The 72,089-nt window shown below is 40.1% G+C and overlaps 2 protein-coding genes across 3 annotated transcripts; both read left to right on the top strand.

Moving 5' to 3' along the window:
* Nucleotides 1-19,864: 19,864 nt before the first annotated feature.
* On the top strand, nt 19,865-47,277 carry EFCAB3 (EF-hand calcium binding domain 3; the record flags this gene model as incomplete). Its single annotated transcript, XM_082678474.1, has 9 exons — nt 19,865-19,951; nt 22,511-22,587; nt 28,423-28,566; nt 30,275-30,346; nt 31,422-31,542; nt 35,695-35,888; nt 36,236-36,420; nt 43,537-43,659; nt 46,957-47,277. The coding sequence occupies exons 1-9, from the start codon at nt 19,878-19,880 to the stop codon at nt 47,275-47,277; spliced, it is 1,311 nt and encodes a 436-aa protein (XP_082534600.1). The 5' UTR covers nt 19,865-19,877.
* Nucleotides 47,278-52,437: 5,160 nt separating this feature from the next.
* METTL2A (methyltransferase 2A, tRNA N3-cytidine) lies at nt 52,438-62,810 on the top strand (the record flags this gene model as incomplete). 2 transcript variants are annotated; one of them, XM_082678884.1, is made up of 9 exons in its annotated part: nt 52,438-52,550; nt 52,757-52,858; nt 54,566-54,924; nt 56,022-56,071; nt 56,406-56,466; nt 57,926-58,065; nt 59,540-59,646; nt 61,075-61,140; nt 61,998-62,810. In XM_082678884.1, 9 exons carry the CDS (start codon nt 52,544-52,546, stop codon nt 62,150-62,152), a joined length of 1,047 nt encoding a protein of 348 aa, XP_082535010.1. In that variant the 3' UTR covers nt 62,153-62,810. The 2 variants fall into 2 exon arrangements, with proteins under 2 accessions (XP_082535010.1, XP_082535009.1); XM_082678883.1 differs by having other exon boundaries at nt 52,441-52,550; nt 52,757-52,848.
* Nucleotides 62,811-72,089: the final 9,279 nt, after the last annotated feature.

The following is a 72,089-nucleotide window of genomic DNA, read 5'->3' as shown; positions in this document are numbered from 1 at the left end:
TCAACTCTGCAGACACTCCTACCACAGAATGGCGGACTCTGGGGACAGATAGCACCTGTGGGGTTGGGTTAGGCTGGTAGGTGTCCCTTGTTCTCTGTCTCTGTTGAATTTCACCTCCGTTTATGAAAAGATTTTGTTTAGAAAACAATTTTTTTCTCATTTCAGTATTATTTTGTGTTACTGTTTGGGTTGATATCTATCTTTAATATCACCACTTTATAGGATCTACCATTAGATATAAACATATACTTATGGGAATGCCTCATGGGTCTAGAGCATAGGCAAGGAAAAAAGAAAAAGGCAAAGGAGTCAAAGTGCAGTTAAAGGAGAGAAGAATGAGAAGAAAGATGTGTGAGTGTGAGTGTGTAGCCGGCATCAGCTACTGCCAGGTGTTCCAAATAGAGGCTAGATTGACCACATTGAGAACAGTCCTTACCTCTTGTTATAATTTGAAGGTGAAATACAATAAATTTCTAGGTGAATTGTATAAAATGTCTCATAAAATGATAGAGTTTCTTATCCTTTTTCTTTTGACTTGAATTTTACCATATCTTCCAGGAGATGGAAAGGTATATAAGAAAAGATTGCTGGATAGCGTGAAGCCTCTCAAAGGTAAGAATCATGAGAACAGCACCTAAAATTTATTGTAGGTGCTTTGCATTTGCTTTTTAAAATTTCTGATTAGAATCTTGCTACTTCAATATTCTACTGGTTTACTGATACTGAATTTATGCCTTGTAACCTACTGTTCTTCTTTGGGTATAACTACATTTGAAGAAGTCATTGTTAGTAATATGTAGCAAGTTTAAAATTTTGATTTCATTTAGGTTGATTATCTTTATCACAATTCATCATACTTGTCTAATTCTTTTTCATCCATGATTACTTCAGTTAAAAGCTACAGTACAGTGTTGAGAGAGCATTTTCTCTTCTTGACTGCAACACTAACTCTCTGGGTTCGCTTAAATGGCCACTGTTTCCCTCTTCGTTTAGGGTGAATGCATACTCAAAGATAGCATCTTCCACTTCTTGGACCTGCTTGTATTTCTTATGTATATCCTCTTCTTTCCTAAGGGAAAAAAGTCAGTGTCAATAACCTAGACACGCTAATGGAGAACATGGAAATTCAGCTTGAGAAAGAGGACTATGAAGACTTACTGACCCATCTGCCAGCTGATGGTAGGTATTTCAGATAACACTGTACCTAGGGGGGATCTTAGGTTTCTATGTGAGGGCTTCTGAAAGTACACTTCTTTTTTAATCTCTTTGAAAAACTTATGAAATATTTCAAATATATATAAAATAGAGGACAATATAACAAACACTGGCTAGAGTTAAAAAGTATTATCATTTTGCCATATTTGCTTCATACATCTTCCTTCCCTTCTTCTCTCCCTCCCATGTATACCTTTATTTAATAAGATAAGGTTTCATTAATGACCCAATAAGACCAATTAAGCTTGATAAAAATGTCAAAGAGGCAAAGTTAGGATAATTCATTAGGAAGAAATTACTAAGGGATGAGCCCCAGCCTAAGATTTCCTTATTGGATTCAAATGCAGATCCAGTGGCTTTGAATAAAAACCTGATGAAAAATAAGCTTCCATCAGAAAGCCAGACAGCATATCTTTCAGCAGAGCCAGTATATGCCAATCAAAGTGAACCATCTTTTATGCTACTCTTACCTGTATCTGGCCTTAATGTAGAAAACAGTTTTGGCCTAGCTTGTAGTTTAAAACTTCACTCTCCCTGGGTTTAATAATGCTGGGAATCATGGTCCCCACATATTAGCTAGGGGTCCTCAAAATGCTTCCTACAGGAAAAGATATTGTTACCAATAAAGTATTTTTAGAATCCTTGATTCAAGAACAAAGACAGAATAATTTTTTCTAATCCAACAGTGTGACTATTTCTGTACCACTGAAATTCATTCATTTAGCTAGCACAAACTATATGCAAAACACTGAACTATAGAGTGGAAAAGTTATACCTGGTAGTATAAAGAAAAATAAGGCATGATCCCTGCTCTCAAATAGTTTACAGTCCTGGGGAGTGGCAGTGGGGAACATAAACAAAATTTAGAGAGTGGGAAGATAGCATACTGTTAAGGTTTGAGGGTCAGATGCTTATGTAAATAAATGACTTTCAAATTCTATCTTGTCTATTGAAATATGTTCCCATTATTGGGTGTGAAGAAAGGGAGAGGCCTATTAGAAGGCACTGCTTTTAAACTTGCTTCATCTTTACTTTAAGGGTCATTTGATACTATACAAAAAGTGATATTAATTAAGTGGATGCTCACTTTAAATAACATTTTTTTAATTAATTTATTTATTTACTTGTTTATTTGGGGCTGTGTTGGGTCTTCATTTCTGTGTGAGGGCTTTCTCTAGTTGTGGCAAGTGGGGGCCACTCTTCATCACAGTGTGCGGGCCTCTCACTATCGCGGCCTCTCTTGTTCCTAAGCACAGGCTCCAGACGCGCAGGCTCAGTAGTTGTGGCTCACGGGCTTAGTTGCTCCGCGGCATGTGGGATCCTGCCAGACCAGGGCTCGAACCCATGTCCCCTGCATTAGCAGGCAGATTCTCAATCACTGCGCCACCAGGGAAGCCCCCTTTAAATAACATTTTGATCTTCTTTCCTGTTTCTTGCTTATTTTGAGTTAAAAGAGTTACTAAAGAAAATCATGAAAAATAGCTGAATTCCAACACTTTATATTACAACTTAAATGTTTCATATCATTTTTCTCTTTACAACTTAAATGTTTCATATCATTTTTCTCTAAGTCTAATAATTTTTTCTGTGCCTGAATTGTCTTTTCTTACAGAGAATAAAATGGTTGATTTGGATGTGGCGATGGATGATGCAAAAGCTTTCACAGGTGAGTAAGAAGCTGTGGTGAAAGAGAATTCATTATTAACTAAGGCCTTAATGCTTTTTTTTAAAGATGTTTTTAAATGGTAGTTTTCTGTTTGGGCTATTACTAACATGCTAAGTTGACTCCCTCCAAATATAATGGTTAAATGTTTGTTTTATAATCTTACTGTTTGATTTGGGATTTTTCCTGAATGGACCTATATTCTGTGGAGTTTTTACCAATGATGTTTTCCACTTCACCATTGTTTAAACAACCAAAATATAGGTCAACACTGTCCAATCGCAAGGTGAAGTTTTTATGGGGTAGCTAGGAAATACTATTACTGTGTCAGAAGACCCAATAGTTCAGGAAAGTTAATGGCATTTGACTTGTATCTGGAATTATATAAGCTCTTCTTTTGCTTGAATTAAAAGTATGAATTCTATTTCTGACTCAATCTACCCACCCACATGTCCTTTTAGTCTACATAGTTTAACAAGTTTCATTGTCAGTTTGCTCTTCTAATTAAAGATGATGCCACATAGGTAATCTTTTTCATAATTTGAAATAATTATTCCATTCCTAAAATTATTACATGTTAACAATTCCCATTTTTCCAAAGGAGAGAAAGTTAATGTCAGTAATCTGGACAATGCGCTGAGGACAGTGGGGCTCGTGCTCACTGCTGAGGGGCATGAGGAGCTGCTGAAAACGGCCAGTTCACGGTGAGGATTTAGCACATTCTTTGAAGCTTGGAGTCATGGGCTTGTGTGTGAAAACTGATGAAATTATATATGTGTATATCCAATAAATCCTATTTGGAAAACACAGTTCTCACACAAGAAGAAACTCTGTTCTTGTTGCTTACATTTTTGTACTGAAAACTGACATCTTTCACTGATCTCCCACCATAAAGGCTAAATTATCCTGTGGGAGCACTGCCTAACCTAAATCATGGCCAAGGCAAAAAGGGAAACCAAGGGAGTAACAGAAGTAAGGAAAAAGGAAGAAACAAGAAAATAAAACTATTTTAAATTCAACCAATAGGTGGATCTATATCAGTGAAAGCTTTCTTCAGCTTTGGTTTCATTCTTACTTGAGGGTAAAATAGAATAACTTCTAACAAATCTGAAGGGTTTTTTTCCCACTGAAATTATGGATGTTATGTTGTCTTTGTGCTGTCTTTGTTAACCTTGCCATCATTTAACCTTTATTCTTTATTGTATCTTACATTACAGCTGATGGAAAAATATATAAGAATAGATTGCTAAAAGGTGTGAAAGCCCTCAAAGGTGAGTGAAAAGCATGGTGAAAGAGCAAGTAAAAGATAAAATCCTTAGCATTTTCTTTTAAATATTCCAAGTTTGCTTCCTGCCAATTTATTGATCCATTGTTATGACTCCTAACCTATCATCCTTCTTTGGGTACATTGGCCTTTAGAATATAAGTTAGGGACTTCCCTGGTGGCGCAGTGATTAAGAATCACCTGCTGATGCAGAGGACACAAGTTCAATCCCTGGTCCGGGAAGATCCCAACTAAGCCGTGCGCCACAACTACTGAGCCTGTGCTCTAGAGCCCAGGAGGCACAACTACTGAAGCCCACGTGCCACAGCTGCTGAACCCCGTGGGCCTGGAGCCCATGCTCCGCAACAGCAGAAGCCACTGCATGAGAAGCCTGCACACTGCAACAAAGAGTAGCCTGCATGCAGCAACGAAGACCCAACGCAGCCAAAAATAAATTAATTTTAAAAAATCAATTAGAATATAAGTTAAAGTATATGACCATAGGAAGTTTCTAACACTGTTTTCTGGCTAGAACTGTATAAATTGGTGGTTATTTTAATCATGAATCATTAGAGTTACCTATTCCTCTCTAATGACCTCTCATGGAAAACTGAAACAGAGTCTCCTGGATAGACATTAAGGAAGATATCCTATTTTCACTTTCTATACTAATTCTATGTAGACAATTATATTTTTAATTTTAATTAGAAAAAAATATTTTAAAACACAAAATACTATAAGAAACTTATCTGATTCTACCACTTACAAAAACTGATATAAAGAAATAAAAGTCAAGTCATGAGGATGTGATGTACAGCATGGTGAATATGGTGAATAATACCTTATTTTATATTTAAAAGCTGGTAAGAAGGTAGATCTTAAAAGTTCTCACCACAAGAAAAAAAAAGTGTAACTATGTGTGGCAATGGAGGTTAACTATGTGTGGTGATCATTTTGCAATATATACAAATAATGAATAATTACATTGTACACCTGAAATTAATGTTATATGTCAATTATATCTCAATTTTTTAAAAAAGTGAAAGTCCCCTACTTCCCACTGATCTAATCCCCCCCATAAAGATAAATACTGTTTACCTTTGTCTCAATGGTTATATTTCTCCATTTTTTCCTACTTTCAATAGACAAATTAGATCTAGGGACATATATATATGTTATAGTTTCTCTGTGCCCTTGTGCTTTAACCCTCCAGTTGGGGTTTTTGATGCATGATCATGATTAGCATCTTTCACTCTTAAGCATCAGTACTCTTGTTCTTCTTTTTTTTTTTTTCCAGTACTCTTGTTCTTATTCCATGCCCTTCTTTCTTAAGGACCAAGGGTCAAAATCAGAAAACTGGACTCCTTTGTGGAAAACATGGGAATTAGACTCAAGGATGAGGAATTTGAGGAACTAATGACCCAACTGTCAGCTGATGGTGAGTGTCACAGACATCATTATGCTCTTCAGAGAAACATTAAGCCCTTCTATTGGAACTGCTGAAAGCAGCCTTTTTAGTAGCATAATGAAGTAAATGTAAATAGAAAGACTTAATCCTGACTCATGAAGAAATATTATCTCCAAAAACACTTTTAAAAAGATATGTTGAAAAAAAAAAAAAAGATATGTTGGTGGACTTCCCTGGTGGTCCAGCAGTTAAGACTCTGTGCTCCCAATGCAGCAGGCCTGGGTTTGATCCCTGGTGAGGGAACTAGATCCCACATGCTGCAACTAAGAGTTCACATGCCGCAACTAAGAGTTTGCATGCCACAACTAAAGATCCTGCATGCCACAACGAAGATCCCGCATGTGGCAATGAAGAGCCCCCATGCCAACTGGCTCCTGATGCAGCCAATTTTTTTTCATGAATATATGAAGATTTATTTTGTGATAAAAGTAGCAATTTATACAAGTGGGAAAAGAATGAACTAGTCAAAAATAGTGTTGGAATGAGTGACTATTTGCAAAACCTTAAGTCAGATTTATAAGTCATACCATACACTAAAATAAGGTTAACTCTTTTTTTTTACATTGGAAAATTTTTTTCTTTTTTTTTTATACAGCACGTTCTTATTAGTCATCAGTTTTATACACATCGTGTATACATGTCAACCCCAATCGCCCAATTCATCACACCCCCCCCAGCTTTCCCCCTTAATGCAGCCAAATTAATTAATTAATTATTTTAAAGTAATTTTTTAAAAAAAGATATGTTGGGAATGTCGCTTTCAGGACTCAGCCATGCCTGGGAATACCATACACTTAAGGAGCTAAAATAAAAATGAATTTTTTTAAAAAATTTCATTCATAAGGGAACATTTCATAAGGGAACATGTTAATAAGGGAACATTTAAGAAAGTCAAAAGTCAGATGATGCACTAGGAGAGAATGGTTGCAAGATCCCTAAGGTAGAAAAAGCCCTCATACATTGATTAAAACATACTGACAGTAGAAAAATAGGCAAATATACAGATAGATCATTCATGAAAAAGGAAATGTAAATGCCCAATAACATATGAAAAGATATTTAACCTCACCAATAATCATGAAAATACAAAATAAAACAAGATACAGAAATATTTTCAGTTCTCAGACAGGCAAAAATTAACAGGACTGACAACACTTAGTTCTGGTGAGAGTAAGGGGAAAGGAACTTACTGGTACATTTTGGGTGAGAGTTGCCATTGCTCTTGGAAAAATCATTTGGCAGTATTTTGGGGGAAAAAAAAAATCTTCCCTATTCCCTGGTGAATCTAGCCTACATGCTTCATCTGTAGTATATAGTATTTCTTTATGCTGAGGCCTGGTCCCTATTCCATCACTAACTTGCCAACAATTTAACCCTACTGAATCTAAGTGTCTTCACATGAAAAATAGGGAGTTGAATTAAATGATTCTCTATGGTCACTTCTTGCCCTGAAGTTAATATAGATAATACACATAAAGGTCTTAATGCAGTGTTTAGAATACTCAGTAAATGTTAGTCATGATGACAGTGGTAGTGGTGAAGATGATGGGGAAGATGGAGAAAATGTTGAAGAACAAAGGAAAAAGAAAAGGAAATTCTATGATCTAGGAATCAATTTTGCCTGTTATAAAAATATAAGTCCTAGTAGAATAAATACTTATTACTAATTATGACCTTTATATAAATAAATGAGGTAAAATACAACTTAGAATATTTTACAAGAAATAGCACTGGGCTCACTGGGTTCCTCCTCCACTTCTCCTGTCCTTATTCTTGGCAAGTTCAATACCTTCCATACAGATCAGAGGCTTTTGACTTTACTGTGCCATAGACCCCTTAGACAGTCTGATGAATTGGACCACGTCTGAATATAATATTGAATATTTTTAAATGCATAAAATAAAATACATAAGATTACTGAGAAGCTAATTATATTAAAATATAATTTATCAAAACATTAAAGATATAAATTATTAGTACTTATTAATACATTTAACAAGTTCTAGTATCAGGTCTAATAATTATTGTCATTTTAAAGTAGTGATGAGCATAAGCAACTTCTCAATACATTGAAATGAAATGAAAATGTTAGTGATTTATATTAGTAACAACGTCACAGATTCTCCTAGTACTACTATGGTTTGTGGACTACATGAATAATTGAAGAAAATGCTAAAGTTAAGTTAGTGATTAGTGAAAATAAAGATGTATTTTTTTCCATTTGAGCTCAAGGACTCCCTGTATTTATAAATCTATAGATACAGGGTCCATGGACCCTAGATTAAGAACTCCTGATATAGGTCACCCATCCAACATCCTGACCTCCTGCTCCTTGACCTCTTTAACTTCAGTCATCTTTTCCTCCCCTCCCTTAACTACCACTCACATGGTGATGACCTAAACCTTGTCCTCGCCTAATACTTGATCACCCCCAAAATCTTTATTTCATATAACCACTCTCTGCCCTTTATCCTTCCAGTTCATTTACTATGCAGACTTTTCTTCCATAACACAATGTAGGAATGCCTGGAAATCTCCCATTCTGTAAAATTGCCCACCAAAGTAACTGAACTTATGGGGAAAACTGGGGAAGCCCACTCAAAATCGATGCCACTTTGTAACCAGAGCACTAACAAAAGCAGAAATTGATACTGTGAGGAAGTTGGAAAAGCCCAAATAACCAGCTCAGAATGGCTGGAAGCCATTTAAAAATGCACACATACACACAACCCAAAAAGCAGTTGAAATGCTGACATGCAGCTGAAATAATGTAGATGGAAGTAGAATTCTGAGCGAGTGAACCTGATTCCCCCTCATGCATTGTACGCACTTATTGTTTAATTTTATTAAAATAGAGCTGAGAGGGCCCCTGCTATAGCCAACCCAGGATTTTTTCTTTTCTTGCTGAGGTTTATAATTCTAATTCTCTTACTTAGGAAAAATTATTTATGAACCAATACAACTTCCACATTATTGTGACATTATTTCACTCACCGATTGAATATGATGAATCGGTGCTATTAAACATAGGCTGTAGCAGAACAGAATATAGAACTCCAACTCTCCAGCCACAAGGAGACCTTCAATGTCTTTAACTCAACCATTGTTTCATTATTCAACAACTCCTCCCCGTATGTCCTCACTTCCTTCCTTAAATTAGATTCAATACTTCAACATCATATAACCTTACAAACTCTCAAAACTCCTACCAGACTTGCTTGGCAAAACCCCAGCCATCACCTTACTCTAAGCTTGCCCCTGAACAGCTTTAACATTGCTGAAGAAAATCACAAAACTACACTAATAGAACTCACTTCCACATAATGGCCACGAATATCAAGTCAGCCCTTAATGTGGCCAAAGTGCCTACTACCTTTTCCAAATAAATTCACTTTCTCACTCTCAGAGACAATTTCACACCTTCTCTCTTCAAATTTTGAGGGGGAGGGTGGGGAGAAGAGACTAGGTTTCATTTCTTCTTTCCCTCATATCCCACATTCAAATCTAGGCTTTACTTGAAAAATAGGTCCCGAATCCATCCATTATCACCATCTCCACTGCTGTACCCATAGCCCTAGCCACCATCATCTCTTTCCTGGGCCACTGAAACAGTCTACTATCTAGTCCTCATTCCTCCAATTTCCCCATCCTGCATACACCAGCCAGAGTGATCTTTTGAAAGCTGAAATCAAGTCAAGTTACTCCCTTCTTCAAGACCTCCAGTGACATTCCATTGCAACCAGAATAATATCCAAACTTTATCATCATGGCCTACAAGACCCTGCATAATTTGGCCCCTTTCACACTGGCCTTTTCTCCATCTCTCAGTCACGTCAAATTCATTCCCATTTTAGGCCTATCACACATACTATTTTTCTACTTGGAATGTTCTTCTCTCCGTTCTTTACATGGCTCTTGTCATCATTCAGACCTCAACCCAAATAGAGCCACTTCAGAGAGGCCTTCCCTCAGCTCCCTGTCTAAAAAATCCCACCCACTATTACTCTTTATTATATTGCCCTATTTCATCTTTGATAGCATCTTAACAATACCTCAGAACAACAGTACCTTTTTGCTCATTTGTTTACATGCTCGTTGTCTGTTTCCCTCTACCAGACTGTACACTCCTTAATAGCAAGAACACTGCCAGCATGTTTACTTTTGTATCCCCAAAGCCTAGCAAAGTGCCAGGCACATAGAAGGTACTCCTAAGTATTTGTTGATTAATTACTAAATAAAAATACTCAGGGTCAGGTTTATTTTTCCTGTCTCCCTACACTTACCTGTAACCAATCACTTCTTAATTTAATCTTATTCTAGTAGTCTATAAAAGGAAAGAAAAAAGGAAGATACAGGAATGATTCATTACAGATAGAAAGCTTTGTTTCTAAGATAATACTGTTATCTCTAAGGATAAGATCATAAAATTCTAAGAAAAATTAGAAAAAAATTAGTGAATTCTTACGGTCTTCATAATTTCAGAACTTTATGCGTCCTAAATTTTGTGAGTCTCAGTAATATTTGCTTATCTGATTCTGAGGTTTATTCCCCTTTCCTTACAGGTGATAATACAGTTGGTCTGAATGATTTGATGGATGCTCTCTGTTATATCAAGGGTGAGTTGCGAGCTATGATGAAAAGATGTTATAAATAGCGTCTTAATATTCTGCAATTGGTGGAGAAAAATATATCCCCTTATAAATGTTTAAATTCTTTCATATATGTTCCAGTTTTGTGGATGCTACTGAAATTGGGTAAACAGTAATTAATCTGTACTTATATATCAATACCCATAATATTCTCTGACGTTTTCCCCAAAAGAATTCTTCAACATAGTTACAGATCTCAGGAGCCACAGAACTATTCATTTTCCCCATTAACCCCAATCCTAGAAATTTATCCTCTGGAAATAATTTAATTGAATAAAAGAAAAAAATCTCTTCCTAAAGACCTTCAGGGAAATTTGAAACAGTCTAAATATCTAACAGTATGGGAATACCACGTAAATCATGGTAAGTCAGGCTTATGGGATATCATCTGTTGAAATGTTAACTGTAAAAATTATGTAGCAACTTGGAAGCAAGTTTATGAAGTAATTATATTAGGCTGGAAAAGCAGAATACAAAATTGTATGTATATTAGATTTCTGCATTATGAAAGTACAGCTTTCATAATGGAAAGCTGGTATATGAAAACCTAAAAATGGTTTTTGTGATAGGGTGGTGGAATTATATTTTTCCCACTTTATAATAATCTTAAATGTTGTTATATTTTACAATGAATGAGGAAAAATTACTTCTGACTGTGTTGAGATGAATGAAATTCTTGGAATGCATAGTGCTCAGAGAAGCAAACTAGGCAAACATTTTTAAAAAATAAATAAAAATAAAATTTCAAAAACTGGTCTATAGAAAAAACTGAATTTTCCAGTGGGGTAGGAGGAAGAGAAAAAAATAAAGCCAAATACCTATATGTAGCTTAATTTGCTGTGGGTTGCAATAACCCACCAGTGAATTATTTTTTTTGTAGCCACTTTCTGATTTTCTGAACCAGAATTTGAAACAGAGAATTTTTTTCTGATCCTCCTGTTAATTCTGGGTATACATGGGTAATGTTATATATAAGCACAAATAGTGTTTTCATCCTTTGTAGACAGTTATATAATATTTCTGCAATTTATTTCTCACCTTTTCTACGGAGAGGTGATTGATATCCAGGACTTAGACAACTTCCTAGCAAATGAGGGGGTTGAGCTCACAGAAGAAGAAATGAAACTAATGCCTCATTTGACATTCAATTGGTGAGTTTTTTGTTAAATTCTGTTGTCTTCCTAGAAGTTACCTTTGTTATCTTGTATATAAGCCTCTCAGAAATGATCCTTATCTTTCTTGTGTCACCTAGAACAATGCTTCTCAAACTTGAATGTGTGTATAAATCACCTGGGCATCTTGTTAAAATGCAGATTATGATTCAGGTCTGGAGTAGAGCCTAAGAAATTCTGCATTTCTAACAAGCTTCCAGATGGTGGCAATGCTGCTGGTCCAAGGTCCACACTTTGCCTATCTAAGACCTAAAATATGAAGAAATGATATATTAAGATTGTGCCTGGCCTTTCATTTCTTAAGTCACAAGTACAACCAATATATTATGTGCCTGAGGGCATGATTCCATCCCCAAAATAAGAAGGAAAAATATTAGAGTAATTAAAATTAACAAATAAAAATGAGTATTAGGGAGAGACACACAGGGAAAGCAGAAGGAGTTAGGGATTGATTGATTGATTTGTTTGCTTATTGAGATTTTTATTATTGCTTATTGAGTCTAGTTACATGACTTATCTGCTGGCTCTTCTGTTATATAACTACTTTAGATTAGACTCGTCTTTTTACTTCTATTACCCTCTTTGTTGTTCTGATACAAAAAAGATGATCTAGGAGCATTTGGGGATTATCAATTCTTACTATAATGATGTTTCTAGAAAGCTTCTGTACAGCTCTGGCCTTGAAAGAAAAGATTGTATATTGATTTATTCAAACAACAAATATTTATTGATCACTGAATATGTCCAGGAACTATACTAAGGGATGAAGAAGGGAATACATACTTGACTTTCTCTGCTAAACCCAACAGAAAGTAGGAAATAAAACACAACCATTATGTTCTCAAATCATGATTTTAATAAATTTGAACCTATTCATTGCAAACATCTCCATTTTCTGTTTTCTCCAGTTAATCATTTCTTCTTATTCAGGAAGATATACTATGTCCTTCTCCTCTCTTCAGTTGAAGAGGTTCTTTTCACCCTTCCAAATCCATTCCTCTTGACCTGATCATCTCCCACTTTTTTTTTTTTTTTTTTTTTTTGCGGTATGCGGGCCTCTCACTGTTGTGGCCTCTCCCGTTGCAGAGCACAGGCTCCAGACGCGCAGGCCCAGCGGCCATGGCTCACGGGCCCAGCCGCTCCGCGGCATGTGGGATCTTCCCGGACCAGGGCACCAACCCGTGTCCCCTGCATCGGCAGGCGGACTCTCAACCACTGCGCCACCAGGGAAGCCCCAAGGTATAGTTGATTTACAATATTATATTAGTTTCAAGTGCACAGCACAGTGATTCAAATTTTTTATAGATTATACTCCATTTATAGTTATTATAAAGTATTGGCTATATTCCGTGTGCTGTATAATGTATCCTTATTTATTTTATACATAGTAGTTTGTACCTCTTAATCCCCTACACAGACATGCCATCTTGTAAGTCTTTTTATTCTCTGTACCTGCGGTTAGTAGGTGTCTGCTGAAGCAATGAAGGGATGCGTGTATCCATTCACTTAACAATCATAGTCTACTGTGTGCCAAGTATTACTGTACATGCTTGGGACAAAGCTCACTACTCTCATAGAGCTTACTTTCTAGTGAAGAGATATACACAATAAACAAATAATAGTATGACAGAGATTACAGAGAAAATAAAGCAAAGAAAATGGGTATAGGGGATACTGTAGGTGGAGGAAGTTAATCAAGAAAAGACTCACTGATAAAGGGCATTTAAGCGAAAAGCTAAGGAGACCAGGGAGCAGAAATCTGGAGCAAGAGCACTCCACGCAGAGGGAAGAGCAAGTGCAAAAGCCCTTATACAAGAGCATGCTCATAATATTTGAGAAAGAGTACAGAGGCCACTGTGGCTGAACAGAGTGAGCGAGGGCAATGTAGGAAGACATAAGGTCATAGAGGTAGGGGACGGGACCACCACATCGAGCTACATAAGCTATGCACTGTACAATTCCAGGATTGTGCAATGAGATGTTCCTTTTGGGGGAAGGGGGTGGTGCAGGTGTGGGGAGTAGCTGATCATATAAACCCTGAAGGCTATTGTAAAGATTGGGTTTTTTTCCTGAGTAACACAGGGAAATGAGGATTTGAACAGAGATAGGACATGATCTGACCTAGGTTTTTAAAGGACTGTCCTGGTTCCTGTGTAGAAGAGACTTGGCAGGGGTGAATACAGCAAGAGCAGAAGCAGGGAGACCAGTTAGGAGGTCTTTGCAGTAACCCAGAGCAGGAAGTAGAGGTGGAGGTGGTGAGAGTGGTTGAGTTACATATATATTTTGAAGATGGAATCAACAGTACTTCCTGATAGATATCCCAGGGCCGAGAACATAATAGGCACTAAAAATGTACTTATGAAATGGATGAATTGGAGATGTAGAACACAAAAGAAGAGGATTGAAGCATATTCCAAGCATTTTGGCTTCAACAGAGGATGGAGCATAGGCCTGGAAAGATGCAATTATCATTTCCTGAGATGAACAGATGAATGAATAAGAGACTGGCTAAATGCTATTATATTTGTTGAACTAGTGAAGAAACTAAATGAAATCCATATGGATTCAAATATTATATAAAGAGGAGATATTAAAAATCTGAGTAGTTAGTGATCTGCAGAACATGGGTTAAGCAATCTATTATTATAACTTGCTATTAAGTTGATGCTAGGAAAATTTTCTGACATTCTGGATTGACTCTCAAGAAAAAATCAATGAGGATGAGCAAGTGATTGCCACATATTTCTCTACCTTTTCCTCTTATTGCCTCTATATGTGATTTTGTAAGCCCTCTCACATCCTTGCTTTCCCTGACTTGGTTGGGTGGTATGGGAATAAGGGGTTTTTGCTGTACATTTACATAGTTGCTGCTCCAAAAACCATCCATGTTGGTGTACACTAAATTTAAAAATTATAACTAGTTGGTTTGCATGCATAATAACTTAAATGGTATTGTGTAAAGAGGAGTAAGCCTTCTTTTTCAAATTTATTTATTTATTATTTATTTATTTATTTTTGACTGCACCAGGTCTTATTGCAGCACATGGGATCTTCGTTGTGGCATGCGGACTTCTTAGTTGCAGCATGTGGACTCTTTGTTGTGGCATGCAGACTCTTAGTTGCAGCATGCATGCAGGGTCTCATTCCCCGACCAGGGATCGAACTCAGGCCCCCTGCATTGGGAGCATGGAGTCTTACCCACTGGACCACCAGGGAAGTCCCAGGAGTAAGCCTTCTAATTTCTGCAAATATCTCCATTATTAATCTAGACTAGTCAGGAGGGAGCAAGAGAGGAAGTGGGGCTCATCAGGATTAGGCCAACCCAGAGAATTTTGCCTACCCAGGTTACCAGACTTGAAGTGGGTGATGGAGTTTGAGAAAAGCCCAAGAGGAGGGAGAAGTGGTGAAGCACAAAAATCTCTGCCCCAAAAGGAAGGAACATCTTGCCTTTCCCTAGTCATTCATTGACTACCTATGTTCAATGGACAGAGCCAATGTTGGGAAAATAGAATATTAAGCTTCTCACCTCAAGGTACTTACACACTTAGTGAAAGCAAAAGAGCCAGGGAGAGAAGTGAAGGGCATCTGCCTGTAAAGCCTGATTCGCCTACAGGGGCAGCATCTCTAAGAGGGAGGTAGCTACTTTTTTTCCCCCCTGAAAAATCCAGTTCCCATTGCTCTGGTAACTGAAGTAACTGGTGAGATTCTCTTCTCCTTAAGGCTCATATATCTTTTTTTTAATTAATTAATTTATTTATTTATTTTTAGCTGTGTTGGGTCTTCGTTTCTGTGCGAGGGCTTTCTCCAGTTGCGGTGAGCGGGGGCCACTCTTCATCGCGGTGCGCAGGCCTCTCACTGTCGCGGCCTCTTCTGTTGCGGAGCACAGGCTCAGTAGTTGTGGCTCACGGGCTTAGTTGCTCTACGGCATGTGGGATCTTCCCACACCAGGGCTCGAACCCGTGTCCCCTGCATTGGCAGGCAGATTCTCAACCACTGCGCCACCAGGGAAGCCCAGGCTCATATATCTTTAACTATACAGGATGAATTAGGCATTACCCTGAAATGTTAGGTTTTCAGAGGCCACAAATTATAAATCACATTGAGACATAACCTTTTCCCATAAAACCCCTTTCTCCTTTGGTGAACAGTACTGCATAGGAAGAAGCCTAATACTAGATGTTCTCCCTCATCTAATAGTCACTTCCTTTTTATTCTTCGTAAAATCAGAAGGGAATATGAGCCTAGGCGATTCTTAGATTGATATGGTTGAATTAATTTCTATAGAAAACAGCTATATTTATGCAACATCCCTACTTAAATATCTTCAGAATTCCCCAATGCTAATGCTAAAGTCTAGACTCCCTTAGCTTAACAATCAAGATGTATATATATACACAAAAACCATGTTAAGGGCTTCCCTGGTGGTGCAGTGGTTGAGAATCTGCCTGCCAATGCAGGGGACACGGGTTTGAGCCCTGGCCGGGGAAGATCCCACATGCCGCCGAGCAGCTAAGCCCATGCGCCACAACTACTAAGCCTGAGCTCTAGAGCCCGCAAGCCACAACTACTGAGCCCACATGCCACAACTACTGAAGCCTGCGCACCTAGAGCCCATGCTCTGCAACAAGAGAAGCCACGACAACGAGAAGCCCACGCACCACAACAAAGAGTAGCCCCCGCTCACTGCAACTAGAGAGAGCCTGCGTGCAGCAACAAAGACCCAACACAGCCAATAAATAAATAAATAAATAAGTGTATTAAAATAAAACATGTTAAATGAGTGACATGCTGGGTATAAGAGACTAGAAAAAATGAGGGAGACTGTGGCAATCAGGAAACCTTGGGTTCCAGTTAAAAGGGTGACAGTTTTTCTGCTCCTGCCAATTATTGCTAAATAGGAATGGGGGCCATGTGTTCTCTGATCTTTGGGCTTTTCAGAAGTCATAAACTGATAACTTTTAAATTACCCATGTTTTCATTTATGAAATTCAAAAAAAATTTTAATGTTATTTAAGCCAAATAAAACTTGTATGGGGATCAAATTTGCAATCTCTGTTCTAATAACCAACCCTAGCCCAAATACCTAATCATTTTTGCTCCCATTATCTCACTTCATGCAGTCTTGAACAGTTCCTTGTCTCCTAAGCTCCCATGATTACTCTACATGCTTTTGCTCTTCTTTCACTCTAGACTACTGTTCCCTAGGAGCTACATGCTACGTGTTAAAATTCTACTTCTCCCTACACACAAAACCTAAAACTATTAGAAGAAAACATAGGAGAAAAGCTTCATGACATTGGGTTTGGCAATGATTTCTTGGAAATGACACCAAAAGCATAGGCAACAAAACACAGTCAACAGAGTGAAAAGGCAACTTCCAGAAAGAAAACATTTGCAAATCACATGTCTAATAAGGGATTAATATCCAGAATATATAAAGAACTCCCATAACTCAATAACAACAACAACAAGTGATAAAAAGACTTGACTTGGGCAATAGACTTGAATAGACATGTTTCTACAGTAGATGTATAATAACCAACAAGCTTATAAAAAGACACTCACAATCACTAATCATTAGGAAAACGCAAATCAAAACCACAATGATATATCACCTCACACCCATCAGGGTGGCTACTGTCAAACAGAAAACAACAAGTATTGGTAAGGATGTGGAGAAATTAGAACTCTTATGCACTGTTGGTTGGAATGTAAAATGGTGGCCACTATGGAAAACAATGTTTCTTCAAAACATTAAAAATAGAATTACCATGTGATCCAGCAATTCCACTTCTGATGTATATTCAAAAGATTGAAAGCAGGGTCTTGAAGAGATATTTGTACACCAATGTGTCACAGGAACATTATTTATGATAGTCAAAAGGTAGAAGCAACCCAAGTGTCCATCAACAGATAAATAAGTGCTTTATCTTAAAATGTGGTACATATAATGCAATATTATTCATCCTTAAAAAGGAAGGAAATTCTGATACATGATACAACATGGATGAACCTTGAGGATACTATGCTAGGTGAAATATGCAAGTCACAAATACTGTATGATTCTACTTATATGAGGTTCCTAGAGTAGTCAGATTCATAGAAACAGAACGTAGAATGGTGGTCATTAACTTCATTTTAAGTCTTGGTAGCCCCTAACATAGTAGGCCCTAATTAAATATTTGTGTAATTTGTAAATTAAACCTTCCCTTTCTTTCCCCTGTATCCCTAGCCAGAATGAAAGGTAATATAACAAGTTTGGACAGACTAAGGAAAAGTCAAATTATGCACATAATAAATAAATCCCCCAGAACAGGAATAGAAAATCTCTAGAATTGCAGCTAACAAGTGAAGTCTGAAACAACTTGGGGGACTCAAGCTAAGCCTTTGCTGCCAGAGGTATCTGTGCTTAGCCATCATGAAGACTAGAGACACTCCTAACTTCTGTGCTTAGATGATTTAAATACCGTGAGACCTGTCAGATCTTGAAAATTTCTGATTAAAACAATCATAATACTTTCCTTAATTGCTCTTTTAAAATCACTCTTTTCGATAACACTATAGACTAAAACCTGTGAGAGTTTGATTTTTCCCTCTTTCTGGATGTAAACAATGAAATGGTTCCCAATCAGCATTCAACCAAGGGAACTGGGTAAAATTTTTTACTTCAACAACTTTCAATTCACCGATGTTTAACATGAAAATATATTAATACAGAATTTTTTTAAAAACCTCCCCTTCCCCAAAATCCAATCAGTGTCAAAATATTCTGATTCTGTAACTCATACCCACACATACCCTGAGGGTGCCGAATGAACCACATTGAAATCACAGTTGCTCTAAAGCTGGAAGGAGCTTGTGGGTCATTCTTACCTGGACCTGAGCCTGAGAAGTGAATGAGGTCACAGTTGTGTGATGGAACAAACCCTTTATGGATTCTTGATCTGACTGAAGCCCAGAAGTTGTAAAGTAGCACCACCCAGAAGTAGGTAAATATCCAGATTTTGTAGGAATCTACAAGGAGACCTTTTTTTTTTAATCTATCATCTCAGTGAGAGATTGAAGGTAGTTTTTTTAAAGTAATGATTATTTTAAGCCATGAGGATGATTTCACAGCACCTTTCAACTGCCTACATTGTCAAGCCTCTCCGGAGTTCCGAGCTCTGTGATAGGTTTCCAGATTTTGAGCATGTGTAATTGAGTTGTTTAGAAGCAACAGTTTTCCAGAGTCTGAGGTAAAGACTTAGGAAAATTGACTGAACTCTAACCAAACATTCAGAGACTTTTTCTTCATGGTTTAATAGTGTATGATTGTCTGCTGTTCCTAAGTCAGCAACCCAGTTTTCTTGTCAGTGAACTACCTAATACACTCTATATATTAAAAAGATAATTAGAGGACTTCCCTGGTGGCGCAGTGGTTAAGAACTTGCCTGCCAGTGCAGGAGACATGGGTTCGAGCCCTGGGCCGGGAAGATCCCACATGCTGCAGAGCAACTAAGCCTGTGTGCCACAACTACTGAGCCTGCGCTCTAGAGCCCGCGAGCCACAACTACTGAGCCCATGTGCCACAACTGCTTAAGCCCATGTGCTTAGAGCCCGTGCTCTGCAGCAAGAGAAGCCACCGCAATGAGAAGCCCATTCACCTCAACAAAGAGTAGCCCCTGCTCACCGCAACTAGAGAAAGCCTGCGACCCCAATGCAGCCAAAAATAAATAAATATAAATAAATAAATTGATGTTAAAAAAGATAATTAGATAAGACCAACAATAAAAGGGAGAAGCCCTACCAACCCAGCTTCTGGTCCATAGGTTCTGATTCTTAAACTATGCAGAAGTAGAAAGGAAGGACTAGGGAGTCCTTTGTGGTTAATAGTCCATTCAGGGAGATCTAAGGTAGCAAAACAGCATTATATCCCACCCCTATTCTTATTTTTTAAAAAGACCAGTGGGTTCATAAGAACTGATAGGGCAGGGGTGGACCTCCCAGAAGGAAACCCTGGGAAAATCTACTTACTACCCAGCAGCTATCCAAGATATAAACAATTAGGTAAATATTTTGCAAATGCTATAACATTTTATTCTCTGTCAATTATGAGATGAAAAGCACATTTTAAAAATAAATTTTGTCTTTAAATAACTTTTTCTACATATTTGCAGAATGCTCTACCATTTATTTTTATATAGGATCAGAATGATACTATTTGCAGGAGGAGCAATGGCAAGAAGTTTCGCTTAGAGATCTTGGGATAGTAAAGGGACCCGTCCACTTGGCCTTCCAACTTTGCACATGCCTCTAACTTGCATTTGCACATATTTCCATTCCATGAGGCCCTGGACTTCAAACTCCAGGTCTCCAACTGGGAAAGTTGTAAAAGAATATAAACAAATTAATCTGTGATTTGATCCTTAACTGTATCTTCTGAATTCCAGACAGAGTTACTGGCCACATGGCAGTTTCTGATATTAAAGCAAAACTTAAACTGAATCCTTCAACAAAAATACCCAACTTCCATGGCAAGAGGTAAGTAATGAATTTATTAATGTGATCAATATATTAAGATAAAGAATTATTAAGGTGATGAATATATTAAATACTCATAAAGGCTATAATGAAACAAGTTAGAATGTTCTTCAAATATCTATTCTGTGATAAAGTTAATTATAAAACAAAACATCTGAATTGAAGATAAAGATTTTTTTATGAAAAGAAAGATATGTATATATACTTTTTGATTAGAGAAACAAAGAGTTCTTCCTATTCTCCCAAATGAGAGGCTATTTTTGTGTGAGGGGACAGAATACCCCAGAAGAAGAAGGTTGTCAGAAGGCTAGAGGAGTTGTCAGTTACACATTAAGACATTTCAAGTGCCAGTTTAAAGGAGAAAAAACTCAGAGGATCATAAACCCCTAAGTGTCAGAATATAGAAAAAGAGTATGTAGCTCAAAAATGGCCAGTAAAATGAAATCTGATAAATTAGCTATGACTAACCTTGAGCTAAAATTGGGAAGGGAGGTTTGCCTGTGACATTAACAATAGCTTTTTCTCAACCTGATAACTACAAATTCCAATAAACAGTAGCCACTAGTGACTGAAAATGAAAGCCTGATGCAAATTTTATCAGATCATAAAAAGAAAAGCCTCTTTCCTCTCTCACAATTATCCATTTTCTTTGCCACTTTGAGAGTATTTCTCCTAGTGTCCTTGACTATGCCATTCTACAGGAATATATTACGGACTTTTTTATCAGGATGTGGGTAACACAACCTTGTAGCAGCCAAATTCCTTGATCTCATTGTTCCCTTACGCTTCATCACGAACTGTCTTTTGAAGTAGTGACTTCCTTGTCACTGAAAGTAGTCAAGCAAAGACTAGATAATACCACATGTAGAGGGAATTCCTACATGAGATGAGAGGCTAGACTGGGTCCATTCCAAATCTAAAGTTCTTTGAACCTTTGAAACACTGTAAAATAAAAAATCTATTTCCCATGTTTGATCCAAGATAAGATTTGAAATTCTGCCAAGAGTATGGTTTTTTAAACGTAGCTAATAAAGAACTTGCATTGCCTGGGCTTCTACTTGCTTCTTGAGAACTTCATATTTCTCCATCCACTACATCTTTTGTGTGTGTGTGTGTGATACGCGGGCCTCTCACTGTTGTGGCCTCTCCCGTTGCGGAGCACAGGCCCCGTACGCGCAGGCTCAGCGGCCATGGCTCACGGGCCCAGCCGCTCCACGGCATGTGGGATCTTCCCGGACCGGGGCACGAACCCGTGTCCCCTGCATCGGCAGGTGGACTCTCAACCACTGCGCCACCAGGGAAGCCCCACTGCATCTTTTATATCATGCAAAAGAAATCTGTTTATATTTAGAAATACAACAAATATAAAATAACCAATCTGAGTAAAGGCATCAAGTTGGTAATGAAAAGCAAACACTAGAAGATATCAATGATAGTAAAAGCTGAGAAAAATAAGACTAATTAGATCAAATTCCGTGTCAGAAAAATTGAGAATGGTGCATTTCACCTCCTATTTTACCAGGTCCTCTTTAAAAATAGGCTGAATCTAGTAGACACTGTAGAGGATACTAAATTCATAAACTATAATTTTTTTATTTAACTACCATGTTTAGTATTTCTTATAGTTTTACTTTTTTAATTGCTTCTTGTAAAAGCACAAAAACTAAGAGATGACATATTTCTTAAAACTTTTAGTTCTACTAGTATCAAAACTAAATGTATTTTAAATAAAATTAATCCATAAAATTATGATTATTATAAATTTACTATTAAATTACCATATTATAAGTAAACCCAGTTTTGCATAATACATTTTTATGTTCCTAAACTAATAAATTGCTGCAGATATATACAAAATATCCCCAAAGTATTAATATTTTCCTCTTTTTCCAGATTTTATTTTCCTGAGGAAATAAAAGGTCACCTAGGGTTCCAAACTTTCCAGAACTTTTCTCTCTTGATGAGAGATAGATAGATATGGTTGATATAGAGACATCGAGACAGAGAGAGAGAGAGAGGGAGAAAGAAAGAGATCGATCTACTGCTCTCGCTCTCTCATATTCTGGTAAAAATACAATTTAGCAAAGTTGTAAAATAAATGTGAATACAAAATTTCATTGTAAGTATATTCACCATAAGATTATTTAAACTAGTTAAAAGTTTGAAACAACTTATATTTCTAACAATAGGAATAGTGTGAGGCTTATATTCTTCAACTTTGGCAACAAATAAACCTGGATTTGAATCCCAGGGCTTCCAGTTATTAGCTGTGTGACTCAGGACAAGTTATTTAATCCCTCTGAGCCTCAGTTTCCTCTTTTGTAAAATAGGAGAAATCAGATTTTTTAAGGGGATAAGGTTGATGGGCAAGTATAGGGGAGAGGTGGACCTCAGTGGCCAACATCACTGTCCATCCTGTAGCTATTGGCAATTGACAGTAACAGGGCCCTTAGGTGGTGTGACTCTGGATATATTTTGATGTTTACAGTCACTCCAGTCAGCAGAAACTGATGAAGGGAACTAATATTTGCTGGTTTCAATAAGTATCTCTTTTCTCAGGGATAAAGATTTACCAGGACCTCTGCCAAGCCAATTACAGCACAAAGAAAGGAAGTTGAGCCCTTCACAAATGCGAGGTAATGAGACCCATCCCAAAATAAAAGCATAAACAAAAGCCCCTTAATATATCTTAGCATTTTTTTTTCTCTAAGGGAGATCTGGGATTTCAAAGGTTGTCTACAGTACTCTGTTATTTAAAAACAAAAAATATCTATATTTTATGATACAATGTCTAATTTGTGGGAAGGAAGGTGGATTACTTTTTTTAGTATTTATTTATTTTTTGGCTGTGCCAAGTCTTAGTTGCAGCACGTGGGATCTTCATTGTGGCAGGCGGGATCTTTAGTTGCAGCATGTGGGATCTTTAGTTGTGGCATGCAGACTTCTTAGTTGCAGCATGCGGACTTCTTAGTTGCAGCATGAGGACTCTTAGTTGCCACATGCATGCAGGAACTAGTTCCCCGACCAGGGATCGAACCTGGGCCCCCTGCATTGGGAGCGTGGAGTCTTACCCACTGGACTACCAGGCAAGTCCTGGGGGATTACTTTCAAATAGACATCTTCAAGAATTTATACAGTCCTGGCCAAATATTTTTATTCCAAGGAGAACTTGTGGTGTGGAGAAGAAAAAATATAAGGTCAAATAGAAATTAAGTAGCAGAGCAGTATCAACACAACTAAAGTCCCAGAATTTATCATAGAAAAAAATTATAATGATAAAATGAGCTACCCTCACTACAGTTCATTCATCCAAACAACAAATAATTACTTAAAGCCAACAGTGTACTAGGCGAAACACAGGTCAGACATGTTCCCTGCCCTAATAGGAAGTCTTACAGGGAAGACAGTTAAACCATGAATTTGTTGATTGAACCATTTAAATTACAACATGACACAAGTTATGATAGGGAAAGTATAGAGTTAAAGGAGCATAAAAGAAAGTGTCCTAACTTAGTCTCAGTAAGGATAGGAGGGAAGTCCCAGCGAAAGCTGAATAATGAGTAAATCAGACAAAGAGCACAGAAGGGAGTGTTCTGGGTAGAAAGAGTGGAATCTGCAAAGACCCAGAGAAAAGGGAAAACATGACACACTAGAAAAACTAAAAAAAAAAAAAAAAAATCAAGCGTGGCTGTGTTTGGGTTCTGAGAAGGTTAATGCTTCACCCCTCCAAGTTTGGAACCAACTAAGACATTCCTCCAAGAGACAGGAATCAAAAAAACACCTTTATTGCTGGGAAAGCTGGTTTGGGAAACACAAAAGATTGTCAGAATCAGAACTTCATTTTTCACTGTAAAACTGAACTAAATGCCTTAATAGTAACAGTTTATGGCTTTATACAACTTCAAGGTTTCTGAAGTACATTAATATACATTGGTGCTTTAGGGGTACCCACTATTTGTTTTAATCAGGTATTATACATACAGACATAGAAACAACTGTCCTGGAAGAAGTATTTTATTCTCAGAGATCCCTAAAAGTAAGAGACACAGCACACCATGAAGAGGGAAGCACCAGAGTCAGTCAAAAGACAAAGGGTAGAGGGAAGTGGGCAAGAGCCTTAGTTTGGTTTCTGCAGGAAGGAATAGACAAGGCAGGATAAGCAGGTTTAGGATTGGCTAGGTAAATCATTTCAGTGAGCTCTGGGTTTCAGGGCTGTCCCTAGTTGTCTGCCCTGCAGTGATTAGGACAGAGGAACAGTAGCCCAGAGTTTAAGAGCCTAAGAAAGTTGGTGACTGGGGATACGGTCTCTGGATTGGTTGGTTTGTATATATATGAAGAACATACTCACAGGCAGGTCTTTTACTATCGCTAGGAACTGGCTAGTTATGGGAGGGGCAGGCCCTCCAGGATCAGCAAGGCCCCAGATATCAAAGCATCAAATACAGAAACTAGAAAATGTGGTTGTCGTGAGGATTAAGCACTATGACAGGTTAATTTGTTCATTTTATAAATATTTATTGAACACCTCCAAATCCCCAACATCTGCTACCATCCTCACTCTCAATTGATATCCTTGCTTCCTGCCCCTTTATAATTGGAGAATTCTGATTCTGCAATCAGAATAGAACTTCCACAGACTCCCACTTCCATATCTACCCCCACCAGCATCTGTACCCACAAACTCTGCCCTCCTCCCTCTTCCACAAATGAACTTTATACTTTTATCTAAAGTCAATCCTTCCATTGTGGACTAGATCACATCTCCTCTCTCAAATTCAAAGATACGACCAAAGAAACTGTGCCCCCCTCTCCAACACCAATTTTTTTCACTCTCTAGTATATCATTCCTGATCAAGCTCAGTCCTTGATCCTCTTCTCTTCTTCATCCCACTCACACATGTGGTGATCTCATCTAGTCTTAGGCTTTAAATACCTATATGCCAACAATTCCCAAATGTATATGTCCAGCCAGGTCTCTCTCCCCAGCTCCAGGCTCATATCTAACTGCCTACCTGACATCTCCAATTGTATGTCTAATAGACACCTCAAACTCAACATGTCAAAAACTGAACTCCTGGGAAATTCCCTGGCCGTCCAGTGGTTAGGACTCCACGCTGCCGCTGCCGGGGTCCCAGGTTCAGGGAACTAAGATTCTGCAAGCCACACGGCATGGCCAAAAAAAAAAAAAAAAAAAAAAATACAACTGAACTCCTGATATGTTCCTCTTACTCTTTTTTTTTTATTGTAGTAAAATATACATAACATAAAAATTACAATTTTTAAGAGTTCACACAGATCAGTGGCATTAAATATGTTCACAATGTCCTCTAACCGTCACTACCATCCACCTCCAGAACTTTTTCATCATCCCAAACTGAACCTCCAGACCCATTAACCAGTAACTCCCCATCCTCCCCTCCCCTCAGCCTCTTACTTTTAAACTTTGACCTACCCATAGCCTTCCCCATCTCAGATAATGATATTTCATCCTTCCACTTGTTCTGGAAAAACTCTGGAGTCATCCTTGACTCTTTGTTCTCACCCTACCTCTAAATCCATCAGGAGGGACTTCTCTAGTGGCACAGTGGTTAACAATCCGCCTGCCAACGCAGGGGACACGGGTTTGAGCCCTGGTCAGGGAAGATCCCACATGCTGTGGAGCAACTAAGCCCGTGTGCCACAACTACTGAGACTGCGCTCTAGAGCCTGCAAGCCACAACTACTGAGCCCGCATGCCACAATTACTGAAGCCCACATGCCTAGAGCCCGTGCTCCACAGCAAGAGAAGCCACCAGAATGAGAAGCCCGCCCACCACAACGAAGAGTAGCCCCTGCTCGCGGCAACTAGAGAAAGCCTGCGTGCAGCAACAAAGACCCAATGCAGCCAAAAATATAAATAAATAAATAAATAAATGAAGAAATGTGTATTTTAAAAAATAAATAAATAAAATAAATCCATCAGGAAATCTCATTGGCTCTACCTTTAAAATATATCGAGATTTATACCACCTCTACTGCTACAACCCTGGTCTAAAGCACTGTTATTGCTCACCCACAATAGCCTCCTACCTGAGGCTAGTCTCCCTGCTTCTACCCAAATCCTTACAAAAGTCTGTTCTAACAATAGCCACAGTGATCCTGTTAAAATATAAGTCAGGTCGGGGAGAGGGAGGCGCTGACCTATGTAACTCTGAAAACAACATTTTGACTAGAAACTGTAAGACTGAACACAAAAGGAGCTATACATAAACAACACACAATATACTCTAATTAGTAAAGTTGTTTCTCCTAGGGGTATACATTAACAATCCTGAAACTGTTGTACATGTATACGACAATTGAATAAATAAGTGACTCAATGGTGGATGGTGGGAGCCAGGTTTCTCTCTGTTGGAGTAGGAAGTTTCAGATAAACAAAGGGAGAAGGCTAAAGTGAAGCAGTGGAACTGGATTAGAGTGAGACATTAGTGTGAACTCATGTTTAACTTAATGGATGCAGATGGATAGATCAAGAAATAATATGATATGTGTGTATACATGGGTTAGTATATGTGCATATATTTCCTAGCTCTGTTTGCTGAGAGGACTTAAAAGCACTGACACCCCCATAGCAACAAGCATACCCAGCACCCAAATCTTGACTTCCAATGTCAGTCTCCTATCAAAGAATCAGAGTTCCTTGGATAAATGGCTGATTCTAGGGCTTTGGCAGAGAATATACAAAATGAACCTGGAATATCTTGCAGTACCAGAAAGTAAGGAGATGCTCAAAATACAAAAGGACAAGAGCATGTCAAGGAGATACAGAAATGAACCTGAAAGAGCTCACAACAGCCAAGCTGGAACAGTTTGAACAACAAAAATAAACAGAATAGTATTGGATTATAACTCAAAGTATAAAATAAATATCGTTAAGCCCCTAGTGATAGAAATAAATGATTGAATTTTTTTTTTTTTCGCTGTGTTGGGTCTTCGTTGCTGCACATGGGCTTTCTCCAGTTGCATCAAGCAGGGGCTACTCTTGGTTGTGGTGTGCGGGCTTTTCATTACGGTGGCTTCTCTTGTTGTGGAGCTTGGGCTGTAGGCACACGGGCTTCAGTAGTTGTGGCATGTGGGCTCAGTAGTTGTGGTGCACGGGCTTAGCTGCTCCATGGCATGTGGGATCTTCCTGGACCAGGGCTCTAACCCGTGTGCCCTGCATTGGCAGGCGGATTCCTAACCACTGCACCACCAGGGAAGTCCCATGATTGAATTTTTTAAATGAAAAAGAGACAAACCTCTCTTACAAGACAATTCCAAATAACGTATGTAGATATTACCTCTTCCAGGAGGTAGAGCTTAATTCCCCATTCCCCTGAGCCCTCTGTCCCTTGAGTCTGGACTACCCTTAGTAACTTGCTTCCAAAGAGTAGAATATGAAAAAGGAAGGAAGGAAGTTTACAGTGGAAAAATCTGACGAACACTACCTCAGCCAGTTAATCAAGGTTGCCATCACCAGTGATAAGTCATGTTGATAGCCTTAATAAATGATGATAACACCACTTCAGTTCTGTGGTCTTCCTCCCCAAAACCCATAATCTCAGGCTAACCATGAGAAGAACATCAGAAAAACCCAAATTGAAGGACTTCTGCAAAGTACCTGAACAACACTCCTCAAAACTGACAAGGTTGGATTTCCCTGGTGGCGCAGTGGCTAAGAATCCTCCTACCAATGCAGGGAACACAGGTTAGATCCCTGGTCCGGGAAGATCCCACATGCCACGGAGCAACTAAGCCCACGAGCCATAACTACTGAGCCTGTGCGCCACTACTACTGAAGCCCGCGCACCTAGAGCCCGTGCTCCGCAACAAGAGAAGCCACCACAATGAGAAGCCCGCGCACCTCAAGGAAGAGTAGCCCCCGGTTGGCTGCAACTAGAGAAAGCACACGGGCAGCAACGAAGACCCAACCCAGCCAAAAAAACGAAAAACAAACAAACAAAAACACTTCCTTGCTGGCTGTCAGCCAGGAGCCTCTCTCAGACCTTTAAGGCTGCCTGCATTCCACATCACATGCCCTCTCCATCTTCAAACCAGCAACAATGAGTCAAGTCCTTCTCCTGCTTTGAATCTCTCACTTCATCTGCCACATCTCTCTTGCTTCATAAGGGACCCATTCAGATAATCCAGGGTAATCTACCTTAATGACATCTGCAAAATCCCTTTTGTCATGTAAAGTAATACATTCACAGGTTCCAGGAATTAGGGTATGAACATCTTTCAAGAGCCATTTTGCCTATATATTTGCTTTTCCACCAATTAGTTTATTCTAGTTCAAATCTCATGGAAGGACACTGTCCTTTATAAATGTCTACTAAATACCCAAATTTCTCTAGTTTTTCAGAACATGACCTCCAATCAACGGTAATATCTGTTCTAGTTCCATAAGAATATGTATTTATTCCTGTCCTAACCTAATTCCATTTCCCCAGCCTTCCAAGATGCCTACAACTTCTTTAACAAGGATAAAACTGGCTGTATTGATTTACATGGAATGATGCGCACTTTAGCTAAATTGGGAGTGAATCTAACCAAGCATGATGTCTGTAATGAACTAAGATGTGCTGATATTGATCGTGAGTACTTTGACTTGTCATTATTTTTTTCATAAAAAATTTTTATAAATATATATTTTTTCTCAGACTACATAAACATGAGAAGTAAACCTCATTCATTTGCCAAAAGCACATATATGTGTTTCTCTTTAAAGTTATCGGTATACAAGTTATGAAATCAAATTAATGCTACAAAATGGGCTAGTCTTTGAAAAAGCCTGTGTGGAAATGAAAAGTGACTGTCGTATTTAATGTCAAATTCAGATTACTTGTCCTAATGTACATTTTGGAGGGTGCCTTGAAATAACAGATACAAAGGCATTGGCAATTTCAAAAATAACCTGTTACTATTACCCAAAAACTGGCTTCACCTCTTGGTGGGTGTTGAGGCAAAAGACACAACGAAGCCAAAGAGCAGAAGGAAGGATTTATTACTTGCAACAAGTAAGGAGAACGCTGGAGATCTTTCCCAAAGCAGTGTCTCCCCAGACAGCAAAAATGGGAAGGTTTTAAGCTAAGGGAGCATGCATATTCATGAAGGGGCTGGAGCAGAGGAGAATTCAGCATAGATTTGGGGCAAAGGTCGACAGAGTCCAGGCTCTAGTTGATTGGGGTTATGAGAGTCAGCAAAGGTCAGCAGCATCATTCCTTAGGCTCTAGGTATTCTGGTAAAGGTTGAGTGCTCAAGGGGGGTTGGATTCTGCAAAACAGCTCAGGAATGTGCTTCAGGCTAATCTCAACTTTCAAAACAGAACTGGGAGTCTTTACAACTGGTATGTTGTTTCCAATATGGTTAAGTTATTTTCCTGGCCTGGTAATACCAGTTTGTTCTTACATTCTTTGTTCCTTTCAAATCATTAACTATGAGGCATATTCTTCTGCAAGGGCAAGCACTGTGGCCAGGCTTAGATGACAAAATGGCTTAGGCCTAAAATGGCTTCTCTTATGTCAAGAAAGTTATGCCTAGTTTTCTTCCTCTGGGACCCCCTACCCTATCTGCCTACATTGCCAAGGAAATCCAAGCCCTTTGTTTCTGTTTGAATCATTTTAGTACAGATCTTCCTTCCATCATTAGAGCCCACCTATATTGAATCTTAAATGCCACAGCATTTTTATTGATATTTTTAAAGCATATAGGTAATGTTTTCTTTGAATATACTGGGTTTTTTTGTTTGTTTGTTTTTTGCGGTACGCGGGCCTCTCACTGCTGTGGCCTCTCCCGCTGCGGAGCGCAGGCTCCGGACGCGCAGGCTCAGCGGCCATGGCTCACAGGCCCAGCCGCTCCGCGGCATGTGGGATCTTCCCGGACCGGGGCACGAACCCGCGTCCCCTGCATCAGCAGGCAGACTCTCAACCACTGCGCCACCAGGGAAGCCCTGAATATACTGATTTAGTGACTAGTAGCCCAAGCTGGTATGTTGTGTGGAATATATATTCAGCACAGTACCTCATCTCACCTCTCCTCACCCACCTGCCAGTGCCCCATTCAATCAGCAGCATCCCATGTGTGTCAGTTACCATTTAATTAAAGTGTCACTTGTTTCCACTAACTCTACCCAAATTTTTATTCTTTCATTGAAACACAAACACTCTAATAGCACTCGCTATCCTTTAATTTTAGTGGAAACAGGGTAAAACTCTGGCATATTCTAATAATAGAAATATAGAGGTGGGAGTGAAGTGGGAAGGTAAATATATCCTTGTTCTGAGCTTTAGATCTCTGTTGCAGGAGATGGGAAGGTGAATTTCTCAGACTTTATAAAGGTGCTAACAGATAACAACCGCTTCCTGAAGGCTGTGGGTGAGTAGAAATATTGCTGAATAGATGGCAGATGGTTAGTTGCAATTCATGGCACTGTAAAGATTATTCATTTAGGTCTCCAATCAGGAAGGTGTAGTCTGGGATGTGATTTACTTTTGTACTGCTTCTCTAAAACAAAATTTGCTAAGGAAATTGATACAGTTTTAGAATTTTAACTTAAATGCATCAAGTCCTTCTGCAGAAGACGCTGCTTTTTGGACTCCAATGAGAACACTCAGGCAGTGGTGTAGAAAATTTTGGTCACCTTTTATAGTACTTTAATTCTTTACCAGTACCTGTGCTACTTTGGGAGGTACTCCTCCTACAGAAGAAAAATTGTCTTTTTAGAAAAAGAAAAATTCTCTCTCTCTCTCAGGCAAATTTGAGTATAGATAATTCACTGTTCCTGAAAAATATCTTCCTCACCCTGGTGAAGCCTCTGCCCTCAGTGTGAGGGCTGGAGAGTCTGCTGGAGGTTCGAGAGCATGTTTTCACACAAGGTTATAATGAAGTGGAGGTACTCAAATTATTGTTGTTAGTCCTCTAACGGTTTGTTTATGAGTTTAACAAGCTGCCTTGGAAAATCTAACCCTATTCATATCATGTCTTCTAGGATAAATGCATTCCAAATTCCAAATATTGTATACAGTTTTGAAAAATACATCCTTTCATAAGCTATGAACTGTTTTAGTATAAACAGAAGTTACTGTTTCAAGTATCACTATAGTAACAAGGGTTTGCCTGCACACCAGAAGTATGTATATCAACAATTCCTTTACATAGAAGAACAGAACAATAGTCCTTAACACATAATTCATGTTTATGTTAAATGTATTACTGTATTTACTTAGAAGTCACTGAACTAAAAGTATTTCATTTAAAATTCCATGATTATTTTGTCTGTTCAGTAATCAAAATGACCTTTTTACCAAATAGAACAGACTTCGAATGTTTTTCTATAATTCTGTAGTTCTTGACTTGGTATTAATACTGTATATACAGTAAAACAATTTAATCCTTTTTATGATAGATTTTTTTTCAGAAGGCATTTTGAATTTTTTTTTTCCCTCCATAGTTCCAGAAACGGAGAGCTGTTTAGATTTAGCTGGCAACCCAGGGATCCTATTGTTTGAAATCCTATCAAAGCTTGTAGAGACTTCAGCCTTACCCAGAAAGGCTCTAATGGAAATAGTAAGGTAGGTGGCAAAGAAAGAACAAAAACGACCTTCTCGGCAGCATTTATGAGGATATTAACAAGGCAGCCACCTCTCCCAAACATCCTACTCCACGGATCTGCTCCAAAACGAAGGAGAAGGTGTATAGGCAAATAAATAGTCATGTGCCACAATAAGACAGCCAAAAGTTCAGCTTCTCCTACCCTAGGCTAGAGAATCCCAGAGGAATGAGACTTTTCCAGGAATGATTTTGGGTGAGCTTGGAAATCTAGTTTGAATACAAGATACTCCCATTCACACTGGATCTACCAGGGGCTGTCAAAAGGTCCTTTGGGATGAGGTACAGCAATTTCATACTTCCCAAAGTAGTCTTTGGACTGGACCAGAGCCAGAATTAGACTTGAGAATAGAGGATAAGGAAACATTCTCACACCCAAATGTGTTTATTCCAGCAAATATCACGAAAGATACATTTCCTCAATCTATGTCTATCATTGTATTACAAAAATTAAATGTTTCTGTTATCAATCTTTTCAACTCTTACTCTCTCAAAGCATTCTACTATCCCACTTAGAGAGACTTAAAAATACAGAATGCCACCAACAATGTAAAATATCCTTCCGCTGCTCAACAGGTAATCTCTTTATACTATCCTACACCTCGGTCAGATGTGGAACAGAGGGTGCACAACATTCTACATTTCATTCCAAGTCAAATACATTTATTAAATGCCTGCTGTTGGTACACAAATTTGGCACATTCCTTAACCATTCAGCCTCAGTTTCCTCATCTATAAAATGAGAATAATAATACCCATAACACAATTACAGGGAAATTGTGAGATGTGATAATGCAGGTAAAGTGCTCAGTAAATCATAAGAGCTCAATAAATGTTAGCAATTATTATTATGTGAAAGTAACTAGAATAAGCATAGAATACACACGTTATTTATTTTAATCCTCACCTACTGATATGCCCTATCATCCCCACTTTACAGATTAAAAAAGCTAAAGCACAGGTCAGTTAAGTAACCTGCCCAAAGGGGTAGGGGTGCCTAGATTTTAGCACAAACTGTCTGGTTCCAGAAACCATGCTCTTTTCCACCTCCTTGTATTGCGGCTTATATCCAGTAAGTGCTCAGGAAATGTTAGCAGATGTTGGTGTTTTTATTGTTATTATGGTTGTGGTAGTTACTTATCATATACCTGGTTCCTAAGGAGATCAGAAGTATTTAATAGGTGGCATTTGCATTTAAGGAGCTTAAAATATAAATGGAAAGAAGGGACTTCCCTGGTGGCACAGTGGTTAAGGATCCTCCTGCCAATGCAGTGGACAGGAGTTCGATCCCTGGTCCAGGAAGATCCCACATGCTGCGGAGCAGCAAAGTCCATGAGCCACAACTACTGAGCCTGCGCTCTAGAGCCCACAAGCCGCAACTACTGAAGCCTGCGTACCTAGAGCCTGTGATCCACGAAAAGAGAAGCCACCACAATGAGAAGCCCGCGCATCACAACGAAGAGTAGCCCCCACTCTCTGCAACTAGAGAAAGCTCATATGCAGCAACAAAGACCCAATGCAGCCAAATAAATAAATAATTAATTAATTTTAAAAAATCTTCCAACAAACAAAAGTCCAGGACTAGATGGCTTCACAGGTGAATTCTATCACACATTTAGAGAAGAGCTAACACCCATCCTTCTCCAAAGGATCTTCCAAAAAACTGCAGAGGAAGGAACACTCCCAAACTCATTCTACGAGGCCACCATCACCCTTATACCAAAACCAGACAGAGATACTACAAAAAAAGAAAATTACAGACCAATATCACTGATGAATATAGATGCAAAAATCCTCAACAAAATACTAGCAAACAGAATCCAACAACACATTAAAAGGATCATACACCATGATCAAGTGGGATTTATCCCAGGGATGCAAGGATTCTTCAATATACGCAAATCAATCAATGTGATACACCATATTAACAAAGTGAAGAATAAAAAACATATGATCATCTCAATAGATGCAGAAAAATCTTTTGACAAAATTCAACACCCATTTATGATAAAAATTCTCCAGAAAGTGGGCATAGAGGGAACCTACCTCAACATCATAAAGGCCATATACGACAAACCCACAGCAAACATCATTCTCAATGGTGAAAAACTGAAAGCATTTCCTCTAAGATCAGGAACAAGACAAGGATGTCCACTCTTGCCACTATTATTCAACATAGTTTTGGAAGTCCTAGCCACAGCAATCAGAGAAGAAAAAGAAATAAAAGGAATACAAATTGGAAAAGAAGTAAAACTGTCACTGTTTGCAGGTAACATGATACTATACACAGAGAATCCTAAAGATGCCACCAGAAAACTACTAGAGCTGATCAATGATTTTGGTAAAGTTGCAGGATGCAAAATTAATGCACAGAAATCTCTTGCATTCCTATACACTAAAAACGAAAGATCAGAAAGAGAAATTAAGGGAATAATCCCATTTACCACTGCATCAAAAAGAATAAAATACCTAGGAATAAACCTACCTAAGGAGGTAAAAGACCTGTACTCAGAAAACTATAAGACACTGGTGAAAGAAATTAAAGGTGACACAAACAGATGGAGAGATATACCATGTTCTTGGATTGGAAGAATCAGTATTGTGAAAATGACTATACTACCCAAAGCAGTCTATAGATTCAATGCAATCCCTGTCAAATTACCAGTGGCATTTTTTACAGAACTAGAATAAAAATCTTAAAATTTGTATGGAGACACAAAAGACCCCAAATAGCCAAAGCAGTCTTGAGGGAAAAAAAATGGAGCTGGAGGAATCAGACTGCCTGACTTCAGACTATATTACCAAGCTACAGTAATCAAGACGATATGGTACTGGCACAAAAACAGAAGTATAGGTCAATGGGACAGGATAGAAAGCCCAGAGATAAACCCACACACCTATGGTCAACGAATCTACGACAAAGGAGGCAAGGATATACAATGGAGAAAAGACAGTCTCTTCAATAAGTGGTGCTGGGATAACTGGACAGCTACATGTAAAAGAATGAAATTAGAACACTCCCTAAAACCATACACAAAAATAAACTCAAAATGGGTTAAAGACCTAAACATAAGACCAGACACTATAAAACTCTTGGAGGAAAACATATTCAGAACACTCTATGACATAAATCACAGCAAGATCTTTTTTCACCCACCTCCAAGAGTAATGGAAATAAGAACAAAAATAAACAAATGGGACCTAATGAAACTTAAAAGCTTTTGAACAGCAAAGGAAACTACAAACAAGATGAAAAGACAACCCTCAGAATGGGAGAAAATATTTGCAAATGAATCAATGGACAAAGGATTAATCTCCAAAATATATAAACAGTTCATGCAGCTCAATATTAAAAAAAAAAAAAAACAACCCAATCCAAAAATGGGCAGAAGACCTAAATAGACGTTTTTCCAAAGAAGACATACAGATGGCCAAGAGGCACATGAAAAGATGCTCAACATCGCTAATTATTAGAGAAATGCGAATCAAAACTACAGTAAATTATCACCTCACACCGGTCAGAATGGCCATCATCAAAAAGTCTACAAACAGTAAATGCTGGAGAGGGTGTGGGGAAAAAGGAACCCTCCTATACTGCTGGTGGGAATGTAAACTGATACAGCCACTATGGAGAACAGTATGGAGGTTCCTAAAGAAACTAAAAACAGAGCTACCATACGACCCAGCAATCCCACTCCTGGGCATATATCCAGAGAAAAACATGGTTCAAAAAGATACATGCACCCCAGTGTTCATTGCAGCGCTATTTACAATAGCCAAGACATAGAAGCAACCTAACATGGATCATAATCGATAGGTATTTTTCTAGACAGGACTGGGAAATCTTGGGGAAGAGGAAGGAAGGCAAAGCCCAGGGACTGCATATATAAAGTAATTAAATGGCCTGTGGAAAATATCAGTAGATGTTCTATAAATGTCACAGAAACAAGCCCTCAATAAATAATATTGAATGAATATACAAATTAAAATGAATGCATTCAGCATATATAACTTGCAATTTGACTTTTTTTTCTTTCTGTCCAACACTCAGGCACTTTTTTTCAGTAGGACTTTAGCACTTTTTAACCACCTCTGAATTACTTTTTTTTTCCTAGCTATTTCCGAAGAAAATTCCAGGAAACCACCTCGGAAATGGTGTGGAGCCCTTATGCTACAGGTTATGGAAAAAGGAGATTTAAGCCAGACATATGCACACCTCCAAGCTCAAGCACAGCCGCCTTTGCTAATGCTGCCCGGATTGCAATAACGAAAGAAAAGGATTTATTTAAATTTCTTGAAGAGCTCAAGAGTAAGAGCCATTTGTCCTCTCCCCACTGTTGTAAAGGATTTATTTGTATATTACTGGTCAGAATTAAATACTAAATGCCAAGTGCTTTAAGAGTAAGGCCACAGCCTATTCTGAGTGTCTGGTCTCTGTCACACATATCATTTGAAAGCAAATGTACCTGAATCCCCAGACACCTGTATGAAGCTGAAAGTCTGTGGATGCGTGGGTGGTAGGAGCAGGAGAGTGAAGAAGGGGTGGCATGGCCTCTGAGGAGATGAATAGACAAAGAGCAAAATAGGTACCACATGTATGTCTTTTATGTGAATTTCTTCTTACATTATTTGTGATACCAGTTTTTATCTTCTTAGGATGCAATCGTCCTTCAGATAGCCCATATTCAAAAATACCCGTCTTTCCACTGTTTCCTAATGTGGATGGGGTGGTGATGGGAAAGCCATTCAAAGACATACAGAAATTAGAAATGCTAAGGAGAACGGAGCCTCTGAATTTCTTTGAGAACTATTTTTTCCATAAAAAAGACTGGAAAACACAGGTGAGATTTATATTACATCATATCAGTTAAATACTTAGGTTTTCAAGTTCTAACTTAACAGAACTAGTAATGTGCTTTTTAATGACAAATATTTTCAGTCATGATATTTCAAACCAGATTCCATAGCCATGTTCCTAAATTTAAAGCCCAGGTATAAATATTTCATTTAATTTCAACAAATAGTTAAACTTACTAAAAATACATAATATTATCATTCTAATCTAGTCCATTACAACATCTAATCTAATATACAATAAATGTCAATTACAAACCAAGAAATGGAAGTTTCAGAATGAAAGTAACTGAGCTAACATGAACACTACCCCACCCAAGCTACTCACTCACCATGCCCAACCCATCACACAGACTCATGTGACCACATAAAAATACCAAATGAAATAAAGTGACATATAAAAATGCATTCAAAAGAAAAGGACCCCTTTGTTTCAGAAAGAAGAGAGAACCTAAGGCTAGAATGGTATGTTCATAAATGACCCTGTGAGTGGCTGAGGGAGAGGTGAGAGGTGAAGCCCTCATGGGGCTTCACATGGATCTGGATCCTTCATATGGATCTAGACCCTGATGGCTAGGGGTTGGGGTTTTTGTTTTTATTTCCCAGTGGGAATGAATATTTATTTGTTTGTTTATTTATTTATTTATTTTTATGTCTTTTTTTAAACATCTTTATTGGAGTATAGCTGGTTTACAATGGTGTGTTAGTTTCTGCTTTATAACAAAGTGAATCAGTTATACATATACATCTGTCCCCATATCTCTTCCCTCTTGCATCTCCCTCCCTCCCACCCTCCCTAAGGGGTTGGGGTTTTGATAACTGTTCAGGGTCAGGAGATATGGACCCTGTAGGTGAGCAGCTAGGACTGAAACCTCTACAAAACCAGAATCTGGATGGGCTGCGCTTTTAGTGAAAGGAGGAGTCCCCTGGCGCAACACAAACAACCACCAGTTAGAACCAGTTAGAAGACATAAGAAGATAAAATGACTTCATTTAAAATAGTAAGAGAAGAGATAAAACTCCTAGAGATTACTTAGGGAATATAAAATATCTGTATAAAGAAATGGTTAAGATGCTCCTAAAGGACCCAGAAGAAAATGTGAACAAACAGAAAGGCAGACCATGTTCTCAATTTACAATATTTGACATCATAAAGATGTTGTTCTTTCTTGCTTGATCTATAACTTTAGTGTGATTTTTTGAATTTACTCAAAGGATTTTTATAACTAAATAATCTGGTTCATACACAAAAAATAACAACAGAATAATCTGAAAGAAAAACTTAATGAACACAGGGAGTAATTTTACTAAATATTAAGGCATATTTAAAAGTCTCAATAATTAAAATAGTGGAGCTATTGTCAAATTAATAGGTCCAAAGAACAAAATATAAAATCCAAAAATAGATAAAAATATACAGAGAATTTTAATTTTTAAAAAATGTGACATTTCTGGAACTTCCCTGGTGGCACAGTGGTTAAGAAGCCGCCTGCCAATGCAGGGGACATAGGTTCGTGCCCTGGTCGGGGAAGATCCCACATGCCACAGAGCAACTAAGCCCGTGCGCCACAACTACTGAGCCTGCGTTCTAGAGCCCGCGAGCCACAACTACTGAGCCTGCGTGCCACAACTACTGAAGCCCATGCGCCTAGAGCCCATGCTCCGCAACAAGAGAAGCCACCGCAATGAGAAGCCCACGCACCGCAACGAAGAGTAGCCCCTGCTTGCTGGAACTAGAGGAAGCCCATACGCAGCAACAAAGACCCAAAGCAGCCAAAAATAAATAAATTAAATAAATCAAAAAAAAAAAAAAAGTGACATTTCAATACAACATGGAAAAGATAGATTGTTCAATAAACAGTGTACTAGGTAGCCATCTGAGAAAAAAATTGAGATGTATAAATTACACCTTCCACAAATTCCAAATGGATCAAGGATATATAGGTAAAAGGAAAAAATGGAAAGAGGAAGAGAATAAAAGAAATCTTTAAAATACTGAAACTCTGGGAAGGCCTTCCTAACAATGACACAAAAGTAATTTTTAATAGAAAGATATTAATTCAAGTACTTCAAGATGAAAAATCCCTACATGGCCAAAAAAGTCACATTTGCAACACATAACACAAAGAGCTAACTACTCTAATACATCAAAGAGCTTCAAATTGATTAGAAAAAACTAACCTATATAAAAATGAGCAAAGGATATGAACAGTTTTCAGAAACATGAAAAGATATTCAATCTCACTCTTCATAAAAGATCCAAATTAAACCTACCCTGAGATATTATCTTTCCATATTAGATTGCCCAAGACCAAAACACTGAAAAACACATGGGGCACTCCTAAATTGTAGATACGAGTTTAAATTGATTCAACCTCTACAGAGGAAATTTGGTAATATTTACCAAAATGACAGACCTCGTTCCTTTTGACTATAGGGGAGGTACAATTTCTCCTCTATCCTCTTAAGGTTTTTGGCAGGGCCTGAGAATTAAGTTGACATAAGACAGTTAAAATGGAGAAAAGTAAACACATTTTATTAAATTTTACATGTACCTGGGAGAATGAAGACCCAAAGAAGCAATTAGAATTGAACGCTTATGTACTGAAATGGACAGAGTAGTAAATTAGGAAAAAGTGTCCAGACAAAGAGGCTTGGCTAGGGTAGTTAAGTGAGTGAAGAAGTGAATAGGAAGATAAGGGTTAGTTTAATAAGGTATGTTAAGAGTAACTGCATAAGAATAAAATACTTTTCTAAAATCATAAAAAATTCCCTGGCAGTCCGGTGGTTAGGACTCCATGCTCTCACTGCTGAGGGTCTGGGTTCAATCCCTGGTTGGGGGACTAAGATCCCACATCCCACAAGCTGCACAGTGTGGCCAAAAAATAAATAAGAATGTAAAAAATCATAAAAAACAGAATAAAAAAATTTGTTTGTACAGCTTTCTCTTTGCCTTGAATCCTTGTCCCTAATGATATGAATGTTACTTTCCTCCTGGTATAGGGAGGACATCTTCCATATGGGGGGTTTATCTCCTGTATTTAGGGAAAAAAAAGGAGAACTCAGTGTACCCTTCTTACACCTGCTGTTTTTCAAGTGCCTTTAGCTCAAAATAATCCTATGCCAAAGTGGCATATTTGGGGGTGGCATATTCTGTCACCTTCATGACCTGGCAATTCCACTCCTGGGATACCACCTAAGATACACAGATATCCTTGCACATATTCCAAATGCCACCCATAAAAGGGTAATTCATTACAGGGTCATTTCTGCTAGCAAAAGATTGGTGGGGGGTGGGGGGGGAGACTAAATAACCATTAATAGGGACTAGTTAAGTTAGGCTCCAAACACACAGTGAAATGTTCTGCAGCCATGTTAATGACTAAGAAACTCTTTGTGCAATGATGTGAAAGATCTCCAAATGGAAGCAGCAAGATACAAGGCAGTATGAATAGTACACAACTATTTGTGTAAAAGGAGGAAAAGTCAATATGAAATACGGACATTTTTTTCTTGTAAAATGGGCTGGAAGGAAACACAAGAAATTATGACATTGGTTGCCTGTAGAAAGTGAAACTAGGGGGTTGGGAGAGAAAAGTGCCAGGGAGATCGCAGTGTATACTCACCATACTTTCAGAATTTTGAACCATGTGCATGTTTTACCCTCTAAAAAAACCCTGAAATAAAAAAGAAGTACTGGGCTTCCCTGGTGGCACAGTGGTTGAGAGTCCGCCTGCCGATGCAGGGGACGCGGGTTCATGCCCCGGTCCGGGAGGATCCCACATGCCGCGGAGCGGCTGGGCCCGTGAGCCATGGCCGCTGAGCCTGCGCGTCCGGAGCCTGTGCTCTGCAACGGGAGAGGCCACAACAGTGAGAGGCCCGCGTACCACAAAAAAAAAAAAAAAAAGAAGTACTGGTTTGAAGAATATTAGACAATAAGAACTAAAATAGTATACCATGGTAACATGGAAGATGAGGAGGGCAGTGCCCAGAATTAAAGCTTTCTAAATTCCTTTTATTGTTTGGGGAGAGGCTTATGATATTGATTAAATCTATAATTTGTTACATTAATTTTAAGTATTAAAAATGTGAAGACAATCACTAAAAGCTAAAATGAATAACAAAACAGTAGAGGAAGAAAAAAATAAGAAAAAAGAGAAACATGAGAAAATAGAAAGTGCAAAACAAAACAGGCAGAAAATCCAAATATATCAGTAACCACAATAAAAGATTAAACACACCAGTTTAAAAAAATAAAAGGGAAGGAAGGAAGGGAGGGAGGGAGGAAGGGAGGGAGGGAGGGAGGGAGGAAGGAAGAAAGGATCATTTTCAAATTAAAAAAGATTCTGATTTTTTAAAAACTAATTTTAAGATATATATTCTTTAAGGGAGACACCTAAATTATTACACAGAAACTTCAAAGGGACAGAAGAAGATATATCAGGCAAATACAAATCAAAATAAGTTGTTATCCATACATTAGTGTGGGGAAAAGAAAATTTAAGGAAAATATAACTAAAGATAAAGATGCTATTTAATGATTTTTAAAAATCATCAGGAGAATCTTAACAATAAAAGAAACAAACCGATAAAACAGACACAGATTCACATAGAACAAACTAGTGGTTACCAGAGGGGAGAAGGATGAGGACAGAGGCAAAATAGGTGAAGGAGATTAAGAGGTACAAACTACCAGATATAAAATAAATAAGTTACAAGGATGTAATGTACAATACAGGGAATATAGTTAATATTTTATAATAACTTTGTATGGAGTGTAATCTATTAAAATATTGAATTATTGTTTGTACCCTTGAAACTAATATAATATTGTAAGTCAACTATACTTCAATTTAAAAAATTTTTAATAAAATAAAAATACATATTTTTAAATTTTTATTATTTTTAATTTAATTTTTTATTTTGGCTGCACCACACAGCATGCGGGATCTTATCTCCCCAACCAGGGATCCAACCCATGCCCCCTGCAGTGGAAGCGTGGATTCTTAACCACTGGACCTCCAGGGGAGTCCCTTTTCTTTTTGGAAAAAAAATTTTAAATCATGAGGAAGATATAACTATTCTGAATCTGTACACACCTAGCAAATTAACAGATAAGGTGATAATTAACAGAATAAGGATTGGCTTTAGACTTTTTTTTTTTTTTTCGGTATGCGGGTCTCTCACTGTTGTGGCCTCTCCCTTTGCGGAGCACAGGCTCCGGACGCGCAGGCTCCGGACGCGCAGGCTCAGCAGCCATGGCTCACGGGCCCAGCCACTCCGCGGCATGTGGGATCTTCCCGGACTGGGGCATGAACCCGTGTCCCCTGCATCGGCAGGCGGACTCTCAACCACTGCGCCACCAGGGAAGCCCTGGCTTTAAACTTTTTTTTTTGGCTTTAGACTTTTTAAGGCATTATACATGGTAAAAATAAATACTAAATGAATAAGCAAATCCATAAGTACAGTAGGAGATTTTTATGCATCTTCAGAAACTGATAATGCAAAGGAGCGGTTGGGGGGATCAAATCCTCTTACAAAAATTTAAGTTTAACAGAAACATGAAACTATAGCTTGATGTAGAATCAGAGTCTAGAAAAAGTTGTTTCAGGACATAAGAGATGAGCACAATTTGTAGCCAGGAGGAAAAACCCTTAGAACTCCGGTTCTCAATCTTGGCTGCAAAACAGAACTACCAGGGAGAGCTTTTAAAATCCTGGTGCCCAGGCCACAACCCTGTCCAGTTAAATCAGATCTCTGGGAACGGGGCCCAGGGCTCAGTATTTTTTAAAGTTCCAACATGCAGCCAAAGCTGAACACCACTGCTCAAAGAGAAGAGAAACTGAAGATGTTTGAAGATGTAGGAGAGGGGCAAGACTGGCTACATAACTTGCTAGGCCCAGTGCAAAATGAAAATGTAGGGCCCCTTGTCCAAAAATAATTAAGAATTTAAAGACAGCAACAGGGACTTCCCTTGTGGTCCAGTGTCTAAGACCACGCTCCCAATGCAGGGGGCCCAGGTTCAATCCCTGGTCAGGGAACTAGATCCCACATGCCGCAACTAAGAGTCCGCATGCTGCAAATAAAGATCCCGCATGCCACAACTAAGACCCAGTGCAGCCAAATAAATAAATAAATATTTTTAAAAAAAATAAAAATAAAGACAGCAACGATAAAACATTAAACCAAACTTAGTACCCTTCTAAGTATAAGGTCCTGTGTAACTGCACAGATCACACACCCATGAAGCCGGCCCCGGAAAGAGGAAAATTGAAGGGATAAGGTACAGGAGGAGACCTTGGGAATTAAGAAAAACTCTCAGATATAAGAGGGAAGGAGGGAAAAAATGGGTTAAAGGATGGAGAAATCATAAGGTGGAAAGAAGAGCTGAAAGAATTCATATTAGGGGAATTCCCTGGCGGTCCAGTAGTTAGGATGCTGCGCTTTCAACTGCCAAGGGCCTGGGTTCCACCCCTGGTCGGGGAACTAAGATCCCACAAGCCAGTGCAGCGCAGCTAAGGGAGTTTGAAGGTCTGGTTTTCCAGCAGCCGCTATGAGGACTGTAAGAGAGTTTACAGCAAATGAAGAAAAGTAATGTCAAGCAATACTGAGGGCCTGGATGACACTGGGTCATACACATTTTCAAAGAAAGCAATCTGCATATTTACATGATTTCTACCAACATTGTTCAGTAGCCCAGGAACAGTAAAAAATAACAGATGGCTGGTTCCCTGTGAGAATTTTGGGAGTAGTATATGTTGTACTTTGTGGAGGGCACATTCATTTTTAGTGCTTTGGAAGTTTGGGTGAGGATGGAGTTGACTCCTCTCTACCCTCCATATCCATCCCCAACATAAACCATCCTGTGGTCTATACTCCTCTTATGAGTAAGCTTCACTATTAAGAAAGAGAGTTTGCTAGATGCCCATTTACGCATGGCACTATACCAGGTACCCCAAAACAACTGACAAGTGCTGTAGAAATAACCTTGTAAATCATATACACACCCTTTCATAATACAATACACTTCCGTGTATTTTTGTCTTTGTTATATAATTCAACTAAAATATATTACTAACCTTCCTTTTTAAATGTTCATAAAGGCAGCAAATACAAAGTCTATCGACCGTGCCTCAGGCTACCCAACTGACATCCTCGCCATCGACCAAATACTCAAGAAAAAGCAGAATTGGACAGTGGCTGATGCAGCTGCTATTAAACAGCATGTGAGTATTCTCTGTTGAACACCTTCAGAGAAACCACTGACAGCTATGTCTTTAAAATAAGACCAGATCATTTCTTATTTTCATCCATTGTAATGATATTTCTTGCTCTATAATCAAATGGGTTCAAGTGTTAACTGTTATAATTCATCCTGCTAATCACCTATGGAGTCATACCCAGCATCATTTCTGGGACATTCATTTGTTTCATGCTGGAAATAGCAACTAATTAAGGCAGTAAACCAACGGTCACAGTGAGTGGTGTAATCAGGGAATTGTGATGAGTGAATGCATCTTTATTATGGCAGCTAAAAGAATAATTGTAATAATAGTAGTTTAAGTATGCTTCCTAGGTGTCAGGCACTGTGCTCTATAAGTACTCTACAAGTGCTCTACAGGTACTAATTCATTTACTTATCACAACAAATCTTTGAGGTAGGCACTGTTACTCTTTGTCATTTTACACATATGCACAGAGAGGTTAAGTGACTTGCCCAAAAGCACACAGCTAGAAACTAATAGGGCCAGAATTATAAGCATGGGTAGCTTGGCTTCAGAATTCACAACTGTGGATTAACCACAACTGTGTGCCACCTGTCTACTTTTGTGCCCTGACTTCTTAGCAACTTTTGTCCTCTAGAGACAGACTGGGGTGTATTTATTTTATGCCACCTCCCTTCTGCATTTGACACTAATGATCAGGCTCTCCTAGACACTTGCTACTTCCTTAACATTTACAATACTGCATCTTTAATTCTCCTTGTAGTTCTGTGTCCTTTCCTCTCTCTTCTCTTTCCTGAAGGTTCATCCCTTAAGTCTTTTTTTTTTGAAGTATAGTTGATTTACAGTGTTTCAGGTGTACAGCAAAGTGATTCAGTTATACATACACATATAAATATATACTTTTTCAGATTCTTTTCCATTTCCCTGTGCTGTAAAGTAGGCCCTTGTTTATTTTATATATAGTGGCATGTATCTGTTAATCCCAAATTCCTAATTTATCCCTCCCCCCTTTCCTCTTTCAAACTTTGGTAACCATAGTTTGTTTTCTACATCTGTGAGTCTATTCCTATTTTGTAAATAAGTTCATTTATATCTATTTTTAGATTCCACGTATAAGGGATATCATATGATATTTGTCTTTCTCTGTCTGACTTACTTCACTCAGTATGATAATCTCTAGGTCCATCCATGTTGCTGCAAATGGCATTATTTCATTCTTTTTCATGGTTGATTAGTATCCCATTGTATATATATAAACCACATCTTCTTTATCCATTCATCTGTCGATGGACATTTAGGTTCCTTAAGTCTTTGTTTTTGGCTGTGTTGGGTCTTCGTTGCTGCACGCAGGCTTTCTCTAGTTGCGGTGAGCGGGGCCTACTCTTCTTTGCGGTGCGTGGGCTTCTCATTGTGGTGGCTCCTCTTGTTGCAGAGCACGGGCTCTAGGCGTGTGGGCTTCAGAAGTTGTGGTGCACGGGCTTAGTTGCTCCACGGCATGTAGGATCTTCCTGGACCAGGGCTCGAACCTGTGTCCCCTGCATTGGCAGGCAGATTCTCAACCACTGGGCCACCAGGGATGTCCCTCCTTAAGTCCTGATGGTTCCTAGTTTTCTAGTCTCATCCTACTGCTCTTATTATTATATACATTCATTTGTTCAGTAAATATTTATCCAGTGTTAACAAAGTTCTGAGATTATGAGATACCACAGAATAAAAAACACAGTTCCTACCCTCAATGAGCTAGCAGTAAGGTGGGAGACACGGAGAAGGAAAGGAGCAGTAATAATACATTGGGATAAACGGAACTACAGGAGGTCAGTACAGCATGCCACAAGAATGCAAAGGAGTAGACTCCCAACCTCTGTCTCATCATGGCATAAATTCACACTGGCGTAAATGGAGGTCGCTTATAGCCAAAGGGCTCCAGCCCTGAGGTGCTAGCTGCCTCAAGGGCTAGGAAACTTGAGAATACCAATAATTTGGCATCCCTATAACCCAGTCGCAACAGAACATTGGGGATCTCTGCATTAAGTAAAGGAACAGCTAGGGTGAGTATCCTTTGAGCTATCTCAATCTACCCTCCTTGTTTCAGCTGCCACCTATATACCTGATAACTCTTAGCTGTCACTAGCCTAGACTTCTTTCCAGTACTTCTTCCTCATCTCACCGATTGCCTGATGAACATCTCTACCTTGCTGTCTCACCACATATCAAACTGGACATGTCCAAAACCGAATTCATCATCTTCTATATCAAACTGGCTCATTCTTGAGGATTCCATATCTCAGTTGTTGATACTACCATCTACCCAGGCACTGAAACTAGAAGGCCAGGAGCCATCCTTAATTTATACTTTTTCTTCACTCCTCACATCCACCAATCACCAAATCTGGCTACTCTCATTCTCCCAAAGATTTTTCACATCTGTCCCCTTTATTCCATCCTGTTACTACTGTCTCAGCTGAGGTCCTCATTAGGCTTTACCTAAACAGCAACCTGCAATGATTATCCCTTCCTCAGAGCACCACCCATCCTCCACACAGCTGCTGTGAGGAATGAATCCAAAGAAGATCCAGCCTGTCACTGTCCTGCTTAGGAAATGAATGTTTCCTTCTCAGAGATGACAGGGTTTTTCAACTATATTTTTTGCTCCATACAACTGAGGGATTTATCTCACTTCTAACAGAAAAGTGTCTCACTACAGCATGATTTTCACTGATGAAAGGGCTATGCCCAACCTCACTGAGAACAAGTCTCAGGGCCTGATTACAGCAACAACACCTGGCCTGCCTCTCCTCAAATTTGACACTTTAGCAATACCAAAGTGCCTGGACTCCCCCTACCAGCTCCAGGATGCATTGCCTTTGAGCCGTTGTTTATGCTATTCCCTCTCCCTGGAACACCTTCCCATCACCACCCACTCCCTCGATTTAATCAAGTCCTTGAGGACCTACTCAGCTCAGCATCTTCTCCCTCCCTGCCCTAGGCTGGACTGAGTGCCATCCTTGGCACTCCTATTATATCCAGAGCCTATCTCCATCCCACTTTCCTCCTGTTGTAGCCTACTGTGTTTTTAAATTCTTATAAAATTTCTTAAAATCTCATTATTCCCAAGTAATACATTTTCATTGTCCATCAACTCCTAACTCACATGTCCTCAAGAGGCACTACCCAATATATAAATTCAGTGACTTTCAAGTAACCTGGGAACATAACTCTTGGGATATCTAGAATTGTGGTCCACAAACCAAAGACATTTTAAGGTAACTACTGTAAACTTCTGCTCTCTCACTGCAGGTAAAGAGAGCTACAGATACCTATAACTTGGGAATTGCCCTTGAGCACCGGGAACAAATGCTAAACCTCTGGCGGAAGATCCGAGGGGATTTGATTGGGATAGACAGTAAAAATGAGTCCTTTTATGACACCTTTTCTACTTATACATGGTCCTGGAATGTCTGCCAAGAATTACTTTCCCCAAAGGACTTAAGGTTATATGATGCCTGTGTGAATAGAAATTCCTTCCACAACTCTGCATTCTCTTCCTCTTCGGATATTAGTGAGTGTGCCACAGGAAGAAGAAGAAAATGGAAAGGCTTCAAAGTGTTTCGACAATGAAATTTCTACATTTTCTAAACAGCTCATTGCAAACTACTTTTTCATAGATATCAAAATTATTCTTGCTTTTGTCTAATACATTCTTAGCAGCTGGAAATGTTGACATCTTTGGAATTCTGACCAGTAAAAAAGTTTAAGTCATAGTATGGTTTCCCTTTCCTAATTCTTGCTAGTAGATAGATGCCTTGCGGTTATTCCCCTAGCAACCAGCTGTTCTCCGCTGCCCCTACCTGGTTCAAAACTGCCTGGGCCTCAGCAGGAAGGAGAAAAGCAAAGCTGGCACTTACCTCAGCACAGGGCTGCCCTTCTGACCTCCTAACAGCCCTCTCAGCAATAAGCACCTGAGTTTATGTGACTTAAGTGGCATTAGTTTTTTTATCGTTTGTGAAAGAAGCCAGAGGCAGCAGATGACAATGACCCTTCAGTTTCAGGGAATAATTTCGCAATCCCCCAAGGAACCTTGATTAGATTTGGGTTTTCGTAAGGCTCCTTAGCCACACACTTTCAGACTGATCTCTTGGATTACCCTAAAGAATAGCTGATTTCACTCACTCTTCACTGTTAAGGTCAATGAGTGAGTAACAGTTTTGTAGTAGTTGTGATTAAAGATGGATTTTGGTTGGAAAGAATATTCTTTTCAAGTTTTATCACTCAAAAAAGAGATTCCAGACCAGACTTCTGGCCATTGCTAAACAAAAGTAGTGTTATTTTTGATCAGTGCTATGTATGCCTGGAGAAAAATTCCCAGAATGAAGGATAGCTAGATAGGAATTTTATAAGCAAGAAAACCAGCCGTCCCACTCCTAGGTATTTACCCAAAAAAAATTTTTTTAAGGTGATCTCATCCATTATGCTTGTTGTTGTTCTTTAATGCAGTTAATAAAGGAGCACATGTATAACTGTATTACAAGTTGGAGGGGTTGCAATTTTTTATTGTGGAAAAATATAAATAATATAAAATTTATTATTTTATATTTAAGTGTATATCATCCATTTCTTTTTTTTCCTTTTAGAAAAAGGAAAATACATGTTCCATATTGATGGAGACAGTGGCTTATAATGTAAAATTATAACATGCCAGTAAGAAACAATGAAGATAGTGAAGGATCCCAAAACTGTTTAATGAAATAACCTTGAAGTAATTTTGTGTTACCTTGAATATTCAAAACTGTCTAAGTATATTTGCCAGTCTTTATAATGTTATGTTTGGGACAAAAATAGATAACATTATAGATAAGTGATTATATTTTCTAAATAAAAGACAAAATTTATGGTTTGACGAGAGTTTTTTTTTTTTTTGGTATGGCTGTGAGTATAACAGGCAACCTAAGAGATTTAACTTGGATGCCAAAATATTAGAATTCCTGGAATATTTCCTTGGATCAGTGTGATAACAGGACAGAATATTTTTAAGTACATCTGTCTTGGAAAATTTTAAATGTGCAGTAATATATTCTATTAAATTATCACACTGTTGATGACAGCATAAATTGGCCTCTCTCTGATGGAATACAGTATAGCAACAGGTACTCAGCCATTCATTCACCAATTATTTCCTGAGTTGCAAACTGTGTGGTGGACCCTGTTCTCAGACCTGGATATCTAACAGTGAGCAAACAGATAAAATGCTCTGACCTCCCAGAGCTTAATAACGGAGCTAATTATAACCATTCATTCAGCACTTCCACTTCTAGAAATTAATCCTAAAGAAATAATCATGAGGGTGGGAGGGAGGGAGACGCAAGAGGGAAGACATACGGGGACATATGTATATGTATAACTGATTCACTTTGTTATAAAGCAGAAACTAACACACCATTGTAAAGCAATTATACTCCAATAAAGATGTTTAAAAAAAAAGAATTATGAATGTACAAAATGATTTAGTTATAAGGATTTTTCTCATGGTGAATTTTTAATAGTAAGAAACTTAAAGTAGCCTAATTGTCCAATATATTATGATACAGCTATACAAAACAATACAAGGGTCATTAAAATTATGTCATAAAAGCATATTTCAGGGCTTCCCTGGTGGCACAGGGGTTAAAAATCTCCCTGCCAATGCAGGGGACACAGGTTCGAGCCCTGGTCCAGGAAGATCCCATATGCCGCGGAGCAACTAAGCCCATGCGCCACAACTACTGAGCCCACGTGCTGCAACTACTGAAGCCCACGCTCCTAGAGCCTGTGTTCCGCAACAAGACAATGCGATGAGAAGCCCTCACACCTCAATGAAGATTAGACCCTGCTCACCACAACTAGAGAAAGCCCATATGCAGCAATGAAGACCAAATGCAGCCAAAAATTAAAAATAAATTAATTAAATAATTTTTTTCAAAAAAGCATATTTCAAACAAAAGAATAATATTCACAATTACAAGGCAGACTACAACTGCTAAAAGGCATGAGAGAACGTTATGGGATTGTTCTAAAACTTAACTATGATGGTGGTTGCACAAATACAGATTTTTATGAAAACTCATCAAATTTTCCATTTTAAATGGATGAATTTAATTGTATGTAAATTATACTTCAATGAAACTGTAAAAAAAGAAGGGCACAAAGCAGTTTGTTCTGAAATTGTTTAACTTAAAAATTATTTCTATAAATAAATTAGAAAAAAAACACTGGAAGGATATAAACCAAAGTGTCTAATGGATTAAATTAAAGGTAGGATGGGATATTTTCTTTTTTTTTGTCTTATCTATACCTTCTAAATGTTCTACAATAAACATATATGTATTTTGCAATAAGGAAAAAGCCACAAAAGCTGCTTTAAAATTAACGTTGTTAAACCAGCTTATTCAACATCTAGGGCTGCTACGAAGGCTGTCCAGGTTCTATGAAACTGTTAAGGAGAGCAAATTAGGACACTAGGATACCTTCACCAGTCCTTCAGTTCTAGAGCACATGCTTACACAGCCCAGAACTTCCACTGACTGGAATTGAATGAAAGCCTGAAACAATTAACTACCCCTGTCTAGGGTTAAACACTCAAAGCAATAATCCAGCCTAGGAGTTCTTAACCTTTCCATGCTTTGAACCCATGCCACCCACTGAGCTGGAAGAGTTCTCAACACTCACCAGCAGAGGGACCCTTAGCTCCTCTGAAAGGGTAGTGCTTGCTGACACTACAGTCCAGTTGATACCACGGAGGACTCACAGATACATGTCTTCCAAATTCCTTCCGAAATATTATTTTAGGTGCTTCAAAAGATGGAAAAAGGGACTTCGCTGGTGGCGCAGTGAATAAGACTCCACGCTCCCAATGCAGGAGTCCCTGTTTGATCCCTGATCAGGGAACTAGGTACCACATGCATGCCGAAACTAAGAGCTCACATGCCACAACTAAGACCCGGTGCGACTAAATAAATAAATATTAAAAAAAAAAAAAAAAGATGGAGAAAAATGAGTTGTACAGGTCAACCAAAGATAATTGTATAAAAGTTAAGTTTAGGATACTCTATCACATTTTATTAAAAGGCCCAAGTTGCTTGACATTTTAATTTTTTTTTTTCTTTTTCCCTCCTTGCAGTACACAGGCCTCTCACTGTTGTGGCCTCTCCTGTTGCGGCGCACAGGCTCCGGATGCGCAGGCTCAGCGGCCATGGCTCACGGGCCCAGCCGCTCCGTGGCATGTGGGATCTTCCCGGACCGGGGCACGAACCCGTGTCCGCTGCATCGGCAGGCGGACTCTCAACCACTGCGCCACCAAGGAAGACCTGCTTGACATTTTTAATGGCTCTAATTATTGGAACTAATATAGCAAGCAACTTCAAGTGAACACAGAGAGTGAGCTATCTGCAAGAAGATACGCAGTGGGACTGTTGATTGGGACCACAAACAGCTTCTGGTGTGGGGAGGAAAAAAAAGCCTGTAGATGAAGGAACAAGATGCCAAAAATAAATATAAACCAACCACCTTATCTGCAAACAGCAGGCCTTGAGAAAAGATAAAAATCCTTGTACTTGTTTTTTGGAAAGGAGCTTTTGTTCAAAATGCTTCAAAAGACCTTGAGAATGGCAAAAGTATTTTGTCTTCAAAAAAAGTAGTACAAGTTCTTTGCTATCTTATCTTTTTGATTCACTCCTGTATTTTTCTTAGTGATTACAGAGGGTTTAGAGCTTGTTCCCATTTCTTTGGTGGGAAAGGTATAGAATCTTTCATTGCTCCCCTTGGTTTTGCCTATGGAAAGACTAAGCAGTGGAGTTAAACTATCACTGGTTACCAGTATGCTAAACCTAGTACTACATTACTTAAATAACTAACTCTTCCCTTCTCTTCTTACAAATGGTAATCATCACTCTTCTACTGGAAGTCTTCTTAATTAACCTTACCTTATGTTGACAGCACACTTTCTTCTTTTGAGAATCAGTTTGTAGTAATTATCAAAATAGAAATGTAAGGCTGAAAATGCATTAATATAACTACATATGTGTATGTATTACAATTCTGATTGTGCAAATAAGCTCTCATACAGATAATCCAAAAAGGTAGTTATATTTTTAAACTTGTCCTTGGATATTCGATTTCATTTGACGAATAAACCTCGTGTTCTCAGAATTCATTTCATATCCTCCCCCAGAAAATATATATATATAGTTCCACACTATTATATATATACTTTTTAAATATACATGTATACACATTTTTTTTTCCTTTTTCACACTGTGATAATCTGACTATAGAAGCTGGAAAACTGCCCTATTTCGTCACCCTGCTTGCTACCTTCCTCAATTATCTTGGTCATTAGCTCTACAGTGGAACTAGGTACCCTTAATTCTTAAAGTGATTCTAGATTTTTCCAGCCTTACAACTTAAGGGAAACTAGGGAATCTGTTAGAGGATCCCAGCATTAGAAAGGAGGCTCAAGTAGAACGTCTCCCACTTTTTCGCCGGCCTCTTCAGGGACAAACGACTCTGGGGCGACACCCCGCCACCTCTCCTTCCCCAAGGAGCCCCGCGCGACCCGACGGACCCCGAGCGCCGCCTGGATGCCCAATTCCAAGGCCGCCCCGCCCCCAGGGCCGCCCCGCCCCGCCCCTCCTCGCCTCGCCCCGCCTCCGTCTTTTCCCGCCCAGACCGCTCGCCTTCCGGAAGGGGGCGTGACCTCGCAGGAAGTGCTCGCGTTAGGGAAAGATAGGGATTTCCGGCTCCGGTGTCATGGACGCCTCCTACACTGAAGGTGAACACACCGCGGTCTGCGGGAAGAGGCAGCAGTTTGGGAGCCGGTTTCTGAGCGACCCGGCGCGCGTCTTCCACCACAATGCCTGGTAACCGCCCTGCCCCTCGCCCGGCCTGCGGTTCGCCCTCTGTCCCGGCGCCGTGGAGCGCTCCGAGAAACCCTTGACCGCCGGCCAGAGTCCCGCTGCCCTGCTCGAGGCGCTCTCCTCCCACGGGAGAGGCGCTCCGGGGCCATGGACTCACCTACCCGCAGCGGGAACCTGAGGCCCCTAAGCTACCCGTTTGATTTTCTCAGGGACAGTGTGGAGTGGTCAGAAGAGCAGGCCGCGGCGGCGGAGAGGAAAGTCCAGGAGAACAGTACCCAGCGGGTGTGCCAGGAGAAACAAGGTGCGCCCAGGTGGGCCCACAGTGGTATAGACAGCCAGCGTACTGCTGGACGTGTTCTCCCGGAGAGGCCAGAGAACCGAGGCCGCCGGGTCTTTGTTAGTGGACTGATACAGAATTCGGAGGTAGAACGGGAGTGGAGGGGATGGGCAAGGATGGGAAAGGGCTGCGCCTTAAAATCTTGTTAGGGCGTAGAGCGTGTTTTGGTTTGGTTTTGGTTTTTTGTTTGGAAGAAGATAACCATCTTGATAGTATTTTCTAGTGATTTAAGTCTTTAATTATGTTGACTAGATCCTTGTTAATATGGCTGGCGTGTGGCAACCGTGTGGTCACATGATTGTCTTAGAGGGTGTATCGATACTTTCTCCATCATTACACTTCGCCTGAGGAAATGTTGCCATTAAAGCTAGATTCAAGTGGTCAGATTCTAAATATTGTTGGGGGGATGGCTAATGAGTAGTGAATTATGTGCCTTTTCTTTGTGTGATGGCTATGAGGATTTAGGGCTTCTGCCAAGGAAAGATGGATGAAGCAGAGTGGAAATAAGTCTGGCCAAAGAAAAAGAGGCCCCTTCTGCAGAGGTGGATGATTTCACTGCAACGTCTCCCTAGATACTAAAAAACTAGGACTGGTTGGGCCTGTGTCCTAAGTGACAATTGAAGGTAGCGCTAGGAATGGGAGAGTAGTACCCACTGAAAGAGTTCTGAACAACAATTAGAAGATTCCGGTTACAAAATATTCACCCTACATAGTTTGACAAAGACTAGATCAAAGCAAGTTAAGGTTGAAAGGGATTTTGAAAATCATATAGTCCAATATCCTCTTTTTACAGTTAAAGAATCTTGGACCTCAGGACATTAAGTGCCTTGCCCAGAGGTAAGCAGTTAGTAGTGGTGGAATTGAAATCCAGTTTCTCGGGTTTTTATTCTCCTACTACACTAGTCAAGGCCCTGTATTGGAAAAGAGCAGAAAACTGAAATCTAGTTATAAACCAGTGTTATCTCAAAAAAATAATAAATTAGTAAAAAGGAAAAACTGAAATCTAGGTCTGCTTACGTTAAACAGCAGCTTTCTTTTAAATAGTCCGTACCTTAGTCTCTCCTGTACTCTATCATCAAATCTCTTCTCATCTGAAGACATTTTCCCCTCTTGTCAGCATTTTCTATTTCCATTTTTAGTCTCTATTAGTAGTAGAGAATTTATTTCTGGGCTCCACACTCTAAAGAATCACTGACAGAGGAACATAATGTAAAGAGCTACCTGTATCATAACCATTGATTTCACATGGGGAGTAACTGAAGAACCTGGGACGTTTAGCTTGTAAAAGAGGATTTAGAAGGGGAAATAATTGTCCTCAAATACAAAAGAGTTGTTCTCTTTGGCCCTGAGAAATAGTAGGACCTTTTGATCAGAAATGATTAGACAGATTTTTTGCTTAATATTAGGATTTTCTAGTAGTTAAGAGCCATCCAAAGATGTGAGGGAAAATTTGATAGGTAGTAAGTTCTCTGGCAGAAGTTGAACTCCCTGGAAGGACAAGATACACAGCAAATTCAAGTGTGATAGGTGGTAGGACTAAATGACCACCAGCTCTGAGACTGTGGCTTTACTTGAATATAACTTTTAGTACAAATTTTGGTGAAGCAGGATGGTGATTTACACTATATACAGATAAAATATTGAGAGATGGTTCTTAAAATTCTTTCTTAACTATTTACAGTTGATTATGAGATCAATGCCAACAAATACTGGAATGACTTCTACAAAATCCATGAAAATGGGTTTTTCAAGGATAGACATTGGCTTTTTACTGAATTCCCAGAGCTGGCACCTAGCCAAAACCAAAATCACTTGAAGGCTTTGCTCTCAGAGAACAAGGGGAGTGAAGTACCTGTGTGTAGAAGCAGTGAGGATGGATCTGGTTTAATAATAGAAGCACAGCACAGTTGTTCTTCAGTCAGCCTTGGACGTAAAACACAGCCACCTCCTGTGGAAGAGAATGTAACTCAGAAACTCCGTCACCTGGAAATCTGTGCTGATGAGTTTCCTGGATCCTCAGCCACCTACCGAATACTGGAGGTAACCTCCCTTTATTGTCCTGGTAGTGGGCTTAATGAGGCTGTCTTACTATGCACATAGGGTGGCAGTAGAGAGGCTGACCACCAAAGTAACTTCTGACTGATGAACCTGACTAGACTGGACCCTTATGTTGGCCTGGAAACACCTCCAGGTGTTTGAACTAATGAAATGCCCTAGATGCAGACCAGATAGCTGGTGGTCATGGCAAACAAAGACAGATCACCTGCTATTGGGAGCATTATATTGCATCCAGAAGTTGTAGCATCCTGCTGTACCTGCCATCTAGTAAAGAGTCCCAGGTCAGAAGACAACTTTTGTTACTTCTAAGATAGTTATGAGATGGAGAGGTTAGTTGCGGTGGTACCTACTCTCAATTGTGGGAGAATTCTTGTTTTCTCAGTTTGGATGTGTGGCAGAGGCTAGGCTAGACCTGAAAAAGTGTCTAGGGTGGCCACTGTAACAAATGTTCACAGAAGTGACAACACACTCCACCAGAAGCTGACTAGTTTTGGGACTGAGTCCTCTGGCATGACTTTGTGCTAGTCCCTTACCCAGCAGAATGGGACTTCTGCCTCTCTCTGCCTCATAGTTGTTACGGGGGTTAATTGAAGTAAGGTATGTAAAATGACTGAGAATAGTGTCTGGCACGCAGTAAGCCCTTAGTAAATGGTGCTGTTTTTATTATTACCACACGCAGCGCTGAATTTAGGACAGTGTTGCCATGGTCCTCCTTTCATGAATTTTTCAACCCAGTCTGCTAGAAACATTTTTCCAATAATGAAATAGTGGAGCTCAGTAAGAAAATGTTTTGTTTACAGGACCATTTGCCAAAACTCAGAAAGTAAAAGCAGCCCATGCCCTTTTTTCCAGACCATCTCCCTCCCGCTAGTGAAAGCCCGTGCTCTCATCTTTTATGGCTATCTCTTTAAGGGTTCCCGAGGTCAAGGGCAGGGAATGTCATGGGTACTATGTAGCTCTGGTCACTACACCTTCCCTAATACAATTAGACAAGATTATCCGTTGTTGATTATTTATCTAGCTTTAGGGAATTAATTCTTTGGAAAGTTCTGTGATTAATAGTTCATTTCTGTCTACAGGTTGGTTGTGGTGTGGGAAACACAGTCTTTCCAATTTTACAAACTAACAAGTAAGTTTGTTGTAAAGTTTAACTACATGACAGCAAAGAAGAGAAAAGTGAGGGGTTGTTGTTTCTTAGAACTCTTACTGCATCCAAGTGGTAATAGTGGTTATTGGGAATTGTGGGTTATAGGAGATTAGATATCTACATTATCCATTTATGGATTGTTTTGACTTAATTTTATTTATGAGTTATCTTTGTCATCAGGGAAATTAGTGGGCGTTAAACCTGTTGCATTGTTAATATATGGTACCTTCATATTTTAACTCTGCTACATAGGAAAGAGAATAGACATAGTACAGTTTGTAATCTAATTGTTCTGCTGTTTTTCTGCCCATTTCAGTGATCCAAGACTCTTTGTTTACTGTTGTGATTTTTCTTCCACAGCTGTAGAACTGGTCCAGGTAAGTGCAGTGCTCCTGTCACTAATTTTCACTGACTTAAAGGGGAAAGGGTCTGCTAAAAATCAAGGTCTCTAGCTATTTTCTTATTGTACTGTGGTCTGAAAGTAAAAGATGTACTGAAACAACATGGAGTAGAGGAAAGGGCCAAATGTGAATACAGAATATGTTGCTTGCCTGCTGTGAAACTTTGGGCGGGTCTCTTGACCTACCCAAACTCATGTTTTAAGGATTAAAATGAGATGATTATTTCATTCAGGATTCTTTGAGTTACAAGTTACAGAAACTTCTAGACAAACTCAGCTAAAGGGATTGTCATAGAACTCAAGGGCGAAAAGTGTAGCCAGGACTAAAACTCAGCCCTGAAAAGGTGTCAGATACCAAAGGCAAACTGGCTGGCTGGTGAGATGTTGCCGCCCGCTCCTATCACAATACCTCCCTCAAGTTCACAGTGTCTTATCTCTCATTGCCCATTTGCCTTTTGTTTTGTTTTTTCTTTGCAGACCAGCTTTCTCTAATAAGTTTTTCCTGGTTTTGCATGTGGCCTTGGCCTCAGCATACTTGCCCCTCCCAGTCCCTTACAAGTCTCCCCTCTTCACGTGTTCCCAAAACCTCCCCTCAATGACAGTGTCTTGATTCCAAAGTCCCCAGAAAGTCTGATTGACTCAACCCAGCTGACAGTCTACTTGCCCTGTTTCAATTAGCTGTGGCCAATGAGGAACAAAGTCACATTTTTGGAGAAGAGAGATGTGGATAGGGAAGTTACCCTAAAAATGTGCGTGTTACAATAATGTATGATGCTCCTAGCATAGGAGCTCAGGAATTGGTAATAATTCTGGATTTTTTTTTTTTTTCTTCACTGCTTGGCTTGCAGGATCTAAGTTCCCTGACCAGGGATCGAACCCAGGCTCCTAACAGTGAAAGCATTCCCTAACTGGACTGCCAGGGAATTCCCACTTCTGGAACTATTCTTGCAAACCTATACCAGACGAATATTGAGGCTTATCCTTAGTTAATTTAATGATAATAAGTTATAGGTTAAATCTTCCACATCTAGAGAGAGAGATTTTCCTGGAGAATTCTATGATCTGTGTAATACGCTGTAGTAGGAGTTTAAATCATGCTTTTTCAGTACGTTTTGTTTTCCTCCTTATGAGGTTTCTCTTTGCCCTTTTGGTCACTTACCTTCCTGGTCATTTTCCAGTCCTCAGATCTGACTCCGCCTCAGAATAAAGACTAAAATTAGAGGAGTTGGGAACATTCCATTTTAAGCATACCAGTTAGATTCCACAGGGTCCTAGAGTTGTTCCTGATTCTTACCCTAAGAGTAAGAATGTTTGCCATAATGGCAAGACTATCTCCTCAGTGGGAAGAGGCGGTGATTACGTTTAAAGCAAGATAGCTTTTCTTGAGGCTATGTGAACATTTTCTAGCCTGTGTCCTCTCTTCCATCTGTCTGCAGACAAATTCAGCATATGATCCTTCTCGGTGTTTTGCCTTTGTTCACGACCTGTGTGATGAAGATAAGAGTTACCCAGTGCCCGGGGATAGTCTTGATGTCATCATCCTCATATTTGTTCTCTCAGCAATCATTCCAGACAAGTAAGTTTTAGATCCCTTAGCCAGTAGCATAGCAAAAACAAAGCTTTGGTCAGGGACCTGGATGTCAGAGTTGGAACCTAAATAAGAAGGATTTTATTAATGTTCTGATAGGCAGGAAGAAGCTCCTCCATCCTAGGAGCAGTAGGAGCTTCTCAACTATTTTTCTAAATTTGTCTTGGAGTCCAACTTCTGGTTTAGCATCTAAACCTCTGCTTGTTGACTGCAGTGCTCGGTTCTTCTCATGATTATGGTTTAACATCCCCAGAGAGTGAGGGGGCTGTCTTAGTGGGTATGTGGAAATTTCCTATTGACCATCACATAGCATGATGTCTTAGAACTGTGGATGCCACAGCTATTAGAGAACATCCCATTATTGGCCTTTTAAATGCTTTCAATAAAACAAGCTTATTAACAGCACAAAATTTACAGTGAAGTTTAACTCAGGTGTTCTCTGTTTAACTTCTTCAGAAAACTATAGTACAGGAGAATTCCGTAAAATCACGATTAGATAAAAGGAAAGTCGGTTGGTTTACCCTAAAAGATACCATTAAAGTCTCCTAGACAGGCAGCCAGTTGTCCCGACGAAGGTGAAATACTGTCTCAAGGAGGCAGTAGCATTCGGGGCAGTTGCGGGGGGTGGGGGGGTGACTGACTTTCTCTAGCCCACATTTCCTCTAGGATAGCATTGTGTCATCTGACCTGACAGGGATATTGTGAGTGAGAAATAAAGGCAGGTGGAGGGCAGCCCAAACAGCCTGGCATGGTTTTAAACATTAATTGCAGAAGCTTACATGCTGTACACTTTTAAAAACTGATATGGACTGAAACAAAACATTAAAATTAAAAATTCATTATTCAGTATTTAAATAGACTTTCAAATGGTTTTTGTAAGTTTTAAGCATTTATACTTTTGCAGTGGTTAAAGCTGAAACCTGCACTGAGACTCTGTATATGGAAAGTGCAGTCAGAAGTGTAAAGCAGTCTGCCCAGAGTACTCATTTGCATACAGACTGTATCACCATGTAAATTGTAAGTTCCAGGTTCAGTCTTCATTTAACAGATGGAAGGATGCAGGCTGCATTCAAAGAGCTTGGGCCTAGTGGGGCAGGCAGATGGGTCAACTAGCAGTCTCCATACCGGGTGGTCAGGGGTCCTCTCAGATCCATGGGAGCCTGGTGTAGGATTGGCTTCCCCATGAGGAGTGGGAAGTGAATCAGGCAGAGAGCATATAACTTCCCCCACGGTGGACCTCTGCTGAAGAAGCAGGCCTCTTCAGACCTCTTCATACTGAAGGCAGTGGATCGGAGGCACAGTTGTGAGCAGGCAGCAGAAGGCACAGCAGAGGTTTGGGCATGTGCTCAGGTTATAACTGAAACAAGAGCGGAGGAGATTTCAGGGCTTTTCGGGATATGCTACAGGGGAGAGGAACCCTATCCTTAAAGAGATCTGATCTTCGTTCCCTGCTGCCCCACAGGATGCAGAACGCTATCAACAGGCTAAGCAGGCTTCTGAAGCCTGGAGGGATGATGCTTCTGCGAGATTATGGCCGCTATGACATGGCTCAGCTTCGGTTTAAAAAAGGTATTTTCCCACTATAATCAAAACAACGGTTTTGCCATAAGAATAGTCATACAAATTAGTGGAATAAAATAGAGACTCTCAAATTATATAGCTCCATACATAAAGCCATTTAATACATGATAAGGGTGGTATGTTTTTGAAGACTTGTATAATCTAGGCGTTAGGGAGGTCTTTTTTAGAAAAAGGCATTTGATTACATAAATAGTTTTTAAGTGTGGTATGGCAAAAGATGCCATTAAAGTTAAAAGACAAATGACAGATTGAGGACAAATATTTTCAGTTAAAGGAACAGATAAAGACAATGTCAGTGCTCTTCAAGCAGGGCTGTTGGCAAATTGATAAGGGAAAAGATCAGTGACCCACCAAAAAACAGACAAGAAGTGTTTTAGAGTTGATTTACTAAAGAGCAGATCCAAATGGCTGAAACCAAAATTTCAAGAAAATAAAAATAACAATGAGATACCTATTGCTGGCTGATTCAGAGAAAGAGATACACTCTTCCATTATTGGTAGAAATAGAAATGGTTACAGCCTTTCTTTAAGCATCCTAGTGTTATCTCTCCAATCCAACAGTCCTTTTGGGATTTATTCAAGAACCAGCACATATTATGTGTATGATAAGCAAAATCTTGGAAACAAAGTGACTGCCTCTGGATAGGGGAATGTTGTGCATATCACATGAGATAGACCCCATACCACTGGTCTTGGGGGAGTTTCCATGCTATATTACCAAGTGAGAAAAGCAATGTGCACATGGGTATTTTAAACTTAATCCCATGTATAACAGTAACTGGGGAAAAATAAGATTATTTGGACATTCAAAAGGTATAGAAGGATTGATTACATATCAGGTTGTTAAATTGACAAGGTCAGGGGGCTTAGCAGCAGGAGGGGAAGTGTGTGTCTTTGATAAAAACAGTATATATGTGATCATATTTATGAATGTGCATGTGGGTACGTAGAGAGACATGCAAAAGGACAGTCACTAAAACAGGAATAGTGGCTGTCTCAGATTTCCTTAAACTTAGCTATATTCCTTGAGGTTTTTTTAAACGTGTTTTTAGAGGGGCAGAAGGCTGTTTAGAAAGTTGTTTCTGTTTTTAAACAAAGTGTATGCGCTATTTATTTAATCGGGGAGGGAGGGAAAAACAAGCTATTTTCATCATGAAACGGAACTGTAGAACAGGGGGCTGAGAATTGCATGTGTTAGCTAACACTGAAGTTTGATTATTCCCCTTGGGCTGCTCTTCTCCAAAGCACCATTCCTTTGTAGGAGAGAAATTGCAGATTCCTGCAAAGTACCAGTGTAACCAAGAAAAGGATCCGTTCTTGGCCCAAGAAATTGATATCTTGATGCACATTTGATTGGCAATGAAATTCAAAGAAGTGCTTTAAAGTTTCTCTGGTCTTTACCACACCACTCTGCAGGTCAGTGTCTGTCTGAAAATTTCTATGTGAGAGGCGATGGCACCAGAGTGTACTTCTTCACACAAGGTATGAAAGCACTCGTCTTTATGCTGACAGCCCCCACAGGGCCAGATTACATGTTCCTCCGTGTGCTTTCAGAAGTGAAATCATCTGGCCCCTTCTATCTTTCGCAGCCTCTTCTCTGCCCTTCCCCACCTCTCAGCCTACCTTCAGCCACCTTGAACCACTCACTGCTCCAAGTAGGCTCAGCTTGTCGGATCCTTCTGTCCCTCCTTTGCTCTTCTACTGGCTGCTCTTCCTCTCTATCACTTTGTCCAAAACAGGAACCTGCCCATTTTGCAAGACTCCACTGTAGCTGTTTCAGGCTCTAAGCTGGGTTGTACCTTAGGTGCACCTGAGTTACGGTGAACTCATGGCCCCCTGGGTTCTAGGTATAACTCAGAACTGCTCTCCTCTGCTGCTTGTCCTGCTGCCGGTTTCCTCCTCCTCCAGTGCCTTATGAATACTTCATTCCTGGGCCGTTTGTCAGGTCACATACTTTTTTGAACCTTTAGTTAGTGATGGAACCTCTCTCCTAAAAAAAAAAAAAAAATGGCCTTGACATGCCATATATGTCAATTTTTGCATATAATTGTAAGGTGTACGTAGAACCCTAGAAAATTCTTTCTCATCAGCTAACTTTTAGAGAGGTTCTCCCTGTGGGTTCCAGGCTGCCATTCACTCATGGTTTGCCTTCCCCTACCTAAATGTGGACTTCCTGCTACCAAGCCACTACTGCATGTGTAACTAAACAATACTGCTCAAGCCATTTAAAATCTATAAATAAGGACAGCAATCTCACAGAGTGCCATTTAACATGGGAAGTGGTAGGCACAGTGCTTTTTCTTCAGGGGAAAATATATAAACATCTCTTTCCAAACTAGATGAACTGGACGCACTTTTCACTACTGCTGGACTGGAAAAGGTTCAGAACCTGGTGGATCGCCGGTTGCAAGTGAATCGAGGGAAACAACTGACAATGTACCGAGTTTGGATTCAGTGCAAATATCGTAAGCCTCTTCTGTCCAGCACCAGCTGAGAGGCACCTGCTCCTGACAGGCGAGGTCATTGGGGCTTTTTAAAAAGAACGCCCACAAATGGTGTCTTGTAGATATTAAACCATTCAAGGATTCCAACAGATTTGAACCTAGGAAGAATTATTTTATATCAAGATTCTAACCATTTTTTATAAAGCAGAAACACACCATTGTAAAGCAATTATACTCCAATAAAGATGTTTTTAAAAAAACACAACAACAACAAAAAAAGATTCTAACCATTTTTGCTTCATATTTGTGAAGCCCTGTGGTATATACTTTTCTCATTTTTTTTTCTTACTTGGAGATCTCAAAGAATCTTTCTTGCCATTTTGTAACTTAATAGTTGAAATGTTATTCATGGGAATCAAAGAATTTATTTCCATGTGTAAGTATTATATATGATGAAGTGAATAACTAAGTTGCATTAAATTAGTTGGGGATTCAAATGCCTAGACTAAGAAATTGATACAAAGATGACTAAAGGCCTCATTCATTGGTCATCAGAGATACAAATTAGGAAGAATCACCTGTCTTTGGATATTGTCCTGACTCAAAAAAAGAGCATCAAAATACGGTGTCCTTGTTAAGTATTTGGTCATGGTCTCTGCTTGACCTTAGTTCCATGGAATTTTAAGTACTGTTTCCCCATCTAAGTAACCTGCATCTAAAAAAATTAAAAGGATCTTCACTTTTAGCAAATTGTCTTTCTGTGTGTGCCCTTAAATGTTTGACTGAGAGACATTTTAGCCATTTCATTTCTGAATGTGAGCCTTTCATCCCTGTTAACTTTTTTAATGTGATCGCCCCCGTTGATGGTCCACAGACTATATGATGTGTTCTTCATTTTACTGAATTAAGAATTTTCAATTCTTCATTCCTACATTTTGGGTTTTTAACTCAAACTTTAATATTCTCATAATTGTTTATTTTATTTATAAAAATATAAGTCATAAGCATTTATTTTAATAATTCCAAACTTACAGAGAAGTACAGTACCAGAAATACTGTGAGAATAGTCAACTTTTTTCTGAATTGTTTTTTCTTTTTTTTTTGGCCACACTACATGACATGTGGGATCTTACTTCCCTGATTAGGAATTAAACCGGTGAACCCTGCAGTGGAAGCACGGAGTCTTAACCACTGGACCTCCAGGGAGGTCCCTTGAACCATTTTTTTTTTAAAGATTGAATTTTAGTTATTTTTGGCTGTGTTGGGTCTTCGTTGCTGCGTGCGGGCTTTCTCTAGTTGCAGCGAGCGGGGGCTACTCTTCATTGCGGTGCGCGGGCTTCTCACTGTGGTGGCTGCTCTTGTTGCGGAGCACAGGCTCTAGGAGCATGGGCTTCAGTAGTTGCAGTACCCAGGCTCAGCAGTTGTGGTTCACGGTCTCTAGAGCATAGGCTCAGTTGCTTCGCGGCATGTGGGATCTTTCCAGACCAGGGCTGGAACCCGTGTCCCCTGCATTGGCAGGTGGATTCTTAACCACTGTGCCACCAGGGAAGTCCCCTTGAATCATTTTTAAGAGTAAGTTGCAAGGTGATATCCCAACACTGCTGCATATTTTATACTGTGTAATTCGTGTAACTGAAGATGTTCTCCTATATCACTGAATATATCCATCAGAAGTGGATAATTAACATGGAAGTAGAAATTAACATGGAAATCCTACTATCCACAGGTAACCAAGTTTTCCCAATGGTCCCAATAATATCCTTTATCATCAAAAAAAAAAAAGGCCTTCTGTTACATATAGTAGTCATTTCTCAGTCTCTCAGTCTGGAACAATCCTTGAGGTTTGTTTTCATGATCTTGACATTTGAAGATTACAGGCTATTTTGCAGACTGCCCTCAAATTTGAGGGTTTGTTAATGCCTCATGATTTGGTTCAAGTACATATTTTGGGCAGGAATATCAGAAGTGATGCTATTGTGATCCATGATTTTGATGAACCCTGGTGGTGGTGGTGTTAACTTTGATCACTTAATTGGGGTGGTGCCTGCTGGGTTTCTCCACTGAAAAGTTCCTAATAACTACTTTGTAGGGTAGTGCTTTGAGACTAAATATCCCATTCCTCGTTAAACTCTACCCCTTAGTTTAAGCATCTATTGCTGTTTCTTGGCTGAATTACTACTATGATGGCAGCCAAGTAATGTTTTTGAATCCCACATTCCTCCTATACTTATTGGTTGGCATTCTACCATAAGGAAGGCTTCCTTTTCTCTATTCATTTGCTTATGGACTCATGGGTTTGTTTTACTCAATGATTATTATATATTACTATCATTTTGATATTTTATGATATTGATGCTCATGTTGTCCCAGATTTGGCCAGTGGGAGCCCCTTCAAATGCTTCTGTGACCTTTTGATATGTGCAGGAAGCAGAAGACTCTGCTTTTTTTTTTTTAATTTTTATTCATTTATTTAATTTTTGGCTGCATTGGGTCTTTGTTGCTACGTGGGGGCTACTCATTGTGGTGGTTTCTCTTTGTTGCAGAGCATGGGCTCTAGGTGCACGGGCTTCAGTAGTTGTGGCTCGCGGGCTCAGTAGTTGTGGCTCACGGGCTCTATAGAGCGCAGGCTCGGTAGTTATGGTGCATGGGCTTAGTTGCTCTGCAGTGTGTGGGATCTTCCTGAACCAGGGCTCGAACCCATTTACACTGCATTGGCAGGCAGATTCTTAACCACTGCGCCACCAGGGAAGTCCCAAGACTCAGGTTTTATACCTAGCTGCAAAGCACAAGGTAGGTGCTGGGAAGATGGAATAAAAACTGTTCCTGTTGTTATGAATGCTTTAGAGATGCTGAGGGAAGGTCTTTAGTGGATCATTTAATATATCTGTTCTTCATTTCAAAGGACAAATGAAATACCATTCCAGCACTTCAAGCACAAGTTGTTCCAGGCTCACCTTGTACTTTCTCTGCCCCAGTCTGAACCAGCTATTTCCCCCAAGGAGTTCTAGTTTCTTTTACTAGAGCAAGGTATTTAGAAACCAAGCCAAGGGTGCTCATTGCTATTGTGGTGCCTATTCCCAGGCCCCCTCAGTGGATGGAGCTCAGGGATATATGTATATGTATACATACATGCATCTATATTTCTGTACTTAAATATATATTGAGGGCTTCCCTGGTGGCGCAGTAGTTGAGAGTCCGCCTGCTGATGCAGGGGACACGGGTTCGTGCCCCGGTCCGGGAAGATCCCACATGCCGTGGAGCGGCTGGGCCCGTGAGCCATGGCCGCTGAGCCTGTGCTCCACAACGGGCGAGGCCACGACAGTGAGAGGCCCGACAGTGAGAGGCCCGCGTACCGCAAAAAAAAAAATACATATATATATGTTGAAAACCAGTTCAAACCAGTACCTTTGATTCCAATCCAACACCACAGGATTTATTCTAGTTTTTATTCTTTCTCTCTGTACTTGTTCTCTTTTCCAACAATCCCAAATGCCCACAATCCTCAACATATTGGGATAATCCAGTCATATGTAACCATTCTTTTGTCACCACACATGGATGCCCTCTCACCTCTTGGGCTCTTTGACACCCTCTCCAAGCCACTGTTTCCATCATTACCTCACCTAGTCACCCTCCTCACCCAGACACCCTCCTGCCCTGGATTCAGCACCCCACAGAGCCACCACAACCCCTCTGCCCCTGCACTAACACCTACCTTGCTTGGTTTCACCTGTTTTAAAAGGTAGGAGTAAAGGAGCGCCCATCTTTTCCATTGTAATGAATTTATTTAAAATGAAAACACTGGGGCTTTCCTGGTGGCGCAGTGGTTAGGAATCCGCCTGCCAATGCAGGAGACACGGGTTCAAGCCATGGTCCGGGAAGATCCCACATGTTGCGGAGCAACTAAGCCCGTGCACCACAACTACTGAGCCTGCGCTCTAGAGCCCACGAGCCACAACTACTGAAGCCCATGTGCCTAGAGCCCATGCTCCACAACAAGAGAAGCCACTGCAATGAGAAGTCTGTGCACCGCAATGAATAGTAGCCCCCGCTCGCTGCAACTGGCGAAAGACTACACGCAGCAACGAAGACCCAGTGCAGCCAAAAATAAATAAATTTTAAAAATAAAATGAAAACACTGAGTCACTGGAATGTATTTCATTTGTCTTTTGAAATGAAGAACAGCTTTATTAAATGATCCACTAAAGACCTTCCTTGCAGAAGTCCGCAAGGCTGTGATAGACTTCACCTCACAGGTCACCTACGCCCAGCCAGCTGAGGGGGCATCTCCAACAAGGTCTCCATCCATGCAGCAGTGACGGGACTCCCAGTAGAGGAGGTGGTCTGCCTCAGTGCTGGCATCAACACCACTCGCTACAAGCTGATGGTGGCAGATACTGTGATTGAGAAATTTGCTTCAATTAAGAGTGAAATTGAGAAACTGAAGATGAACAAAGACCACTTAGAGAAGGTTTTACAAGGTGGGTCAGCAAAAGCCAAAGAATTAGCATATCCCATGTGCCAGGAGATGAAAAAATTGGTGGGACTTCTATAAGAAGGTTCAACTAGTCACAAAAAGGCTTTTCTATCTTTTGGTCTGTGCACTCCAGTAAAGGCAGCTTTCCTCACAAGAGAAAAATTATAGTTTGGGGACACTTAATTTGGTACACCTGATCATTGGCTTCATTTGATGAATAATGATTTGTAGCTTTCAAAAACAGAACAAGAAAACCTTCCTTTGGCATCGCTGAAGCATTTCAAAGCAACAGGAACAATTTTTATTCCATCATCCTAGTACCTGCCTTGTGCCTTGGGCTTAGGTATAAAAGTTGAGCCTTTTCCTCCCCCTCTCCCGCTCCCTGTACCTCTCTGCCACCTGCCAAGCTCTCTGACTCTATCTGTCAAGCTAACTTGAACTCTGTAAGGGACTTTGCATAATTTTTCAGCCTTGGAATCACTAATGGGGGGCAGAGGACAATTAAATATGGTTAGGGTAGATTAAAGTATGACCTCAGTGCCACTCAAAAAAATACAGACTGCCTGGACTATAAGTCTGACTCCAGTCTGACTCGATACTCTTTTTTTTGAATTTTATTTTATTTACTTTTTTATACAGCAGGTTCTTATTATCTATTTTACACATATTAGTGTATATATGTCAATCCCAATCTCCCAATTCATGCCACTACCCCCCACCCCACCCCACCCCGCCACTTTCCCCCCTTGGTGTCCATACGTTTGTTCTCTACGTCTGTCTGACTCAATACTCTTAAAGAAGAAAAGTGCTTGTGTTGGCTGGGAAGGTAGCTCCACATGTGAAACTGCTCAGGAAGTTGTGTGGTTTAGATTCGAGTCTAGTAGAGAAGTGTTTCTGAAACTGATCTTCTTAAGTGGTGTTAATTTGGCTGAGGAGATAAATTCAACGTTGTTTGAAACATGAGGGACAGTTTAATTTGAGACAGGTGCACCAGAGCTATTAGAAGCCGTGTTCCTGAAGGTGGTGCCCAGGGTCAGGGTGTAACACTGTCACCTGGAGACCATGGGTTCTTACACCTCAGAAGTGATTCATCGCCCGATTTTGTGTGCTTCATCTTGAACCTGCCCTCTGCTAATGCTGTCAAATCTACGCAGTGGGTCCACTACCTGCCTTCGTGTGAGTTCATACTCTCTTGGCTCTGACTAGGAAATTAGGGCCTTGGAAACTTAGTAGGAAAAGGAAAATCTAATGTACTAAGACATCCTACTTTCCTCTAATTGATTCCTATCTTTGATTAAAGACGTTACTTTAGTAATAGTAGGGGGTTCTATCTGTGGCTTAAAAGATGAACTCAGGACAAACCGCTTCTTTCACTCTTCACAAAGGCCTTTTTTTGGTTTGTGGCTGCAGCTGCTATTTTCAGTGCCGGGCTGCATCGATGCGTTGCACATTTTTATATGCTTCTTAATTTGGCGTGCAGGTTGATTTGGGAGCCTGGGTTGAGAGGTGGGAGGAGTGCTGGTGATGAATTTTGCGAGTAAAAACACCAAAATGGTGTGTCACAGCCACCTCACTTCACTCCAGTGAATTTCTAGGTGCAAGATTGGATATCGATTGTCTCTTGACTGTAGTCAGTGGACTGTACTACATGACCAGGTTACAGGACAAACAGCCACAGTCAGATTCCATGCTCCAGTGGGGGCCCTGAGACACAGTAGCCAGTAACCTTGACCAAGGGCTCAAACTTGGCATCTTCACCCTGAGGTAAGCCCCAAATTGCATTCATTCATTCATCCCCCACCTTCCTTTCTCCATTAAAACTTAAAATATCCAGGAATTCCCTGGTGGTCCAGTGGTTAGGACTCCATGCTTTCACTGCTGAGGTCCCAGGTTCAATCCCTAGTTGGGGAACTAAGCCCACGGCGCAGCAAAAAAAAAAAATCCTTAGAAGGAGCCACACTTTAAACACTTCCACGGGGAGGAGCAGGACTGGAGAAAGGCCTCATGTCCTGTGCCGCCAGTGAGCCCCCCATGCCCTGCTCAGCCTTGCTTCCCATTGCTCAGCATTTATTGGGTGATTAAGGCTGACACTCAGTGGAGCTCAGGAAATGATGAATTCCTTGGGGGAACTTTGTATTCTCAGCACTTAGCCGAGTAGCCAGCACCTGGCCCACGGTCGTGCACGATGCATGAGGACTGAATGACTAAATAGCTTTTTCCTGCCATGCCCCCACCCCCGACAACAGACATGCATTGGCACACAGTTTGTATTTAACTTCAGAAGACCGTAGCGTACAGGACTGTGGTTGCAAGTATCAGCAGCTCAAGCTGGCTTAAGGGAGAAAACAGAAGGTAGGAGGACACAGAGTGTCTCGTGGACGCCCAGGCAGAAAGGTAGAGGGGCCTCAGGAGCCCTGGGAAGTGTGTACTCACCAGCACTCCCCAGTCTGGCCAAGGACCTTCCCTGCTCCTTGGTCCACTTGTAGGAGGCGACCATCAACCCTAAGGCTTGATGTCTCTGTAATATGAGTGTGTTTCTCTGTGTGTGTGTGTGTTTGCACACGCACACACAGTTAGGAGTAAGCAGTTGCCAGAATGGGTTTACAGACCAAGCAGAGTCCCCAAAAGGCATCCACAGAGCACCCTTTATGTGACATCTGGGCACCACCATTATTTACTTGATCTTTTAAAATTACTTACATTCTTAAATTTATTTTTAAAGGAAACAATATCACTGTGATAAATGTAAAATAAGTATTTGTCCTGAACAAAAGTATTTTTTAAAAATAAATACAATGAAAACGAGAATAATATAAGTTCTATCTGGATCCCATTGCTGGTCAAAAGCTCTGAGCCCCAGGCCTGGAAACACCGCAGTGGACAGAGCAGAGTCACAGCTCTCTCGGAGCTCACACTTAAATGGGGCGATTCCAACAGTAAACCTATAAAACATGAGTCAGGTGGGCATATGCCAGGAAGAATCGAGCAGGGTAGGGAGGATAGAGAGGTGACACGGAGTAGGGGAAAGGGCCCTCTGAGGTGGGATGGGCAGAGAAGATCTCCTGGAGGAGGTGACATTTTTCATGGGATGTGTGGAGGCAGGGCCTTCAAGGCAGAAGGAACGGCCACTGCAAAGGCCTAAGGATCTTGGTAGATTCCACCCCACGGCATGGGCAACACTGCATCACAAATAGAAGCTTAGGGGACCATTGCTCACTCTTGTAATAAAAGTATCTGCCTTTAGCACCTTTTAATAAGCATATTACTGGGAGTTCGCTGGTGGTCCAGTGGTTAAGACTCCACCTTCCAATGCAGGGGACTCAAGTTCGATCCCTGGTCGGGGAACTAAGATCACACATGCCGCGGGGCAACTAAGCCTGCCTGCTCTACAGCCCGCGCGCCACAACTAGAGAGCCCTGCATGCCGCAACTATCGATTAATTTAAAAAACTAATTAATAAGAGTATTACCCAAGTGCACTAAGAAATTAGAGAGAATGATTACTTTTCTCCTTCAGACCCTCAGGTCCAGGATCTGGATTCTTCTCGGTTCATTTAGGGACAATTAAAATTATGAAGGCAGCCCAACTCACGAGAGTCTCTTATATAAACCAGGATTATTGATCTGTGATCTGAGGCATACCTGACAAGCCAAGGGGATCTCCCCAGGAAAGGAAGCTGCTTGAGAAACTGAAGATCAGAAGTTGATTGCTAAGAATACACCAGAGCCTCAGAGTCAGTGGCACAAAGAGAGGCTTCTGTCAAGCCGTGGCTGTCCCGAATCCCCTGTCTGCACGGGTGAGGCAACCACTGAGCAGATCTGTAGTAACACTACCTGGCATTTGTTTAGACCTTAATACTCTAAAAAGGCTTTTCATACGTTTAATCCGCACAGCACCCCTGTGAAGTATAATTATCTCCTTTTTACAGATGAGGAACTCTGAAGCTCGGGGAGAATAAATGGTTTACCAAGGTCAGAGGACTAGCGTTAGTCATAAGGCACTTAGCCTAAGATTAAGGAGGGGTGGTTTGATATAAATGATACTTGACATAATATAGGGGGTTAAACGTTCTTGGCTCCAACCAACTGTGCCTGCCCGGGAGCATGTCACACCTGCTCAGAGGTTAACCCTATTGTGAGAAGGAGAGATTCCCGGGCCCCATCTGCCCCAGCTCTCCCAAGGGAAAGAAGAACACTGCAACTGTCAGAAGTGTAATCAAAAGTCCATGAAATCAGTTACATAAATTATGTTGGTTTTGCAACATTGTACAGTTTGCAACATTTTCATCAAAATAGAAAATTTTAACCCACCACCTTTACCGTGTGTCCTGTGGCCCTGCCTGCGAGGTGAGGCTCAGCCTGGGGTGAAAGGAGGACCTGGATTCCGTGCCTCATCTTCCCAAGGGTCTCCACTGGGTTGGGACCAGTGTCATGGACCGTGTCCTGTTGAGTGGCACCATGCTCGTGCTCAGAAGGGCCCTCACCAGGTTCAATGCTCTGCTGTCACCATCTTGAAATTCTTAACAATTTTATAACAAGGGCCCCGATCCTGCTGCTGCTTCTTCCTTGCTGCTTTTCCTCCCTCTTTCTCCTTCCCCAGGAAAAAGGGGTCTTCTCTTCCCATCTTGTCAGCTGGTCCTTGGTGGCCCTAGGTTGGGCCTTTCACCCAGGGCAGGACCCCCTGCCTGCCTTGGCTCTTTCTGCCTTTCCAAGCCCCTCCCCCCCATCAGGAGGGCCTTCCAGGCATACCAAGCCTGGACCTGCACAGCTCACTGCTCCTGCTGGAAGGGCCCTCCACGCACCCTATCTCCTCACAGCCGCTACCATCTCCTCATTCAGGGCTCAGCTGCAACATCCCCCCTCTGAGACTCCTTTCCCACCAACAACCTTGACCAGTGTCACCGCCACTCCTCAGAGCCCTCCTGTGCCCTCACGCCACATTATGAGGCTTTATTGTATTCCTGACACCTGGAACTATTATTTGTTTATTGTCTGCCTCCTGCCTCTAGACTATAAGCTCCTTGGGTTCAAGAGACTTTGTCAACTTTGTGCACAGTTGTATCCTCAGTACCTACAATGGTGTCCTGCACATAGTTGGTGCTCAATAAATACTTACTGTGTGGGTGAGTGCACAGAGGTGCTGGTTCCACAGAGAGATCAGGCATCAAAGTGAGGAAAGTCAAGTTCTGGCATCTAATCCAGCAGGAAATAGTGGGGCTGGAGATGGAAGCCCAAACTGGTAGCCCAGGGCCTGTGGACAGAAGTTGCCCTGTAAATGTTTCTCAGGAGCCAGGCATACCTGGGAAAGAGTAGGGAGTAAGAGCCCACAAGAGAGCAAAGCTGCTCATCTCCCCAAAGGAAGGGGCCCACTCAGGGTGGTTTCATGGTACAGAGATTGCAACAGAGTGAGCAAGCTGATCCACTTTGAATCTTTAAATGCCACCAACACTTGGATAATTCCCAAATTTATGTCACGAGCTAGGGATCTCACCTGATCCTTGAACTAGTTTA

The sequence above is a fragment of the Grampus griseus genome, assembly GCF_964374135.1.
Source record: "Grampus griseus genome assembly, chromosome: 20".
Classification (NCBI taxonomy): Eukaryota; Metazoa; Chordata; class Mammalia; order Artiodactyla; family Delphinidae; genus Grampus; species Grampus griseus.
Note: the sequence above shows the minus strand (reverse complement) of the source record. Positions and strands in the feature narration are given on the sequence as shown.